Source organism: Saccostrea echinata, unplaced genomic scaffold, assembly GCF_033153115.1.
Source record: "Saccostrea echinata isolate AGI-Se365-2 ecotype Australia unplaced genomic scaffold, CSIRO_AGI_Sech_v1 ptg000009l, whole genome shotgun sequence".
NCBI lineage: Eukaryota > Metazoa > Mollusca > Bivalvia > Ostreida > Ostreidae > Saccostrea > Saccostrea echinata.
Genome location: NW_026889758.1, coordinates 22,858,165 through 22,919,112, shown reverse-complemented (window position 1 = coordinate 22,919,112; position 60,948 = coordinate 22,858,165). Strand labels below are relative to the sequence as shown.

Here is a 60,948-nt window from a genome sequence, read left to right as displayed (position 1 = left end):
GGACCATAAACATTGATATTAAATTACAATCATCCTCAAGAAAAACAAATTCAAGCTTTTGTTCAAATCATGGTCCCCTGGGTAAGGTGGGGCCACTATAGGGGATTGAAGTTTTACATGGAGAATATATGGGGAAATGTTTTAAAATTTTCCTTTCAAGAACAGCAGGGCCAGATTACTGATTAACATGCAAGTATTCACAAGAAATGCAGACTCAAGTTTTTCAAATCTATCTCATCTTTAAGGTGGGGCCACAATAGGGGGATCAATTAGGAAGCAATTTTCACTTAGTGTATATTTAAATATTTGAGGTAATAATTGGCTTTGAATCATCAAACTTTGTCAGTTGATGTATTTTGAATCCTCAGAATATGTCAACTAGAAAGTAGGTCATAGTGATCTTTTTCCAGGCAATATCTAAATATTTTAAAATATAAGAAACTTAAAATCATCAAACTTTCTCAGTCGTTGGATTTTGGGGTCTTGGAGTGTCCTTTTCAAAAAGAAGGTCACTGTGACCTACTTTTTGGAATCTGAAGGCTCTATCTGAATATTTAAGATAGTAAGGGGCTTAGAATCATCAAAATTTGTTAGTTGATGCATCTTGGGTTCTCAGAGTGTTTTAACCAAAATGTAGGTCATTATGACCTATTTTGGAATTTTTAAGGCGGTATCTTTATATACAGGATACTTAGAGGCTTTAAATAGAAGTGATAGGTTGTACAATTTATCGGAAGAGCAATTCAAGGCCCTTGGGCCTCTTGTTTTTCATTTTTCAGACAGGCAGGCAGACAATGGACACCTTGCCATCTGGTCTTTGACCAGTATAGCTAAAGAATTAAAAAAAATACAAAATAAAGTCTTATCTATTTATTACAACCAATAAATTGTACATAATATACAGGTAAAGTTAAATTATTGCACATAGATTTGTTTTTTAGCACTGTGTAGCCCTCAACCAGACTGCAGACAACACACTCACTGATTCCTCCTTGATTTCTCTGATCCTCCCTGCTATATCCTTATTAGCTCCTTGCTCCCATTTTTTCCTGTTCCTCAGTCTCCTCGGATATACAGCACCAATCTGGAAGTCTCCCTGTCTGTAGATAGACATCTCTGGTTATTGACTTGCTAGGGAGGGTCTCCAGTGCTCCTAACAGGGCTCCTAAAAAGACAAACATTTTTTTAGGAGACAATAGGATATTTCTACTGAATCTTGTTAATAATTCTCCTCATATGAAAAATTGCCTACAATTGAATAAAAGGTCCACATGTATATACTCAATACATCAAGAAGTCATTAACCCCCCTTTTTTTGTGAATCCAAGATTTTTCCGGAGTGGGGGTTCCACAAGTCAAACTTGGAAATTTTTTGACAAGGAAAAAAAATGTTAAAAACTTGCTCAAACCTGAAAAAACAATTTTGTGTTTACCAGTATGTATGTGTATGGGGGGGGGGGTGTCTTGTAGGAGATGTTTTGTTACTTTGACATAGAAATTTAATGATTCTGAAAAATCAAGGGAAGGGTTTAGACCCTCTGCCTCCACCCCCATTCAGATCTGCCCGTGGTTTATAATCTAATATTTAGTGATGGCTTGTGTTTATCAGAGAATGCAGCTTTTTCTTGTTGGCCTCCAATTTAACATTTTCTTACATTAAGTCAGCTAGCACAATTCTATTTTGATAGCTGGTAGAATGTGGAATTTGAAAACCTGTGAACTAGTTTATAAAATATTATTATAATACTGGATGAGAGATGTAGGAATGTAAACTAACCTTTCTCTAACATTCTCAATCTCATAAGCTGGTAAAATGTGGAATTTGAATAACCTACCACCTTAACAGTCAACTCAATTTTCTTACCACCTTTTCAGTCAACAAAATTTTCTTAGATCAAGAGATTCACAAACTTCAGCAAATTACCTCCTAACCAGCTGGCACAGTTCTCTTTTGTTGGGAGTTTATGGAACTTGAATAACTTGATAGACAGCTCGTTCTGATATTTGTTGTTTTTCAGAAGGTGGTAGAGTTCTACACACAGTCGATGATGGAAGCCTGGTAACATTGGGGTCCCTCCAATAATTACAATGTTCTCTGCCAGGTCCCTTCTCATATCAATGGGAGACTGCAAGCAATTACAAATCAGTCAAACATTATCCATTTTGTAGGATTCTATTGTAGATGAGCGTTCTGTTTATCAAACTGACAGCTCTTTTCATTTTGTGATATGATTTTACAAGATAAATGAAGCATAAATGAATCAAATATTTGCAATTCCAGTCTTTACAGAACTTAAGAAAAGTTGATGCTTTTACAAATAAATAGTCAACAATCCCGAATAAAAGACTTATTTTTAGTTTTTGCTTGAATATATAATTTTTCTTACATTAATAATAGCATCCAGTATGATGGTAGATATGGACTGATGCTCATTGTCCTGCTCAAATAACACCTCACAACTATGCTCCCTGAAATAAAACAGGTGCCTATCATTTACTGCCTCCACAGCCTAACTACCCATCATTCACTGCCTCCACAGCCTAACTACCCATCATTCACTGCCTCCACAGCCTAACTACCCATCATTCACTGCTTCCACAGTCTAACTACCCATCATTCACTGCCCCCACAGCCTAACTACCCATCATGCACTGCCTCCACAGCCTAACTACCCATCATTCACTGCCTCCACAGCCTAACTACCCATCATTCACTGCATCACTGCCCCCACAGCCCAACTACCCATCATTCACTGCCTCCACAATCTAACTACCCATCATTCACTGCCTCCACAGCCTAACTACCCATCATTCACTGCCTCCACAATCTAACTACCCATCATTCACTGCATCACTGCCCCCACAGCCCAACTACCCATCATTCACTGCCTCCACAGCCCAACTACCCATCATTCACTGCTTTCACAACCTAACTACCCATCATTCACTGCTTTCACAGCCTAACTACCCATCATTCACTGCCTCAACAGTCTAACTACCCATCATTCACTGCCTCAACAGCCTAACTACCCATCATTTACTGCTTTCACAGCTTAATTACCCATCATTCACTGCCTTCACAGCCTAACTACCCATCATTCACTGCCTCCACAGTCTAACTACCCATCATTTACTGCCTCCACAGCCTAACTACCCATCATTCACTGCTTTCACAGCCTAACTAACCATTACTCAATGCCTCCACAGTCTAACTACCCATCATTCACTGCCCCCACAGCCTAACTACCCATCATTCACTGCCTCCACAGTCTAACTACCCATCATTCACTACTTTCACAGCCTAACTACCCATCATTCACTGCCTTTACAGCCTAACTAACCATCATTCACTGCTTCCACAGTGAATGGACCCATCATTCACTGCCTCCACAGCCTAACTACCCATCATTCACTGCTTCCACAGTGAATGGACCCATCATTCACTGCTTTCACAGCCTAACTACCCATCATTCACTGCTTCCACAGTGAATGGACCCATCATTCACTGCCTCCACAGCCTAACTACCCATCATTCACTGCTTCCACAGTGAATGGACCCATCATTCACTGCCTCCACAGCCTAACTACCCATCATTCACTGCTTCCACAGTCTAACTACCCATCATTCACTGCCCCCACAGCCTAACTACCCATCATGCACTGCCTCCACAGCCTAACTACCCATCATTCACTGCCTCCACAGCCTAACTACCCATCATTCACTGCATCACTGCCCCCACAGCCCAACTACCCATCATTCACTGCTTTCACAGCCTAACTACCCATCATTCACTGCTTCCACAGCCTAACTACCCATCATTCACTGCCTCCACAGTCTAACTACCCATCATTCACTGCCTTCACAGCCTAACTACCCATCATTCACTGCCTCCACAGTCTAACTACCCATCATTTACTGCCTCCACAGCCTAACTACCTATCATTCACTGCTTTCACAGCCTAACTACCCATCATTCACTGCCCCCACAGCCCAACTACCCATCATTCACTGCTTTCACAGCCTAACTACCCATCATTCACTGCCTCCACAGCCTAACTACCCATCATTCACTGCTTTCACAGCCTAACTACCCATCATTCACTGCCTCCACAGCCTAACTACCCATCATTCACTACTTTCACAGCCTAACTACCCATCATTCACTGCCTTCACAGCCTAACTAACCATCATTCACTGCTTCCACAGTGAATGGACCCATCATTCACTGCCTCCACAGCCTAACTACCCATCATTCACTGCTTCCACAGTGAATGGACCCATCATTCACTGCCTCCACAGCCTAACTACCCATCATTCACTGCTTCCACAGTGAATGGACCCATCATTCACTGCCTCCACAGCCTAACTACCCATCATTCACTGCTTCCACATTGAATGGACCCATCATTCACTGCCTCCACAGCCTAACTACCCATCATTCACTGCTTCCACAGTCTAACTACCCATCATTCACTGCCCCCACAGCCTAACTACCCATCATGCACTGCCTCCACAGTCTAACTACCCATCATTCACTGCCTCCACAGCCTAACTTCCCATCATTCACTGCATCACTGCCCCCACAGCCCAACTACCCATCATTCACTGCTTTCACAGCCTAACTACCCATCATTCACTGCTTCCACAGCCTAACTACCCATCATTCACTGCCTCCACAATCTAACTACCCATCATTCACTGCATCACTGCCCCCACAGCCCAACTACCCATCATTCACTGCATCACTGCCCCCACAGCCCAACTACCCATCATTCACTGCTTTCACAACCTAACTACCCATCATTCACTGCTTTCACAGCCTAACTACCCATCATTCACTGCCTCAACAGTCTAACTACCCATCATTCACTGCCTCAACAGCCTAACTACCCATCATTTACTGCTTTCACAGCCTAATTACCCATCATTCACTGCCTTCACAGCCTAACTACCCATCATTCACTGCCTCCACAGTCTAACTACCCATCATTTACTGCCTCCACAGCCTAACTACCCATCATTCACTACTTTCACAGCCTAACTAACCATTACTCAATGCCTCCACAGTCTAACTACCCATCATTCACTGCCCCCACAGCCTAACTACCCATCATTCACTGCCTCCACAGTCTAACTACCCATCATTCACTGCCTTCACAGCCTAACTACCCATCATTCACTGCCTCCACAGTCTAACTACCCATCATTTACTGCCTCCACAGCCTAACTACCCATCATGCACTGCTTTCACAGCCTAACTACCCATCATTCACTGCCCCCACAGCCCAACTACCCATCATTCACTGCTTTCACAGCCTAACTACCCATCATTCACTGCCTCCACAGCCTAACTACCCATCATTCACTGCTTTCACAGCCTAACTACCCATCATTCACTGCCTCCACAGCCTAACTACCCATCATTCACTACTTTCACAGCCTAACTACCCATCATTCACTGCCTTCACAGCCTAACTAACCATCATTCACTGCTTCCACAGTGAATGGACCCATCATTCACTGCCTCCACAGCCTAACTACCCATCATTCACTGCCTCCACAGTCTAACTACCCATCATTTACTGCCTCCACAGCCTAACTACCCATCATTCACTGCTTTCACAGCCTAACTACCCATCATTCACTGCCTCCACAGCCTAACTACCCATCATTCACTACTTTCACAGCCTAACTACCCATCATTCACTGCCTTCACAGCCAAACTAACCATCATTCACTGCTTCCACAGTGAATGGACCCATCATTCACTGCCTCCACAGCCTAACTACCCATCATTCACTGCTTCCACAGTGAATGGACCCATCATTCACTGCCTCCACAGCCTAACTACCCATCATTCACTGCTTCCACAGTGAATGGACCCATCATTCACTGCTTTCACAGCCTAACTACCCATCATTCACTGCCTCCACAGTGAATGGACCCATCATTCACTGCCTCCACAGCCTAACTACCCATCATTTACTGCTTCCACAGTCTAACTACCCATCATTCACTGCCCCCACAGCCTAACTACCCATCATGCACTGCCTCCACAGCCTAACTACCCATCATTCACTGCCTCCACAGCCTAACTACCCATCATTCACTGCATCACTGCCCCCACAGCCCAACTACCCATCATTCACTGCTTTCACAGCCTAACTACCCATCATTCACTGCTTCCACAGTGAATGGACCCATCATTCACTGCCTCCACAGCCTAACTACCCATCATTTACTGCTTCCACAGTCTAACTACCCATCATTCACTGCCCCCACAGCCTAACTACCCATCATTCACTGCTTTCACAACCTAACTACCCATCATTCACTGCTTTCACAGCCTAACTACCCATCATTCACTGCCTCAACAGTCTAACTACCCATCATTCACTGCCTCAACAGCCTAACTACCCATCATTTACTGCTTTCACAGCCTAATTACCCATCATTCACTGCCTTCACAGCCTAACTACCCATCATTCACTGCCTCCACACTCTAACTACCCATCATTTACTGCCTCCACAGCCTAACTACCCATCATTCACTGCTTTCACAGCCTAACTTACCATTACTCAATGCCTCCACAGTCTAACTACCCATCATTCACTGCCCCCACAGCCTAACTACCCATCATTCACTGCCTCCACAGCCTAATTACCCATCATTCACTGCTTTCACAGCCTAACTACCCATCATTCACTGCCCCCACAGCCCAACTACCCATCATTCACTGCTTTCACAGCCTAACTACCCATCATTCACTGCCTCCAGAGCCTAACTACCCATCATTCACTACTTTCACAGCCTAACTACCCATCATTCACTGCCTTCACAGCCTAACTAACCATCATTCACTGCTTCCACAGTGAATGGACCTATCATTCACTGCCTCCACAGCCTAACTACCCATCATTCACTGCTTCCACAGTGAACGGACCCATCATTCACTGCTTTCACAGCCTAACTACCCATCATTCACTGCCTCCACAGTCTAACTACCCATCATTCACTGCTTTCACAGCCTAACTACCCATCATTCACTGCTTTCACAGCCTAACTAACCATCACTCAATGCCTACACAGTCTAACTACCCATCATTCACTGCCCCCACAGCCTAACCACCCATCATTCACTGCCTCCACAGTCTAACTACCCATCATTCACTGCCTTCACAGCCTAACTACCCATCATTCACTGCCCCCACAGCCTAACTACCCATCATTTACTGCCTCCACAGCCTAACTACCCATCATTCACTGCTTTCACAGCCTAACTACCCATCATTCACTGCCCCCACAGCCCAACTACCCATCATTCACTGCCTCCACAGTCTAACTACCCATCATTCACTGCCCCCACAGCCTAACTACCCATCATTCACTGCCTCCACAGCCTAACTACCCATCATTCACTGCCTTCACAACCTAACTACCCACCATTCACTGCTTCCACAGTGAATGGACCCATCATTCACTGCCTCCACAGCCTAACTACCCATCATTCACTGCTTCCACAGTGAATGGACCCATCATTCACTGCCTCCACAGCCTAACTACCCACCCAACCACTTAATGTTTTTTACAGAAAAATCAAATGAAATAATTCCTTTTATGAGTTCCTGGATCTTTAACTACATGTAATTTGATGGACCTACAGTAGTTTAATTTCTGTTTAATCTTAGACACAATTTTTGGGATGAATTTTGAATATTCACCTTGAAAATGTAAGACTTCTCTTTGATAGTTAAATTCAGGAATTGGTACATATACTAACAAAATAATCATTACAAGGGCTGTTTGGAAATTATAGAAACACTTCTTTTAACTCTGTAGAAGAAAGATACCAATTCATGAAAATTCACCAAAATTTTAGCTCTGTAGAAGAAAGATACCAATTCATGAAAATTCACCAAAATTTTTTCAAGAACAAATAAAACAAATACTGTAAATTCCTAAATATACGCGAGGAATAAATTATCGCGTAATTACGCGAGAAGCACCACTCGCGAAATAAAATTACTCGCTTTTATTTTTATGGTGCTTCGATTTATGTAAAATCTCTAGATAAATCACCCATTCGCGAATTATTGTTCTCGCGATTTGATGCCCTTGGACCATTTCGCGATATTAAGTACTCACGTTAAATAAGGAATCTACAGTATACAAATTCCTAATTTGTCATCTTTATGAAATTCTTTTATAATCTCTGTATTTCTAACTGAAATTCTAGCATTACACAAAAGTCAAAATAAAATAAACAAGGGGAAAGATGTCATTGTGACATCAAACCTTTTTTTTATGTGAACAATACAGGTATTTCTCACATGAATTTTAAAAACTTTCTATTCTGAAAACTGTAGGAGGTGACCTCCCCAAAAAATCATTCAATGTACTCTATTAGCATCTTTTGCATGAAACATGTAAAAAAAGAAGTTCAACAAAAAGTATTTTCCCCAAAAATGATCAAAATCAAAGTACCATGCATAACTCTGATATATGTACAACAGATCTGCAAAATAAAAACTTCTTATCTTGAAAACTGTAGGAGGAATTATCCGGAAAATGACGTACCCTATATGCAATATTTTGCAAAGAAAGTGACTAAGTTCACTGCCAGTATTTTTCTCATAAATAACCAGAAATCAAAATCCAAGTAATGTGCACATCTCTGATATATGTACAATTGATCTGAAAAATAAATAAATTCCTATCTTGAAAACTGTAGGAGAAGTTATCCAGACAAATGATGCACCCTATATGCAATACTTTGCCAAAAAAATAAAAGAGAGAGTTCAACAGCTTGTATTTTTCTCGTAAATATTACCAAAAATCAAAATCCAAGTAATATACACAACTCTGATATGTATGGAATTGATTCAAATATAAGTTCATAGGGTACACTGATCTTGTTGGGATGTCAGAATAGAAAGTTTTAATAATTCATATGAAAAATACCAGTACTGTTCATACAAAAGAAAACCTGGTCACATTGATAGCTTTCCCCTTCTCTTTATCTGATTTATATACATGTACCAATTTTCATCAAAGACCCAGATTAGAAAGGAGAATAAACAGAATGTCTCAATAATTTCTGAACAGCCCTTGTATATACAAACCATGAATGATTAAGAATTTAAAAATAGAGATAATTTTAGAACTGACATTTGCTGTGTCTGTAATGTTAATTACCTGATGACCCCATTCACCAGCAGTAGATGATCACCATCTATAGGATATTTCACACCTGGGGGTGGTGAAGGGAGCTAATCCAGCAAAATGAATTTTAACAATAAACTTTTATTTATAAAAAGCATAATTCTAAAAGATTTCAAACAAATTGCATTAAATAAAGTGAAATAAATTTGTGGGATCTTAAACCTTGGATTTGTCTTCTCCATACTGGATGACTTTGTGTATTTGACTGGCTCGTTGTAAATTGGTTACGAAACAGCATCTCACTGAAAAAAAAAATGATTGTATCGTAAACTCTGTGTAGAAAAACACCCAATGAAACAGGAATTTAACTTTTGTTTTTACAAGACTTCAAGTATTACTTTTTTACTCCTCAGAACAAGTTTAATAATGATATAATGCAAGTATGCAAAGAATTGTGGATCCTTTAAATTGTTCCTCAAATAAAGGATATACATGTATCATGCTGCATGATATGGTAGAAAAAGAAGTGGCCCTCATTTTTATGTTGTATGAAATGCAAACTTGCATTTTACTACATGTTTTCATGTCAGAGTTAAAAATCAAACAAAATATTTACAGAATTATCCCACCTTGTTTTGAAATGTGATTTCTTGAGACAATTAAATGTACATGTAGAATGGTAAAATTGTTAAAAATAAGACCCCTCCCCAAGAAAAAAACCCACAAAGATAGTCTAAATATTTTTAAAAAATTCATTGGTTATTCAATTACATTAATAGCATAAAAATCACTGCATAAACTCTACTCTTTTTCTTATATTTAAGGATTTTACATATGTAGAATATATATGTACATGTTCATGTATATTTTACGTATGTAAAATATACAGGCAAATGCACATGTATCTATATTGTACCTTTGATGTCTTCCAGTATGTCTTCATTTATGCAATCTGAAATTCAAAAATACACAGTAATGTAGATGAATTTTGAAGAAATTAGATTCTACAAAATGCATAGAGTGGACAATAGTTAGACATACTGTAAACATATTTTTTTTCCTGGTCATAATTTGTGGAATCCCAATTTCTGTTCAATCCACTGTTATAAAAATATGCAGATGTTTGGATTGCCAATGCATGTCTCATTTGTACTTTAGGTTCACTTTGACAAATTTCTGCTGAATTTTTGTGTCCACATACATAGCGTAAATTCACACAGAATTAAAGAATATTCTGGTATACCTAGGTATACCTAGTAAAGTGGACAGAATACCTGGTAAACTGCAAAATGTATCTAATAAAATTGTCAGTATACCTACCGTATATACTCGCCTATAAGTCGGTCCGCCTATAAGTCGGTTGTGATTCTTGAGGTCATTTTGGAGGGATTTGCAATTGACCTGCCTATAAGTCGGTACAACTTTTTGCCAGAATCGGTGGACAATTTCAATCAATGCTCTAATGTTTTAACTTTTTTCAAATAATATTTTGAAGAATTACGCCGATATTTTATCTCTCTTTTTTTTCTTCTCTTATAAATTTCATATCAATATTCTAATGTATTTATCTGTGTTCAAATAATATGTTAGGATATGACATCGGTAAATACTTGTACTTTATTTATAATCTATTTATACTTTATTTATAATTCATAATCTTAGAGTACATAAATAATATGATACGTCCAGACATTTCTCAACGATAATCGTCGGAGTTATGTAAAAAATACTACATTTTGTGGTCCAGAAAAATACCAAGCTTTTTTTTTAGACCAAAAGTTAACTCCCAAAAAACCGACTTATAGGCGAGTATATACGGTAGTAAAGTGACAGAATACCTGGTAAACTGCACATTGTGCCCGGTAAAGTGGAGGTTTACCTGGTAAAATGGGCAGTATACATAGGAAATAGGAGAGTATACCTGGTAAAGTTGATAAAGGTTTCTCTTCACTTCCTGTGGTCACTATTCCTGAGTCTTTCAGCTGAGTCTCTATCCTCCTGTACAAGATTTCATAACAAAAAATAAATCTATGTAAAAGTACTCAAGAAGGAAAATAAAACATTTACTTAATATTAAAAAAGAAGGAAAAAAAATCTTCAACACAAATAGTGATATTAAAAATTGTGGATACAGATTGGTTCTCCTGTCATGAAGGGAAGGGGGGATAACTATATAAAGCTGTAAATAGGAATAATGAGTATGGGCTTCTTTCTTTTCTGCTTCAGAATGTATGATTGGGTACTGAAATCTGGATATGATGGGAAATACATGTACATATATATGATAAAAAATATTTATAGAGGTTGTTAAACAAAAACCTTCAAATTCAACTCAGCTGCTATTGATGTTTGGTCAGACATCATGACTGAAGTTGAAGAGAATTTCATTGCAAAAAATTTTACAAAGATTTTAGTTTTCTTAAATTATTAATATATACACTAAGGGGAAAAAACATCACTATCTAAATAATCCTGGTAATTTATGAATAGGTTACTGTTTTAACTAATAGAAAATTATGTTATTAGAAGAAATGTAATAAAGGAAAGATTGGGAGTACCGACCCTGAAAAATGCAAAAAGCCCTTCCCAGATGAGCATACGTTATAGATATAGTTCAAATCTGACATATTAACTCATTGCACAGTGAATTTGCTTAAAAAATACAAGGGTTGTCCCAGAAAAACGTGAAAGTTTTCAATACTAGATATACATGTAGTTCAAACCTGACATATTAACTCGTTGCACAGTGAATTTGCTTTAAAAATACAAGGGTTGTCCCGTAAAAACATGAAAGTTTTCAACACTTTTTGTTTCACAAATACTATAAAGTTAAAAATTGGCATGCAACATAATAAAAATTTTTAGAATAATACACAGAAATTTCAATTTTATATCTCCATAAATAACATTTTCCTCTCAGTTGAATAAATCGCTGTGCACAGACCACCAATATTTAACACCCTTTAAATGTTATTTCTGCATGCAAATAACATTGCAATGTTACAATATTTTGTGAAAATGACAAAAATATCATTTCCCAACAGTGTGCAAAAAATTTACATTTTTGGTTGGGTAGTTTATGAAATAATCAAAGAGTTCATGTTTTTCTGGGACAACCCTCATACAAAAATATCATTTGTAAAAATATACATGACAAACTGTACTACATGTTTATACATTTGTAGCTTTAAATATTGTTTAAAACATACTTGTGAATCAATTTTCCTCCTAAAGGTACATTCTGTAGGGCTTTAATTACTGGTATTCCTTCATACACCTATATAACAACAAATATCATTGAACAATCTAAAATAATATCAAATATATGTGAAGGTAAAATTTGGCTTGTACTGACTGGTAGAACAATGGTCTCATTGTAACCGACATCGACCACCAGTCCTGTATTGGTTCCCAGTCCTAACAAACAGTTCACTTGTCCAACAGCAAACAGTACTGAAGAAACCTGAAATTGAGTGACATCAAAATAGATAACAAAAGCAAACAATGGTATGTTTTTTTTTTTTTTAGGAATGAATTCCAAGATATATATGATTCATATAAAAAAGCATATATTTTTTCAACTTTTGGTAGAATTCCATAAAATCATGATTATTTGAAGATTAATATCAAATTCAGCATATGAACGGCATGCTCATATGCATCTTCACAGCTTTATATCAATTTTTGATTCATACCTCAAAGTGTTTAAAAAGAACTTTGGCAAGAGTTTCTCGAAACGCTGAAGGGCACAGTATAGATTCACAAATCACAACTCGTCTGTCTTTAGCATTAACAAGCAAATGTCTGCCAAATACAAACAAATACTCACAGTTTTCATATTATTGATAAAAGAAAAAAAACCTGTAATTACTGATCAATGCAGAAAACATGAATGAAACTTAATTTGAATGAGTTTCTCACCTAAAATACAAATTAAATAAGAAGTCTTTTAAATTTTCATACAGTTGGTCTGTAGTTTCAAATTCCCATAATTGTTCAACCTGCAAGCAAAGAAAATGAACAGAATAGTAGAACATTGAAGATAATATTAATTTTGATGGTTTTGGCCTCATCCCTAAGGCCCCAGGGAGGCAGAAACCACGAAATTCATAATTTATGTTCCCCTTCACCAATAGATGCTATACACCTTAAATGGTCAAAATTGGTTCAAGAGTTTATGAGAAGAAGCTGAAAATGTTCAAAAGTTTATGACAGACGATGTGCAACAATAGGATGAAAACAGATAGCAATCACAGGTGCTTTTGGACAGAACCCACCCCCACATATACACCCTGGCTCCAAGGATATTTTTATTTGTCTTCTTTCAAAAATCTTCTAGTACACATTCACAATGTATTCCATATGAAAAATCCAAAATATAATGTAGAATTAATGTTTTATTTTAAAAAAAATCATCCCCGCATATTATGATTTTTTAATAAAACATATATTGTATGTTATTTTTTTTTTATTTTTCGTATGGAATACATTGTAAATGTGTACTAGATTATAACTGGAAGATTAAATTATGAAAGAAGACAAATAAAAATATCCTTGGACCCGGGATGTATATATTGGGGGGGGGGGGGGGGGGGGGGTCCTGACTGCAAGCACTTTTGATAGCAATAGGACTCTTTATTAAATACTCATAGTTTTCTAACATATAACACAGGAATGTTGGACCATTGTTAATGAGAAAGGATCATAGTTCTTGGTTATTGAGACAATAATTTGGAGTTCATTAATATGATTATCTCTAAAAAAAAATTCAATAAATAACATGTATTGATATCAGTGACAAATTATATTGTTTCAAGTTTTATTCTGCATCTTAATTCACAAATTAATAAATTTATTTGAGATTCAATATGTATATAATTAAATTATCATTTAGTTAAGAGTTATCATTGTGTTTTATGAGGGAGTCAACTCATAATATTTGTTTCACATGGACTTTTGCCGTTTGGTTACAAGTGGGAGTATTGGATTGATTGACTTGCTTCTCTCTATTTAAATCCAAAGGCTAGAATAAAAAATGACAAACCAGATATACATATTAAAATATAGATACATGTACATGTATATAATTATAAAACATAATTTGTGTTTGTCATGTATAGAAATGAAGAGGCATGGCAAAAAAAAAAAAAAAAGAATCTGAACAAATCCTTGCCATTATACTATACCTTTCCTGTTGTTTTATTTTTTACATGGCTTGGTACAATACACCGAGGGCCTGTTTCACCAGCTAATCCACATCTGAAAAAGTAAATATTTAATGTAATAAGTGTTAGATATGTACAGAGTCATGTATTATCATAAATAATGGATGCAAGATTCCTCCATTAGGCACCTTATAACAGCACCTTACACAACTACTCTGATAAATAGAACTTTTCCAAACTGTATCACAACTTTTCATGTCAGCACTTTATGTAAAAGCAATTTGTACAGTTTAATGGCAACTGCCAATTTGCATAAAAGATTCATAATTAGTATAGTAAATATGTTGCTCTCAAAATTAAGTAGCATAATGTCATTTACTTAAATGATCTTCTGTTAAAATTTAGACCATTAGTTAAAAACAAACATAACAAGTGGAGCAAAGCACTGTCTGCACAACAAACCCTATGGATTACTTGTATGAATGGAAAGATGTATGAATGGAGAGAATTGGAGTTGAAATCTGAAGAATGTTCTGTATCCTGGAAAATTTGATCAAGTCCATGTGGAGAGAGTCTGCCAGTTCTCTTTGCTTAGGTAGCAACAACGACAGTGTATAACCATAACATGTCCCATATAATTGCAATGTAGCAAACTGTACTGGGTCCGTTCCAGCAGGATATTGGAGAATACAAAAGTAGAACCGAAAATACCACAAAAGTAATCATAACAAACCTGTTTTGAGCTTGTTTATACCTAATAACTCAAAATCAACACATTTTCTCAATGTTTTTGTAATTCTCACTTCAAATTTATACACCATGATGCCATTCGGAACTCCTTTGAATTATTCATAGAATAAAATTTTCTGTCCCCGTTTATTTTGCTACATTTCTGAATTCTATTGTTAAAAGGGGCCTGGACACAGTTGCATTGCTGTTTTGTTTAAAATTTTTATTTTATTAAAAAAGTAACTGGGTTCAGTTTAATGAACTGAACTTAAATGAAAATTCTTTAAAGTCAATGACAACGACTTCTATCTATCTCTCGATACTACTTGCCCTCACATTATGTCAAACATCTGTGTTTGTAAATAAGCATAGTCATGAGCCCTGTTATTTAAAGTTTACATTTTACTGGGTGTGTTTAATTTTTTATTGTTGTTAGTAATGCACTGGTGCATTTGTCACTTTATGCTTGTGCAATCTCACTCTGCGCCGGCGCATTGACACCCGCTGTTACACTTTTGCAGATGGCCCTATCGGCAATAGCAATATGTAAGTGATGATATTATACTGATAATTTAAAAAAAAACAACCTTTAATTCTGTGTCCAAACCCTTTTAAACGGGTGTTGCTAAAACGCAGAATGGAAAACAGAACGGAAAGTGGAACGGAATGGAAAACGGAAAATATGATTCCAGATTAAATCATTTAAAATATAAAAATCATACTAGAAACAGTATAGGGTGAGTTAACCATGCATCGGACTCGTACCTTGCTTCGGACAACTTCAAGCAAGTGAATTCACCTTACACCATACAGATTTTTCATGTTTAATCCTAAATTATTAAAATACAAGTTGATTTAGTCATGATCATTCGATTATTCATGAAGATCTCCGTGAACATAGAAAAAGCACAGGGTACAGAAAAACGGAACAGAAAATATCTAACGCCATACATATCATGCATATATACATGTAACATGCTATTACAGTAGTAAAATATGGATAAGTGGGAAAACTTTATTGAAAATCATTATGATCAATATGCACGGCAGGTATTCAATATCCTTATGAGGCGTATGAGCGAAAAATTCCCTAATTTGCAATGCATATGTACCCATGCACCTTAAGCGTGGATAACGTACATCTATGTAAACCTTTGATGAATAAGCCATTTTTTTCAAATTCAGATTTGGATGAGTGATTAATGAGACATTGTGATAGATAATTGGGATGTGAGTCTAATTAGTGTGTATTTTATTGACCATTTCATGTATATGCCAAATGTGTTGAAGGAAAAAATCAGGAATAAATTAAATCACATGGTTACCATAACTTTTGATTAGATATCAGGTGCGGATCCAGGAATTTTTTTCTCTCGGGGGACACCGGACCCATCCACCTCTGACCCCCCTCTAGATCTGGGCATGGATATGAACTACATGTATTAGATAAAGAATACTACTTCCTATGTCTGAATTATAGCTGTGCTTAGTGAAAAACTTGACATCAAATTTTCCGTTTTCTGTTTCATTCTGCTTTCCGTTCCGCGTTTTAGCAACACCCCTTTTAAACCAGGTCCGTATGACAATATCATTTAACGATTGCTTCTAGATCTAGCATGCATGGGTACAGATTTCTTGTTGAAAAGTTTTACCAGGGACCTACTATACTAGTATAAGATCCCTGGTTTTACCAAAAAAATAATGGAAAAAGAATATTTCTATCACAAAATTGGCAAAATAGTGCATGCAAAGGGACATGACTCTAAGTCTATAACGATATTTAGGGCCCAGCCTCCGACGATACTGTGGGTGAGGTCATATTGATTTGCTGGTCATCCGTGAAAATCACACTCGAAATTATTTTATAATTACCGTGTATATGCAGCTCCTATTTCAAATACGATAACATTTTTGTCGCTGCTGTAACTCAATCCCTCTAAAAGTGGCATTCTTGTAGTATACTTTTTAACCAATAAAATATTAGATTTCACACTGGAAATAAGCAGATGTATGTAAATGTCAAAATGATATGAACAATAGCGGTAATTCCGGATTTCGTGTAGTTTTCCAGCATATTCCCATCCACTTTTATAGAAATTTAATCTAGTGTCTAGTTGATTTTAAATACAGGACATAAATTGATTTTAAATAAGTTTCGCAAGGCCATTTTTTATTTATAAAGAAATGTCTGGAGCGCCATGTAATGCCAGTTGGACTGAATAAATTTGTTGACAGATCTAATATGTTCTGTTACGGTCTTTTTTTTTTCAAAATAAAATCAATATGATTAAGTTGAAAAAAAAAAGAACTGAAAAAAATCAATATGATTAAGTTGAAAAGAAGGGTTTGAAGCCCAAGTGAATACATGCATTAAATGTACAAAGTGGAAAAGTCTGTACGTAGCATATAACCATTATACATGTAATCAATTAAGTCTGTACTCATATGAATGCATTTCTTTTTAAACATTTAGTGTTGGTATTTGCAATCAAACCCAAACATAAATAATGGTTGAATGTTACTTTAATTAAATGCATTCATTGAGTAATAATATAATTTAGACAAAATCTGGTAGTCTTTAAAACTCCAAACCAACTGTGTACTCACATTCCAGACATAGATAATCTTGACCCCAATTGCGAGACTGTGATATTATGTGAGATTGTGATGCTGGCATGGGCTGACTAGGCAAAGCTATGTTAAGTGAAATTAACACTGAGTATGGCCTATTTCTCAGTCACAATGCAATACAAGAGGTTATTTATGCGATTGGCAAATTAAGGAAGTGGGCATTTATTATTAATTTTTCAGCCATTTCAGTATTTTATAACTATATTTATTTTTATTGAAAATATTTGTAATTTACTTATTATTGATATTCTTCATTAGCATTACTAAAAACATTGCTAACAATGCCAAAATTTGATGGTCAATCTCTAAAACTTCCCTTAAACCTACATAATCGGATTTTCATATCCAGATGCCAAGTTCCACCTTTAACATTCTGCATATGATAAATTGGAATAAAGTTGAAAAAAAGCATCTAACTGCTTAAAAATTTCACAATTGGATGGGCACTCAAAGCCAAACCCTGCAGAATCTTATTTCTTCAGGTCAGTAGGTTTGAACATGTTTAAACTGAGTTGGATCTAACTCCTGTACCCTGTAATAAAACACAAAGAATAATGTCAATAACTCTTTTATTTTCAATATATCACTTCAGCATTTTGATATCAAATATCTTCACTGAAATTTTTGCAGCCACACTCAACAAACCTCCAATACCTTAAATCTGTAATAATTAAAGTAAGGACTAACAAAGCTATACAACAAAATAGTAAAGTTTGTATTGCCAAAATGATCTCCGATATATCAACCATTGGTAAGATCATTTATATACAATGTACACACTTAATAACATCCTTCCCTTGATTTCCTAGGAAACCATGGAATGTTAAATAATTAGTAATTATAACTGTAAATGTAAGTTTGTATTCAAACATAATACTAATGTAACACAGGTCATGTGATCTACATCATAACTGGTCATGTGATATGCACAACCTTCAAAATGAGGTAGATGTCGGAAAACCTGTGCACAATATATAATCATAAACAAAATACTAGAAAAAATTCTGGGATATGTGTGCAAAAACAAATTCCTATAATGCCATTGTAAAAAGTCATATCCAGTTCCCAGACAGAAGCGAACACCCATGTTGTTTTCTAGCCAGTAACCATTATTTGTCCTGATAACAATTCCAAAAAAAGAGTTGTGAAGTAAGTCAAGACGAATTTGAAGTCTGCTGAGCCCAATGATTAGAAATCATAAAAGACAGTCACAGAGTACTTGAAATGGTTTAGTTATCCTGAACTTGAAATAAAAATCTAGAAACCAGCAAAGTCAAACAAGGCCCTGTAGTATATTTATATCAATATAAATCTTGATCTCTGAGCAAGTAGCATAAATCTCTACGGTTTTTTTTTTTTTTTATATGTGTAATAAATAAGGTCCGCAAGTTGAAACATACTTACTACCATACACGTATTTTTTATTTTTACATAATTTGGTGATGTTAATGTAACTTTTTGACTTCTGACATTTATATCAAGTCATATAAAAGTGTTGAAGGATGAACTTGGTGATTACTACAGGGCAACCACATGTGGTGCGGGCTTTAATAAAAATGGTTTAAATAAATATTTTTATAAAATGCAAATTTCTGCATTACCCAGATATTTGTTGTAATAAAATTATAATGGAATGTTTCCCATATTTTGATCAAGGTGTTATAATTGATAATACATGTATACCCCAGAAAGAACAATCAACCATCTGATGCACTACAAGTACATGAACAATAAAAAAGCCTTAAACAGAACTGTCATTGATGAAACATTTCAAATCAATATATTGAGACATAAAAATGGTATCAATATTTAGATAAATAAAGTAATTGTAACATTTTTTTTTTTTTTTTTAACAAATTCTTTCAAAATATTAAGAAACAACACAAATAGTCAATTGGTGCAAAGTTATTTATTTTTTTTTTTTTTAAGTTGTAGAAAATAAACAAAGAAAAAATTACACAAGAACCAGTGTTTATTTGCGCAAACAAGAGGCCCATGCAGACTGTTTTTTCTGTTATGCTCAAAATCTAAGAAATACATCAATACTCAAAAAATATATCTAATCGGATGAACAATACATCATCAAATCTATCAATGACAGTTCTAGCTTTAAATAAATCACAGATGATTTTGCTAATAAATTCTATATACAAAATACAATGAAAATTAAAATATTATTGCTTTTGGGAAGTGTACGTCATAACAATGAAAACTAAAATATTTTCTGAAGTATTGCTTTTGGTTACCGTAAATATGTAAACTATTTACTCGTAATTGTCTTAAATATGATCAAACTAATCAAATACATTGTATCAAATGAAATGACCCAGTCATTGCCAGAAAAACTGAATAATTAATATAGATACATCACTTAAAATTTAATCATGCAATCAAAATAACGTCACATTCCATAAATTAATATTGTAATTTGCATAAAGCTGTGCATTAAAGTTATCAGATATATTATGATACAAGCTACTAAAATCCAGCTTTTGTTATCTAAAATAGCTAAATGGTCTCAGTCTCCTATTTCATATAAAACAAAGCTATATGTATAACAGTACTGTATTCTTTCAACAACAGCATTAAATGCTGATAAACAACACAAAACCAAACTAAACATCAAGTAAAAATGACAAGAATTTATGTATGAAAAGCAGCTTGCATCAACAAACCATGAAATGCCATATCAAATTTCAGTGAGTCGCTGTAAGTTTATGAGTTAAATCATTATTTCATGATTGATAAAATTTCTATCTACATATTTCTACAGAAAGTGAAAGACAGATGAGAGCACTATTCCAGAGGTCTTCTATCACATATCGGTGCTAATTCTTGTTGATATTAAGACGGATCTATTGCTACTTCCTGAACAGTTGGATGTCTCTGAGCATCTGTGGAAAAAAAGAGGAGTACATGCAGTAATATACAAAGTAAAATCTCACTGTATCTGCATGACATTTTTTGGTTTCTAAAGAGCTCAGTACATGTAATTCAATGCATACATACGTATTCATGTATCTATATATTAATCCACACATTAGACCTATTTTCTATATGATTCTTTTCTAATATTTAATCTTCTCATAAACATCAGCAAATGAGCAGGTCATAAAAGTGTCAGTGTGGTTTATTTGATGATCAAAGGGGATATGACAGTTGTATGCTGATCTGCATGACACAATGTTATTATATAGTTGATATGATGTGCAGTGGGGTTTTGTAAGGAAACACAGAGGAAATATTTTATATATGTATACAATTATGATGCCAATATCATAATGATCAACCCTTAGGACTCCATATGGACATATGGTCAAGACGTCTCAATAACTGTTAATCCTTAGAAACACAAAATTTCAGGAAACCCTTGTCTTATTTGAGGAGATATGTCTTCCACAGAATTTCAATTTTTGTTAAGGAACTCTCTATGCACTAACGGAAAATGCTTTTTTTTAAAAAAACACATAATGAGAAAATTATTTCATTAGTATAAAGGTGTTAATATTGAGTAACTTTATATTATTTTCAACATAGAGCATCTGTCTTTTAGTCCTGGCAGTAACAATGTTCAGACAACAAAGTATTGATGAACAGAAATTGCTTCTATATGAGAAAAATTATGCAAACGTGTTCAATTAATTCCTCTTGGCCTAATAAAATGGTAAGAATGCTCGATTACAATCAGAGTAATAGATGTACATCAAGATTTATCTTTTTTTAAAATTTTTGATCCAAGAGCAGATCACTGCATAAAAATACAACAGAATTACAACTCTTTGGTGTGCCGTGAAAGGCAATGTTGACTGTTGAGTTAATGTATTGTATATACAGAAATATACTTACCTGAAGGAAAAGGAATGTTATTTCCACACTGAACTTCTGCTAACATAGCATCTAGCTCTCGCTCAAAGTCATCAGGAGGGGTGACTGAATCTGTCAATAGCAGTCAGATATGGAAAAGAATTTATTCCTGAAGTTAATTTCTAGTTTTAAAATGATAATGTGGATAAAGCAATAATATTTAATTACAGTATCTTACAAAAATTCTATTTTTACATGTATTTAAATACTGTTACTCCTTCCAGTTGGAGTGACATAAATTTTTGCTTCCATTTTGTTTCCAAGTACATGTACATGAAAAGTATATTCAACATACTAGTTAACTTGACATTTTTCATTAATTCATACAGTTGATTTTATATATGCACAATTTTAAACCAAATTAAAAAAAATCAACATTTAACGTATTTCTCAGTGTTGAGCATACATGTACAAATAATCATATTTCCCTCTGGACACTCCAAACATGATGATTTTTCTGTACCTGATTCTGATTTGCTTTCAATGCTCTCTAGAACACTTGCCAACTCCTCAGTCAGTCCATTCATTGTAAGAGAAGACTGGAAATTTGGATTTTCCACTGCTTTACTTAAAGTTGCATGGCCATTCATGACGGAAGGGGGAAGTTCTGAGGATTCGATCCGAGTCCATTGCTCATTTTCATAACTCCCAAATCCCGAATCTTTATCCACTTTCAGGTCTCTTATAGGTTTTGGGATGCTGACATTTGTGTCTTCTGTGTTTTTGCTGTTATTGCTTGTGTCTGTATGAGTGTGGACATTGGAAGCTAGACCTTCTCCACGGTTTTGTTGGCACTGATCACACTGTGCAGCTGCACTATCCACTAAATCTACCAATATATCTCTGACAAAATCACTGACAGTTTCCTCAGGTTTTACATGTATTTGTAAATCATTGCTTGAAGATTCTGGTTGTATTGGCACACTTTCTAGAGGTGCACAGAGTATTGGATTCGCTAGAATAGCTTGTAGAGTTGATGGCGTAATCTTTGTTGGATTGGAGTCTACCTGAGACAATGCAGAGCTCGCTGACAGAAGAGAACTAGGAGACAGGATTGGTATACATGTACTTGTAGGAATTGGCCCAGTAGGTGAGAGAAGGGACTGAATGTTTACTTTTGACACAGTAAATATTTTTTTGGCTTTGACAGCTGTTGTGTACTGGGGACTTAGAAGTAATTCCCCTGGGGGTGTGCTTGTCAAAATAGGATTTATATCAGGTGCTATGAACACATCTTTAGACACAGGAGAGTCTAACATAGCTTCTGCTGCTGTCTCTATCACTAACAGAGAAGGTCTTCTAACTGTAGAACCTTGTTTTAGCAGTGATAATGTATCATCTCCCAGTCCCACTAATTCTTTCTCAGAATCCTTCTTTTCTTGCTCCTTCTGAATCTTTCGTTTTTCCGCCTCTGTCTTACGTTGCACCTCTTTATTTCTTTCAGTGAATGTATATATGTCATTTTGAAGTCTTCTCTGTTGTTCTATGTAGTCTTTCACTCCCTAGATTGAAAAGAATAATACAAGTGATATAAACATCATACATACATATATGTCAATGTCCAGGCACTTTATCCAACATTTCACTTACTAATATTTTCAAAATGGTTTTGCACATGTATTTCTAATTTAGAAATCATATAGAGCATCTGTAGTGTACATAAATTTGTCAAATGATAGTTTTCATACGAGAAAATGAAAACAGCCAAAGACTATTACATGAATTTCATGTCTGAAATTGTTGACAATTCATGCTACAAACTGAAAATTAAACTTACTGCACAATATAGACAAATTGAAATAAGGAATTATGAAAAATTAAAGAAAAAAGCCATGTGAGAGAGATGGTTATTCGATGCAGTTAGTCTGGAAACAATGAAGTTAATTTTAACAAATTTAGATGAAGAAAATTACATTCATGTATCTTGACAGTGAACTATAATACTGTGGTTTCATCAATCTTTGTGGGACCAAATTTCTTTGTTTTGGCAAAAGATACAATTTTATGATTAGTAAAATTGTAGTTCTTTGATTACTTTTATCTGGCTCGACCATAATGAAAATTGGTGTTCAACAAAAAATGATGAAACAACAGTAATGTAAAAATTCTCAATGAGGTACATTTAATACACAGAAGTAATAAAAAATATTGCCATAGCTGCTTTCATGCTATCTGTGCCATACCTTTTTCTTTTTCTGTCGATTTTAAAATGACAGCCAAAAAATTAAGAAAATTTAAACCAGGCAAGCATTCAAAACAATAAGAACTAAAACACAGACACTTACCACCTGATTAAAATTAACAAGGGAAATTATACAACAATGTAAATAAAATCAAATGATGTCGAAAATACATCTAAAATAACATTTCTCATCAAAGTCTTTCATCAATATAAATAACTTGGCTTATAACCTACCGCTTCCTTTTTTGTCTCTCTGTCCAGGTCAACCCTCGTCACAGTTTGGTTGACCTTAAGGGATAAAGATAAAGCCATCAGTCCTGCTGTTTTGATATCATTTTCCCTCAAATCTAAGCGAAGTAGACGGGGACTATCTGCAACAACCTCTGCCAAAGCTACAGCCCCTGTACAATAAAAAAAAAACCAAGACGAATTTCAAAATAATTACAAAAATATGCACAAAAATCCCAATAGGATTTGCCATGAGATTTTAAGTAAAATACCTCAAAATTATCAATATGCACCTGTAGTACATCTTTTTCCATTTTTTTTTAAAATTTAAATTCTTGTGCTTTTATGTGAGCTGTGTACTGTTATCTCTGAAACTTGAGAGTAAACCTTCCTACCCTCACAAGAGATCTTTGTTCCCTGAAGGCCTAGTCTTAGTAGAGATTTACTGACCAGTAGACCCTCCTTCAGCAGATGAATCCCCTCGTTTGTTATGTTGTTGTGTCCAAGGTTCAAAGTCTCTAAATTATGTGTACTACCCTGCAATTCAATAGAACCTTCAATTTAATGCACTGCTACAATAACTGCCCAATTGATACTTTATCATGAAAATTATGGTTTATGAAAGTACTGTATAATTCAATGATTTTATTTTACTGCATACCAAGCAATTAACATGTATGACAGTCTATAAAAGAGTATATGGGAAAAATAAACATAGGTAATCAGAGATTACAGAACTCACCTCAACGAATGTTGTCTTTAAGTAAGGCAAAGTCCCACACTAAACTAATAATCTAGGAGTGTGCATCCCTAGATGCAACATTTATGCAATTTTGGCCTGATAGGGCTTGCAGTTACTTGGGAATAGACTTATCTGAAAACTTAAAACTAGTCACTCATCCAGAAAATGTAAGTCAAATCCAGCATCCGAAGCAAGTTTTGAGATTGTTCGTCCCTTGATGCATCATCCATGCAAGTTTGGTTCAGATAAGCCTTATAGTTACTTGGAAATGAGATCTGCTCCAAAAACTTTAACCTGGTTACTCATCCGAAAAATGTAGGTCAGATCCAGCATCCGAAGCAAGTCCAGTAGTGTGAATCCTTAGATGTATCATACATGCAAGTTTGATCAATATAGGGTTTATAGTTACTTGGAAATGACATCAGCTTCAAAAACTTTAACCTGGTCACTCATCCGGAAAATGTAAGTCAAATCAAGCATCCGAAGCAAGTCCAGTAGTGTGCATCCTTAGATGTATCATCCATGCAAGTTTAGTCAATATAGGGCTTATAGTTACTTGGAAATGACATCTGCTCCAAAAACTTTAACCTGGTCATTCATCCCAAAAATTTAGGTCAGATCCAGCATCCGAAACAAGTCCAGTAGTGTGAATCCTTAGATGTATCATCCATGCAAGTTTAGTCAATATAGGGCTTATAGTTACTTGGAAATGAGATCTGCTCCAAAAACTTTAACCTGGTTACTCATCCGGAAAATATAGGTCAGATCCAGCATCCGAAGCAAGTCTAGTAGTGAACATCCTTAGATGTATCATCCATGCAAGTATGGTCAATATAGGGCTTATAGATACTTGGAAATGACATCTGCTCCAAAAACTTTAACCTGGTCATTCATCCATAAAATATAGGTCAGATTCAGCATCCAAAGCAAGTCCAGTAGTATGCATCCTTAGATGTATCATCCATGCAAGTTTGGTCAATATAGGGCTTATAGTTACTTGGATATGAGACCTGCTCCGAAAACTTTAACCTGCTCCAAAAACTTTAACCTGCTCCAAAAACATTAACCTGGTCATTCTTTAGCTGAAATTGCAGCATCTGAAACCTTGACTGGTACAATAAAACACACTAGAAGCATCCTCCATGCATCTCTGACTAATATAGGCCATAGAAGTACTTGAAAAGAAAACTGCTCCAAAAACCTTAACCTGGGACGCCAACGCCGAGGGTATTACATAAGCTCCCCCAACTTCGTTGAGGTGAACTAAAAATACAGCATTATCTAAGCTGTGGGTAGCTTAATGTAATTTTTCTTTCATACATGTATCAATAGAAACTTAGAAAGTCCAAAAGAAACATATTTTTATTTACAGTACCTCTCAAACAGAGGTTTATTCTACTGATGTATGTAAGACAGAGATTGACCAGTACTCACTAATGCTTTAGACATTGCTGACATGCTCTGATAAGTGAGCTGGTTACTCCACAGGACAAGGGTCAGTAGTCCAGTATCTAAAGTCTGTTCATATAGTCCATCACAAATATGACCCACACCTATGTCCTGTCAAATAAAACATGAATTTTTTTTGTCAAAGAAATCAGTAGTGGAATATAAGTTAATATCTGCTTTTAAAAAAAATTGTTCAATAAATGCCTGATTTACTGCAATGCAGCTGACATGTTGCAGGTAAACCCTATGCGACTGTTAATCAGCATCAACCATCGCAAAGTTGCAAAATCTAAGCATTAATCAACTGTAATATTTGTTTGTGGCCAGTGTCCACTTGTTTAAACTGCCCCCCCCCCCCCCCCCCTTGACATTATACAGTGTATTTTTCAAAAAAACAAAAACAAAAACAAAACTGTTCCTGTATATAGTATGCAACTCGTGAATTATAAGAAAATTGAAATTAGGGAACTCACTTCTACTCAAGGTTTATGAGAAAGAAAAATGTCAAAACATCTTTTTTGGGGGGGTCCATTATAGGTCATTTGATGTGATGCAATAATAGCAAAACAAATGCCAGTTATAACAAGACTGGAAATATTCATCAAGAGGTCCATGGGCCACAATGCTCACCTGAATAACTATGGCCCTTCTGTTCTTCAGCAGCAGATTTTTTATCTATATACTCCTTTTAAAATTAAGATAAAATATTGTGGCCCCATCCTACCCCCAGGTGTCATAATTTGAACAAACTTGAATCTGAGGATGCTTTTGTACAAGTATGACTAATCCTGGCTTTGCTTTTTTTGAGAGAAAGATTTTATATATATATATATATATATATTCATATTTAAATTTGATCACCCATCAAGGCCCGACCCTGATGTATGATTTTGAAAAAAAAAATGAATCTACTCTACCTGAGGATGCTTCCAAACAAATACATGCATGACTATTCATGACTTTGCTGTTCTTTAGAATAAGAAATGTAAAGATTTTTTCTCTTTATTCCTACATAAAAATTTGATCGCCCATAGTAGCTCCACCTACTTCCTGGGAGTCATGATTTGAACAAATATGAATCAGCACTACCTGAGGATATGACTAATCATTATTTTGCTGTTCTTGAAAAGAAGGAAATGTAAAGATTTTTCCGAGCCTTCTGCTCAGGTGAGCTAAAAATGATTAACAATGTACTCATAATGTATGTTTGTTTACATTTCTATTCATGCTGATATAAATGTATCTTTCAATATTTCACAATCCATATAAATTTTGTTTAACTGGATGGGATTATAGTACTGTAAGTATTCTTGCATTTATGAATTGAAATGTGTTTATAAAATGTAAATTTATGAAAATAAAAGAAACAACTTTGACATAACACAAAATTCAAGGGTTTCAGTCAAGTTCAGGGATGAAATTTTTAGTAAAGTAATTCCTCAATTCACCTGTAGACTGTTATTTCGGACATCTAGAAGTTGGAGTTTATGATTGTATTTGAGGAGGTTTCCCAGTTGTATGCCATCAGTCGGCATGAGCTTGTTATCTGCCAGAAAGAGCTCAGTTAGGATCTCATTCATCTTTAGTGCTGCCACTGAAATACAATAATATACTACTTCTGAGAACATCAAGGAAAAGCATTTGTACATTAATAAGATTCTATGAATTCATTTACATGTAAATATTAAAGTTTTCATCCTAAAACTATTTTTATTTAAATTAAGGATAAATCATACAACTTTTTCCCCCAGAAATCAACAATAAATCTAATATGTTTATGATCATAATGAAACATTTGCCAGATTTAGGAAATTTTGGAAGATTTTGTAATAATGTTATAAATGTGTGCAAAAATTGTACAGATTTATATAAGAAAAAAGGCACAAAATCGCATATTTGAATACCTAAGAAAATTTAATATTTCTTTATATTATTTATGTCATCTTTATTCAAAATCAGTCAAAAATGACAAAAACAATGTCTCCCCTTTGAAAAGGATACATATACACATAAATATTAATCAACCCCTGCATCAAATTTTTGTTTGAGTTATTTATCTTCAAATAGAAATGCACTGATTGACTGAATTCAATCAACACTGTCTGATACTCTAAGTATGCATGGAGATCTGATTCAAGAAATTGTACATACATACCTAAAATAACCATAGAACGTCCCGAAATAAAAGTGTTCTCTAAATGAAGAGTTGTCACAAAACATCCCATTCTCAGGGACCGGCCCAAAATTGGAACAACTCTCTCATTCAACTCACAATTCCTGGCATCAAGAAATGTTAGGCAAGGTGTCTACAACAGAAGAGAAGAAAGCAATAAATTTGTTACAAGTTGTCAAACTGGTATGAATTGGTTTTCGATGATTAATTTATTTTAAACTATATAAGGGGTTTCTATATTGTTTATTTTCCCCAATGTATAAAAACTGTAAGGTATGGCAATTAGTTACTTAAGAATGAACCTGTTCAAAAATTTTTAACCTGGTCCCTCATCTGGAAAATGTAGGTTGGATCCAGCATCCGAAGCAAGTCCAAAAGTGTGGATCCTTAGTCTAAATATATCATCCATGCAAGTTTGGTCAACATAGGGCTTATAGTTACTTTAAAATGAATCTGCTTCAAAAACTTTCACCTGGTCACTCATCTGGAAAATTTAGGTCAGATCCAGCATCCGAGGCAAGCCTGGTAGTGTGCATTCTTAGGTGAATCATCCATGCAAGTTTGGTCAACATAGGGCTTATAGTTATTTAAGAATGAAACTGATCCAAAAAACTTTACCCTTGTCACTCATCCAGAAAATGTAGGTCAAATCTAGCATCTGAAGCAAGCCAGGGGCCTGTTCAATGGAGCAATGTTCGCAAGTGCTCGCCAAATTTCCTTATTCCTCTATAGAAATGTTCGCGAGCCCTCGTGAACGTTCGCTGTGTTGAAAAGGCCTCTGGTAGTGTGCATCCTTAGGTGTATCATCCATGCAAGTTTGGTAAATATGGGGCTTATAGTTAATTGGAAATGAGACCTGCTCAAAAAATCTTAACCTGCTCTAAAATTATTATCTGGTCATTCCTTAGCTGAAATTGCAGCATCTGAGACCTTGGTACAATGAAACACACTAAAAGCACCTTACATGCATCTATGATTAATGTTGGGCATAGAAGTACATAAAAAGGAAACTTCTCCTAAAACTTAAACCTGGGACGCTGACGCCTAGGGTATCGCATAAGCTCCCCCCAACTTCGTTGAGGTGAGCTAAAAATGTTGATGCTGTTGAATAGGGTAAGTATATAAGGTTTCATAAGAATATCTTGAATACATGTAGTTTCTTTGAAACTGAGCAAAACACTAATTTAAGAAAAGTGATTTTTCCTCTACAAAACCAATTGGAAAGAAGAAAGTCAAGCATTTTGGCATTAAAAAAACAACTTTTCCTACCATTTTTTTCTTTTGATTGGTACTGGCTACTGGCAATCTGAACCCCCGAATTACTAATTTTTCCATACCTTTCTAATCATACGAGCACAGGCCTGCCATCCTCTTGCTGAAATGTTCTTATTGAATGCAATATTGACCTTACATGCACTTTCATAATACTCCACCATATCAAATAATGCCACTGCTGTCTGTAAAACCAGAAAAAGTTTATAGATGTAGGATTTGTAGATACTGATCTTTTTAATTAAACAATTTTGAAATTATTTTATTTAATTCTTGAAAAATAAGGAACTAGTGCTGCATAATTTTTTTTATTCTTTCTATATGCAATTCAAAATTTACTACTATGTAATTGGTAGAAAAACAAGATGTGTTTGTTTGAAACACTTATGTCCCCATATGGCAGCTCAAGGCCAAGGTTTTTCACATATAGGTCAAACTCTAAGGTCAAGGTCATGAGGTCAAAAGTTGTTGGTACTGAAAGAAAGGTCTTATCACAAGAAATACTTGTGATATATGAAAGTCCTAGCATCCCTGTTCAAAAGTTATGGCCAAGGTTAATGTTTTTCAAAAGCAAGTTAAACTCAACGGTCAAGGCTGAAACGTAAAAAATGTTGGTATCCAAAGAAAGGTCTGGAAACATGGAATACACGTGAAATATTATATAAAAGCCCCGGCTTCAACCATTCGAAAGTTATGGCCAAATCTTAAAGTTTGGTAAATTTTTTGTAAAATTAGGTCAAAGTCTAAGGTCAAGGCCAAATATGTTGGTACCAAAAGAAAGGTCTTGTCACCAGGAATATACATGTCAAATATGAAAACCCTAGCACTAAAAAGTTAGGGGCAAGGTTAAAGTTTTTGCTGACAAACAGTTTAACAGACAAAGAGATAGCTGCAGAACTGTAGCTCTCTGGTTGAGAAAATTCGGACAGATAAATCACAGAGCTACAGATCCAAGCATTGTAAAAACCTTCGATTTACGCTGCTGCTTTTATGTCGCTCCCTTCGGCTTTTATTTCTTGTATTTTATGCGTTCCCCCAATTCAAAAAAGGTATACGATAATTAATCATATATATATGTATTTTACTCCCATTCTTAATACTTTATTTACCTTTCAACGGTTCCAAATGGCCCTATGTTGTCTTGGAATATCAATTTAAAAATTTATCATCCTGACGTCCATGTTGGGAGTCGTGCGAAAAAAGTTTTCAAAAGAACATCCATTTGCTGAGAAAATTTGAATTAAAAAATTTTGGAGGTTCAATTATCATGTATATTCACTTTTCTATAAAGAAACAATATGTATGTCAGAAAAAATGAGATGTATAAAACTGGTCAGGCGTGTTGTTTTTAGCATTACACCAACATGGAGTTCGGAATGCAATCTCTTTTAAACTGATACTCTAAGACTACATATAGCCATTTGGAATGGTTGAAAGGTAAATACAGTGTCAGGAATGGGAGAAAAATATATAATTTATTATCGGATACCATGTTTGAAGCGGTGGAACACATAAAATACAAGAAATAATACCAGAAGTGAGTGACAAAAAAGTGATAGCGTAAATCAAAGGGTTTTACAATGCTTGAATCTGTACCTCTCTGGTTTATCTGTCCGAATTTTCTCAACCAGAGAGCTACAGTTCTGCAGCTAACAAAGAGAAAGACGAAAAACTATATGCCCTCAAATCTTGGCATAAATTTCACAAGCCTTTTATACTAGCTTAATTTCTCATAAGTCCAACAACAATTTTACCAATCAATTTTCACTGAAGTTGACTTTGAAAGATTATTGCAATGTAAGACAATAACATCCTTGGATACATCATCTTTATTGTTTTTCTATTGAAAAACTTGTGTATTACATCATCTAACAGCAAAATTCTTACAAAACTACTCTAATACCTCATCATCAAGATGTGTAGCTTCTAAATCCAAACAGCGAAACTGCAGCATTTTAAGGATGGACTCGAGACTCTCTACTTGTTTCATATCTAGCCGCTCTCCTCGTAAACTCAGAATTTCAAACCTACCATCAGTAAACTCAATACCCTAAAACAGTCAAATGTTTGTCATTGAACATTCTTATACCCTACTAAATAAATACATATATCTAAGACAAGAGGCCCAAGGGCCTTAACAGTCACCTGAGTATAATGTATCACTATAATTAAAGGCTCCATAGATTGGACATAAAATAAAACAAAATAAGCTGATAAATGAAGCTATGTTGCCCAAAAGCAAGGGAAATAGGATGATCAGGTATCAGCAAAATAAATAATTTAGTGCTCAGTAGCGAATCTTAAAGTTGATCTATTTATTTGCCTGTACTTGCCCCCATTTGTCACTATCCTCATGCAAGCTAAACAAAAAACCCAATAGTTCTTGAGTACTTTTTGTAAACCGATCTCATTCCCTATCACATTGGTCTCTTTTAGTCTTTGAAGAACATTTCATATATAAAGATAGTGGTATTTTTTGTCCCACTTTTATTTTGTCCCACTTCTATTATTTAAAAGTCTACTTAACCATTAAAAACTATGAAATTACTTCTTGTTCATCATACCCATGCAATTAGTTTTTTGCTAAATACACAGTGGCAGAGATGAAGATTTTCAAAGAATTAATGCATTTTCACTACATAATCAATAGAGTTTGCCCTAACACCATAGCCCTTACACAGCAGCCATGAAATTCACAAATTTGGAAAAGGCACCCTTGCTCATCATAACTATGCACTTGGTTTGATTTTTCAAAACCCAGCAGCAGAGAAGATTTTCAAGAAATAATGCACTTTCACTATATAATCAATAGTGCCCCCCCCCCCCCAACCCCTGACCTGGGCCACGAATCACAATATTGGAAAAAGCACTCTTGATTATCATATCATTTGCTAATTACCTGGAAGCAGAGAAAAAGATTTTGAATGAATTAAGGACATTGGCAAGTCAGGCTATCCGGAGAAAAAAGGTTTAATACATGGGTTTTTTCACTTGTAAAATAGTGATTGAGAGTGATCTCCAGTGTAGAATTCTCTAAGCGGTGAAAACCAGTAAAGCGTATGTTATAGAGGTAAACAAAAGCATGTGCACTTCCTTCAACGTGTAGAATCATCTATACAGCAAGATTGAAAAGTAGTAATGGCTTTGTTGTACATTGTATTCAGGGACAAAGAGCAAACAGGTCGTCATTTACCATAGTTATGCTCAGTATGCTGGGAAGGGCAAAGATGTGACATATGCTGAAAGGTAGGTCGACCATGCCGACTGAGAACAGGTCTTAGGTCGTGTGAAGGAATCAGCATTTAGTTATTACGAATAAAAGTTAAAAATAAATCCATGCCAATATTTTTATGACAACGTGTTTCAATCAATTCAGTCAATTACATGATAAAAACAATCAACCAGTCACTTGACCAATTTTAGCTGTTAAGGGACGCAACTCAAAAATGATGATCAGTGCCGGTGTATCCATGTCTTTTTTCTATATATACATTTTCAACCAAAATATCTAGAAGTCATAGGAAATGAAGTTACAATAATGTATATAATACAAAAACTGTATGAAATAAATGGGTTTTGAAGAAATATTCTGGTAAAAAATTATGTAGGTCCCTTTTATCAACATTTTACATAGGAAATGCATTAAGAATTGTAAAAACACTAATTTGACAAAATCTTAAAAAGAATGCTGGATTGGTAGGTAAAACGATCCAGAATATAGCCTATTTAGTACATTTAAACCTACTCAAAAGTTCTTGAAAAATTCTATACAATAACCAGGAACCTTGCCAATGTCCTTAATGCATTTTCACTTTATAATCATTAGTGCCCCACCCTAACACCAGAACATCTGACCCAGTGGCCATGAAATTCACAATTTTGAAATAAGCATCCTTGATCAACCTGTTTGCTTGATACACAAAAGAAGAGAAAATGATTTTCAAAGAAATAAAGCACTTTTAGTTTTTTTTAAACTATATAATCAGTAGACCCCTCTCCCACAGAACCCCTCAACCTGGGACTGAACATTTCACAGTTTTGGAAGATGCACCCTAAGGCTTGATCATCAAAACCATGCACCTAGTTTATCTGATTTATACAGAAGGGGAGAGAAGAAGACTTTTAAATAATTTATGTGAATGATCACTACATGATCACTAGAGCCCCAGCCTGACACAAGTACCCCGAACCCCATCTTCACTAGCCAAGGGTTTCTGATACGCTACTCTCCTCATAAAGCCTTGGCATACGGTGCTGACAAAAGAAGGGGTTGTTTTCATCACGTGATCACGATTCTTACCAGGTACACACAGATTGCGTCATCGACAGAAATAAAAAGCGTATTTAAAAAAATAATGTTTTTAAAGAATAATTAACAAGAAGGTATTGAGTTATGTTAATTTGTTATTTAAACATGTTAAAATGCAAATCTACATCTTCAGTACTGATTCTTAATCATATTTTGCACATAGCTTAAGATATTGAATGACACCATATAGCTATTCATAGAATGGCACGGATCGTTGTTTACTTGTGTTTTTCATTCCCGATATTAAAGAGTCAAAATACATCCCGAACGCAAATATCGTCATTTACAAAAAACAATTGCTGATTGGTCGAACGATGCTGATCAACTCCAATCACAACTTGAGAAAAAATCCCAACTTTTTTTAACACCATATGCCAAGGGCTTATGAGGAGAGTAGCGTATCAGAAACCCTTGGCTAGCGAAGATGCCCAAACCCTGGGGCCATGAATTTCACGATTTTGATAGAGGGCTCAATGCTTATTACAATCATGCAAACAGTTTGACTGCTTGATGTTCAGGAGTAAAGAAGAAGATTTTTAAAGATTTTTGATGGTTTTAGCCCCAGTTCTAAGGCCCCAGGGGACAGGGACCATGAAATTCAAAATATTTGTTTCTCATCACTCATAGATGTTCTATGCCAAAACTGGTTTAAATTAGTTCAGTGATTCCAGAGAAGAAGAAATGATGTTCAAATGTTAATGCAGTAAGACAGACAAAAACAGATAGCAACAGGTCACCTGAGTGATTCAGGTGACCTAAAATCATAAACGCTCCTATGCTTAGAAGATCAGACAATATCACTTGATTTCCTTATAAGAGTATCTTTGTGATGTATTCACACATTCCATATCTTATGAGAGAGTGTTAAATTCAGACCCTAAAAAGGGCATGGTAATCCAATAATCAAAAGGGCACTTTACGCCGCAACAAGTTTTCATGAGGGCACATTTTTAACGTCTTTGAAATTATAAATATTTTCTTTATCATGTTTATGTACTTTAATTATTATTTAATACTGAAATCTTTAGTTATACAAGTATCTAAAAGAAAAATTTATAAATCTTAACAATCGCAATTATAAAGCTTAATTCATTTAATACACACTGAGAGGGCAATTATTGCCAAAATTTAAATTCAAATTTTTTAATCCAGAAATTAGTATGGTTATCAATGTTATGCTTAAGTTATATTTACAGTACTTTCTTTCGTTTGTAAGGGATTTATTGTACAGAGAGGCGGGGCAGTCGAGTCGCGCAGCGACGAGACTGTCACGCCTCTCTGTACAATAAATTCCTTACAAACGAAAGAAAGTGTCTGTAAATGTCTTGTGTCATGGTCATTTGCATAGTCACTCCTTCAGCACCAAACTGCACGCGACATTACGTCATAGGCCTAGGTCCATCGTAAGTGAACAGGCCCGGTGTTCAAACAAAGCAGAAAGTACGAATGAGATGGTTGCATTGAAAAATCAAGCAATGTTAAACGAGTGTGAAATTGTATTTGATGGGTTAATTTAAGCAGTATGAGTATTTCATAAAACCATAACAAATACAGGCACAATACTGGAAACCTGGATCCGCCCGCACTATGACTCGCTACATTACTGTTACTAGGGATACGCTTGCATGTCCCGAGGAAATCCGAGCCAAGCACTGTAGCCACAGGTATCAAAATTATGGAATGTAGTGTGAAATAGTCCAGATACAAGTATATACGGACATGAATCAGTTTGCATGTAACTCAAAGAACTCAGAAAACAGTTGCTATTAAGGGAATCATCGAACTGCGCGTTATCAATATTGTTAGATTTCAGTTATCTGTTTTAATTTGAATACAGTATTTTAAGAAAGTCTGTGTATTTTTAAAATATATGTTTAAATTAGTTAACTAATGAGTTACATGTAATCCTCATGAAAATGGTTTTCACGTATACATTTTCAGATCGAAAGAAGGGGGGTGAATTTTGTGAGGTTTCTCATTTTTCCTCTGGATAGGTTGTATATGCTTACAGAAATTGAAGGAAAAAAAATTCAAAAAGTATTGAGTTCCTTTGGAAGTTATTGTACAGTACATTGGAAGTTATTGTACGGCTAAGCTCCGCCCCCTAGAAGTTATAGTACGTTGGAATTCAGCCAAAGGTTTTCTATCTGATTTAAAGTATGGCTAACATCAAAAGAAAAAGTACCGCACCATGACACAAAAAGTAATAGGTGTGAATCTTTTTGTCACTTGCTCAAGAATTATTTTAATTTGGGGTATGAATTTTTTTCCTTGCTTTAATATTGTTATTTGTGTATGAGGTAAATAACAGAACAAAATTGCAAAGGGTGGGGGGGGGCTACTTGGATAATAAATGTAGAGGGCATTCTCTTTATTTTGAAAGTAATCAACCAACAGAATCAAGTGAAAACTGATCATACCAAAAAATTAAAGTTGAAATAATATATAAATTGGTTAAAACTTTTTTTCTGGCTTAGAAACATTGAGCCTCAGGGTGTCAACTCAAAAAGTTAGAATACAGAACCATTGAACATGTTGAAAGAAACTCACTTCATACTTTGTTGTTTCCTAGCCCATTTCACACATAATATTCAGTTTTTTTGGTACATTGTAAGCTGACTTAATTCATCAGCAGTTTTATTTTTCACATTTCTTCATCAACTCTGTTTTTTCTACTTTCAATTTAAAAAAAAAGATCCAGATTTAAAATGTGTAACATTTTAATTTACAAATTAATCTATCTTTGACATTGGCAGGGCTCGACATTAACGCTTGTCCGCTTGTCCGGTACCAGTGAAAAAAAATTACAGACAAGTGAATATTGCTGGCCACTTGTCCGATTGGACAAGTGCATTTTAATGTAAAGGAGTCTCTAAATAATAAAAAGAATGACTGTTGAAAGTTTTAGTTCATCGGTAGTTTCTAGACGGAAGCAGTACATAAAATCCGAACTTCGATCCCGGTACGAATGCTACGATACTGAAAAGGCATGGAATTTACGAACTTACGTCTTACTAAGTTTGGATTCTGTTTGATGTTGACAGGTTCACTTGTGAACATTTATGTTGTCAGGACAAATGAGGACAGAACGCCTAGATAAAATTTCGTTTTATGTGTTTGTTGTATTCATCAATAACATCACAAATCAGTCAAGAACATGTCATGTATAATGGACTTATTTTAGTTTTCAAGTTGACAGAATTAGATCATTAGTTAAAAATTTTGAAGTTGAAGATAGGACAAGTAAATGTCTTGGTCACTTGTCCGAATGGACAAGTAGGAAAATAAGTTAATGTAGGGCCCTGATTGGGCTAATTCTTGCATAATCAATGGAATCAAATGATGTTTTCTCGTGTTATCTCTTATACCCTGACAGCCTGAGGCATGTTAACTGGCCAGGTGGCTGTGTGCATTCAAGCGAGAAGTGATTTCCTGTCCTGAATTCACACCTTTGCGTGCATTAAATAAACAAAGGGGCTAATCAGGATGCACTGAATAAACAAAGCTGCTAGTCCATCTTGCCTCTGCTAGGCATATTTATTTTTTTTTGCAAGGAAAAAAGGGCATGGCGCTGGAAAAAGGGCATGGCGCCGAGAGAAAAGGGCATGGTGCTGCGCCATGCTAGTTTGCTTTAGATTTAACACTATGAGAGTTTTCTAGTATTAATTTTTTTTCCACTTTTAAATGCACATACAAACCTGAAGCTGCTGCAAAACTTTATTGAGGGGTTTAACTCCATGACTTTCACAACCTCTTTTATATGCAGCTATGAGATCATTTGTTGTCCATTTGGCAGCTGTTAATTAAAAAAAGTATTTTTAAATAAAGGCAAAAATGCCATTAACATTATAAAATTAGCATTAATTTTGTTGAACAGAAACCTTCAAGTAGGACCTACTTGTCATAACTCAAATTTACATTCTCCATTCTGCTGTATCAAGGAAATCAAATTCAATTTTTGTATTTATTTAACTTTTTAACAACAGGTCAAGGTTTGAGCTGGACAAGATTCCAAAGATATTATGCCTTATATAAAGCCACTATTTGGTTATTAACTGTGTAATGCCTACTTAAAACAATATAAGCAAAAAATTTTGAACTAAACAAATTCATATCCCAAAGGTATCCCAACTCTACAAGGGATGCAAATAACTACTTGCCCACTTGCAAGTTGCAAATGCAAGCAATTTTGTCAAGGGCAAAAACTCTTGAGGATCTTGAAATCTTTACTGACAACAATTTTGATTTCATGCAACTCAATATGATTCAAGGCTCCTCGAAGTCTTAAAAATGGTCTGGTAAAAGGTTGACAGTTTCCCATAAAAGTTCAATCAGAGATTACAGAGCTCACCTCAACAAATGTTGTCTTTAAGTAAGGCAAAGTCCCACACTAAACTAATAATCTAGTAGAGTGCATCCCTAGATGCAACATTTATGCAATTTTGATCTGATAGGGCTTGCAGTTACTTGGTTGAGGTGAGCTAAAAAAAAAATCAAAATTTAATTTTTGTAAGGTCCACAGAGATTTTTCATAAACCTCAACCCAAAGCCTGTTACAATTAATCTTTAACCCTTTACTTTAAAATAAAAGGAAAACACTGTATCTGAATAGGAATTTTTGGCCACTGAAATTAGGGCTGTCACAGTTCCAAAATTTTTCAGGTCGGGTCGGTTCTGTAAATTTTCGGTTTTGGGTTTTTCGGTTTGGTTATTTACCTCTATTTTAAACCTTAATTTCATGAATTTAACATAAAAAAATCTTTATTTGTTACGTTACATTCACCTTGAAAAGAAATCTTATCCATGTTAACGTCTTGACATCAGTATTTAAGACTACTAGGCAGACTATTAGCTACAACATGACTATTCTTGCTTGTTTTGATAATTATCTAATCTTTTCATGACAACTGACAAGTGTTTTGTCATGGAATAAAGTATCGTTCAGTTGTGATGTTTATTTATCACTGTTATCGTCATCATTCTTTTAATTTCAATGCCACTTTTTGTATAAAAAATATTCTAATATATAAACCAGACCCGAACCAAAATCCGGAAAAATGGAACCAAAACCGAACAACTTGATTTTTGATTATTTCGGGGAACCGTGACAGCCCTATTTGAAATGTCAATTCCGCTGAGGTCACGATCCTAGGGCCTGTTTTTCAAAAATGCATCAGGTAAACATCAAAATTTTGAATGAGATGTAAATAATCAATAAAGGTATTATTTTTCTAAACAATCAGTTTAATTAAAAGAAAAAATATTTATTACCAAGGTATAACTTACAAAATGAAACAGTAGTTCAATTTACAAAAGAGGTAAGATCAAATTAAGGTCTGATGATACGTTGCTTGAATATCTGTTTGGTATTTCTTTATAATATACAACAAATTAATCATAATTATCATTGACTTGTGATTTTTATTAATTTTAAACTGTTTTCAAAATATCTTAGTAGATAAGGACACCAATTGCTTGTAATATTGACAAAGCTAGTGATTTTCAATAGAATTCTATAGTAAATAGCATCTCTGGTATCTTGCAAAAATGCTTGTTAAGGTATCTTAATTTTTTGTGAGGAAACTTGTTAAAGTAGCAATACTTCAATGACAAACTCTTCGAAAAAATTACATATTATTGAGGAACGTGTCGTCTTGCCTTAAGGTAGCGACACACAAACCTCCAAAGACAATAAAGCATATTATCATAAAGGAGTAGTATTAACGAGTTTAATGACCTTGTTGTGCAAGACTAAGAAGCACAAATTAATCAACAATGATTTACCATTTCTCCATGGATCTGGAGGATCTAAGTATCCTTTTACTAGGGAATCTTCAGGGAATGTTACATTTCGTTTGAATTGACATGGTGTTGATTCTTCTGACTTGTCGTTGTCTGTTAAGCAATCTCTGTTTTCCGATTCATCTTGCACATCTTGATTGTTTACTTCCTGAACAGAAACTTCAAAAGAGGAGGGCACAACTCCAACAACATCCGGCAGCTGTTGGGGTTCCTCATTTTCCCCATTGTTGTCAGAGGCACTATTACCTGAGTCCGACATATTTTAATTAACCTGTATTTGGCATGCTGATCTACAATTCATGCATTTTGTCGTTATTATCGAGTTAATCTGTTAACGTTTTCATCGTCAGCTGCTTCTCTTCTTCATATCTGAATTGTGCGCATGTGCTAAACGAATGTTGTGAAAACGAATCTGATTGGTGTCTCAAATTTCATTGACCAATCAAGAATTAGCTTACAAAATCTACTGGCGCAAGTTTTTGAACTTCCGGAGTTCGTTGTTTTGGAACGAAATAAGTTTCCATAAAGTTCCTTACTTGGTGTTACTTACAGCGTACCATAGAATGTTGATAACTTGAATTCGAGATCATCAATTCCTGCCAATAGAGTATGATATTCAACAAATAATGAAAATTATTTTCAGCAAAATATAGATCATCAATTACAGTTTTTTTTCCATTTGAGAAAATGAAAGTTTTTCTAGGGACCTGGCTCCAAGACCATAAACTGAGAATAGACTTAAGTCAGTATTTCAGACCGATGTAACTATTGAAAATCTTGATAATCAAACAAAAATTTCATCATATTTTTGAAGTTAAATGTTACACAAAATTACAAATTTTTAAGCAAATAAATGAAACAAAAATCTAGCTGCAGAACTGTAGCGTAATGGTTTTATATTTTAGTCTTTGACCATAATGCTAAAGGTCCCATAATGTACATAACGTGCAATTTACGGCGCAAGATTTTCTATGCCATTGTCTTTACAGACCAATAAACTCGCTTGCAGTGAATTTCTTGTTGGATGACGTAAGGTTTTTTGGTCTGTAGAGGCGACTATAAACAGTTAGGAGGTGTATAAAATATACAGGTTGGTTATAGAATATGTCTAGAATTAGGGGATGAAAGGTCGTTGATTGACCAATGCTGCAAAATGGGGAAAAACATCCCCAAAGTGCTTAGAAAATCTTGAGCTGTAAATTGCACTTTATTTAAATTACGGGATCTGTAGCATTATGGTCAAAGACTAGAATATAAAAACCGTAACTTTACAGTTCTGCAGCTAGCAAAAATCAAGATATTAAAAATCAAAACTTTGACTGTTCTCAGTTTATGGTTTTTTTCTTGCTTCAAGTTTTCCTCGATGATGGAATACAGGGCTCGACATTAAGGCTTGTCCGCTTGTCCGGCACCAGTGAAAAAAAAATACGGACAAGTGAATATTGCTCGGCACTTGTCCAATAGGACAAGTGCATATTTATGTAAAGAAGACTCTAAGTATTTAAAAGAACGACTGTTAAAAGTTAACCGGTACTTTAAGACGGAAACAGTACATAAAAACCGAACTTTGATCCCGACATAGATCGCTATGTAATTGAGCGGTGCGTCGATTTACCCAAAAGGATCCAGAAGTAAATTATAAGCAACCCAAAAGGACATGAAGTAAAGGGGATATCTGGATATTCAATGAACACTTTCATACTTTATTGAAAATAAAACAGTAGTTTGGGGGGGGAGTGTGTGTTTAGGGTGGGGGGTCCTCCTTCCCCCACCCCCGATACCATATGCCTAGAACAAGTCATAAAATAAAACTTATTGCTTCATTATATATCATATAGTAAGATATGGTACAATAGAAGGGGAAATATAATAATATTTTGTTATTTTCAGCTCAAATAAAACAAAGCATATCTAACCAGATTTAGAGTTTGATGTGTTATATAAGGCATGTTATTTCTCAAAGAAAAGTTGCAACAGTATCAATTTATGTTTTTGCCAACTTTTATGTAAATTTATAATGTAATATTCATTATTTCATTCAAATTATTAATTTTCAGTATATCACAATATATTCATTTTGAGTCCTTTTGGGTTCCTTTTGAGTCCTTTTGGGTTCCTTTTGGGTTATTTTGGGTTCTTTTAGGTCCTTTTGGGTAAATTGACGCGCCCTAATTGAGTACACTCGATCGGGATTGAAGTTCACTAATTGCATACTACTGCAAAGGCATGGAACTGAGTTCGGATTCTGTTTTATGTTGACAGCATTTATGTTGTCAGGACAGAAAGTCTAGATAAAATATTGTTTTATGTGTTCGTTGTATTTGAAAATAACATCATGCACATGTAATGTACTTTATTTTTAGTTTTTCAGTTAACAGTATTAGATCTTTATTGAAAATTTTTCAGACAAGTGAAGTTGAAGTTCGGACAAGTAAATGTCTTGGTGACTTGTCCGAATGGACAAGTAGTAAAAAAAAGTTAATGTCGAGCCCTGGAATATAGTTCAGATATCAGGGTTCTCCATCATTTGAAATTTTATTGTGTTGCAGACTGTGCGCGAAGTGCCTTCACGACAATTCAATGAGATCATCATACCATACTCTATAATACTATAATACATTGATAAGAATGAAAAAAGATAATTCATTATATTAACATTTTCCACATTTTAATACACAGATTCAATAACAAATATTAACATTTAATTTAAATTGGTTTCTTATACATCCACAAGACTTGGTCTAGAACTCTTCCAAATGGCTGCAGCTTCTTCAAAATTAAAATGTTCAGGTTCAGGTCCCTGAGTTGATACCAAGAGTAAAGAATCTTTCTGTTTCTAAGCTGACTTTTAATTTTTTTAAGGGCACTGAATCCTCTCTCACAATCTACAAAAAATAATTATGATTGCAATGCATGGGAAAAAATTAAAATAGAAAATGGAATTTCTACTAAGTTATGTAAACCTTCAGTTGTACTGTTGATGCTGGGATAACAAGACAAAGCTTAGAAAAAACTCCTAGATCTGGAAATCTGTTTCTCAGGTTCTTCTCCAGATTTAAAATGAACTTGTCATGAACCTTAGGGATTTCTCTAGAAGATCTTCAAGTTTCTGTCGTTTTGAGTTTCGATCATCACTATCGTCTTTGAAAATAAGAAATGCATTTAAATTTGACTGCTTTGATGGCTCAGAAGAATGTCTGACTTGTTTCCACATAATTTTTTTGTTTGATGTTTAACGATCAAAAAAGTTTGGCAAGTCTCTACATTATCTGAGGAGAAATACGGTTCACTTAACACCTACTTACTTTGAAGAGCTTAAGTATAGGTTGTCAGTTATGTAATTACACCCCTATATGAATGACCAGAGATCACCTGCAATAAAACACCAGCGCTTCATGTTAAAACAACTTTGTCGTTGACACGGTAAACAGATTAGAGTAACTCCCCTTTGCTTTTACTTTCGTTTTCAGCGGAGCGGATCTTACTGTGTCGCAATTTTTTTTTACTGTGTCATATACGTAAAATTTGAATCGTTATTGTGTCGGAAAAAATTTTACTGTGTCGGAAGCAACACAGTAAAACAGCTCATGGAGAACCCTGGATATATATATATATACAAGTGTATATGTAATATCTGTTTTTGATGATCTGTTCTGAACATCACTTAACCTAAGTTATCAGGATGATTTTGATTTAGACTCTGGCCTTTAAATTGCTTCAAAATTGCTTATTAATGTGTTATAGTTAATTTATATGATATTTATTATTTTGTGGTTAACTTATAATGACCATTGTTTTTGTAAAAGAAAATTCAAGTCTACACTTTACTATCATTTCTGAATTATTAAGTAATATGCAGAGGCTTGCTAATGTATGTTCTTTTATAATTGAGGACTGATTACGCCAATTATGATATTATTTATCAATTATGAATACAATACAGTCATACCATCTTGACATTTTCATGTTTTGTTATTAGTCCAACATGTAGCAGTGATCCGAAATATACTGATATATTAGTAATATTGCACACCCCTATTATAAAATGAAGATTAAGAACCTCCTACACTGGTAACAAAGAGTTCTGATTCTATGGTATTTTTCTGCAGTTAGAGTGATCTGCCCTTGGAACTAAATTCAGATAAATTGAAATCAACAGTGTTTTGCTCAATTTATAATCAATTAAAGCATTCTTAACATTTTAAAAGACAAAGATAAATGAATTGAAATTGAATACTTTATTTGCATGTATTTGCTCCACTGAAGTAAATGATTTCTGTTCATTGATTATGATTCTTGGTTGTGTTTGAACATTTGTCCTAGGGGTAAATACCATATATTGAAAATGAAATAGATAAGCTATTTATTTACACTTTATACAATATAGTTTTCTCAGTGTCCAAAAAACATTTTGTACTGGTGTAAAGAGCAGAGTTTGACACTATCAATTTTAGGCTTAAGTCCATCCTGACTAGTGCTTCTTTACTTTTACTAGTCCGCACACGATTTTATGAGTCAGTCAAAAAAGAAAACTTCAATGTTTTATAACAATTGATTAAAAAAATAAAAATAACAATGTACTTTTTAATTTTTTTTTGAAGTAAACAGAGCATTTACCTGAAGTGTTTTATTCCACAGATTCGTTGCAATCTCACAATCAAAAAGTACAATAGTATTCCCGATCTTTTTTCTCCGTACATTACATCTAAAATGTCCAACATCTTTCTTTATGAGCCATACTAAATCATGATCGCTAAAATGTTTAATTTCATATCAATCAGTTCTAAAATTTAGGGCCAAATTGACTCTGAATTGCCTAATTACCCGCCAAGAAGCTAGAAAGCAGGTTTTCCAGTAAAAGTTGTTGAGAATTGAACATCGGTAATTTATTGATTTTGTTTTCCAGAAATTTTTATTGGTCCATTCAGACTAATAAGCCACAGATTTTATTAGTTAGAATGAAAATGTATTAGTCTGAAACTAATGTTAGTGCCGAACCCTGTAGAGGTCCTTAATTATGTTCTAATTTCAGGAAATAGGAAGAGACCATGCCAAGGGGAAAAGCAGGAACTGCAGCACCTGGTAATTCTAGTGATATTACAAAATTTGTTAGATTTTAACGAAATTTGTTCAACAGAATCCAATATTCTCACTTCAATGTATCTTGTTGTGTCTTGTTGCTCAAGTGTCCATTTAAAAACATTATTTTGCTCTTTTATTTTAGGAAAAGTTTCATTTTAGTAATTAAGGACATACGCAACGTACCTTACCTACTGATAATTTTTCAAGATATTCTTAATTTCAGATTATAGTGCCATCAGATGTTCATAGACAAAAAATCAGCAAGCATTACCAGGGGTTTTAAAAAGATATCAGTTGATGAAAATTCTTTTATAATTCAAAGAAAAATACATTAAATAACTTAATATATATTCTAGATGTTTTGTTTATCCAAAATTTTTTAAGAAGAAGTGTACAACAGAATATATATACATTAAAATGTAGCACACAGTTCCTTTAAGTATTGGAACTCTTCAACTCCAGGGGAAAAGACAATAAAGTTCAAACTACGTTGCGTATGTCCTTAAGCCACATTATTTCCATGTAAAATTTATATGAAGACTATTCAGAGTATCTTTTATTGATGTGTAATTTGTGTTAAATTGAAAAAAAAGAAGTATTTTGTGGGAAATTCATCTTCTCAATATAGAGAATTCTTTATATTGTATTAAAGCTAGGAAACCGAGGGCACCAAAAGGACCAAAGCTTCCTGCACCTTTCACTAGAGGCACTGTCCTGCAAGATCTCAGGAAGAAACAGTGGAAATTAGGGGATGAAGTTGGCAAAGGAGGATTTGGTCTTATTTATCTGGGTAAATTTCATTTTGTATCAAGCAAAATTTACCGAGCTCATCTGAGCAAATGCTAAGTAATGTTTTCTGATCAAAGTATGTCCATCGTTCCATTATTGTTTGTTTTTAGCTCACCTGAGCTACATTGTAAAGGTTCAAGTGTACTTTTCTGATCACAATTTGTCCGGTGGCCGTCTGTCTAGCTGTGTGTCTGTCCATCTGTCTGTAAACTTTTCCCATTTTTGACTTCTTCTCAAGAACCACTGGGTCAATTTCAACTAAACTTGCAAAGTATCCTTGGATAAAAGGGATTCAAGTTTGTTCAGTTGAAAAGGCCATGCTTTCTTCCAAGGGGAGATGATTACGAATGAGTGAAAATTAATGGTATCTTTAAAAAAAAATGTCTCTAGAACCACTGTGCCAAAAAAGTTGAAACTTATATGGAACCGTAAACCATCCTCAGTTAGTGTAGGTCAAAGTCTGTTCAAATCATGACCTCTGGGGGTGGGGGGGTGGGGGGGGGGGGCAGTGGGTGATCAAAGTTTTACATAGGAATACATCATAGGAAAAATCTTTTAAAATCTTCTTCTTTAGAACAGCAAAGCCTTGATTGGTCATATTTATATGGAAGCATCCTCAGGGAGTGTAGAATCACGTTTGTTAAAATCATGACCCCACAGGGGGTAAGTGGGGGCACAATGGGCGATTAAAGTTTTACATAGGAATACATCATAGGAAAAATCTTTTGAAATCTTGTTCTCTAGAACAGAAAGGCCTTGATTTGTCATATTCATATGGAAGCATCCTCAGGTAGTGTAAACTCAAGTTTGTTCAGATCATGACCCCTGGGGTAGGGAGAGACCGCTGTAAGTGATCAAAGTTTTACAATAGAATAGAAGATAAACCTATAGAAAAAGAACTTGCACAATCTACATGTTTGCTTGTTTGTTTGATTGATTGTTGTTAAACATCCCTCTCGAGAATTTTTCACTCATATGGAGATGCCACCACTTGCCTGTGGAGGGCTATAAATTTTGACCTATTCTCGGCACTCAGGGCCATTGAGCAGTGAGGGATCTTTTTCGTGCCAGCACCTACTGTGACACGGGACCCTGGTTTATACGGTCTCAACCAAAGGACCGGTCTCCACGTCCCACGGTGGGATTCGAACCCGTGATAAGGATCAACTCCTTACTCCACGACTCTAGAGCAGACGCTCTAACCACTGTGCCATGCGGGCGATGAACAATCTACATAAGCCATGAATAGTCATAGAATATGGAAGCATTCTCAGGTAGTGTAGATTCAAGTTTGTTCAAATCATGACCCCCTCCTCCCCCTTTCCTGGACCACTTTTATATTTAAACTTTTCAAATATGATTGATTTCTGCTTTTTCCTAGCCAAAGTGTTCAGGTAAGCAAAGTGGCCCATGGGCCTCTTGTTCACAATTTTTTTGCATTTTCAACCTTCTCCAGAATTCCTGTGTCAATTTAAACCAACATTATATGTAGTTACATGCAATGTATTCAGGTTAAAATTGTGAAACCATCTTATTTAAGTAATAGCTCTAATTAGGGATTTTATTACATCGGACTCCGCATATGTCTGGGTAGCAGGCTGATTGTAATATTGTAACGAACTAGTGTAGAAAAGACACTCTAATTCTAAACTACAGATAATATTAATGTGTAAGTATTCACAAAATACTCTGGTAACAATTTGATTGCATTTCAGCATCAGAGGACATAGGCTCTCCAGTAACTTCAACAGCTGAACATGTTATAAAAATAGTAAGTTTAAAAGTCTCTATAAATGTTAATATTTAAGTATAATTATATTTCTATAGTGACCTACATGTACTTTTTTAACAAAAAAGTAATTTAAGTAGCTACACATAGTGTAGAGTATTCTAGTAGAATTTTGTTCCTTAAAACTTTGAGTTGTGATTGGTAAAGTGAAATTTTAATTCCAAACAATTAAATTTCAGGAACCACACTCAAATGGTCCTTTGTTCTGTGAACTTCATTTTTACCAACGGGTATCAAGACCAGAGATGAGTTAGTTTGTACATTGTAATATAAGATAAACACCATTAATTTCCAGATTCATTTGATAAAATTTTTCATTTGCTTTGCCATTTTCTGAAATGTTTTTCATAGAAGCTCAGTGACTCTTCAAAAGAGTATGCATATTTGAAATTTCATCTTGATTATTGTTCATACAATTTGACTGAAGCTTTAAATAGGAAAATGATTGACAAATGCATTTAAATTGCGATATTTCATTTTTAGTTGATAACTGGGTAAAAAGCAAGAAATTAAAATACCTAGGAGTGCCAAAGTACATTGCCCATGGGATGCACCAGAGAGATAAAGAAAACTTTCGTTTTATGATCATGCCTCGCTTTGGAACAGACTTGCAAAAAATATTTGAAGGTTGTGGGAAACAATTCTCAAAGGAAACAGTTCTTGCTCTGGGATTAAGAATGGTATGGGCAACAGGTTTCAATTCAGAACATCAAATTGGGATCACAATCTCAACTTCTGATTTGCAATAAGTTAAAAAAAAAATTCATGGTATACTTTATTCCTTCTTTCTTTTCATAGAGGCCATTTTAATGATGTCATTAAAGATGTATTTAATACACAAGATTTTTTTTTTTCTGGACTTGCATTGTTTTTATATATACATTATCTAATGCTGATAATATTTCAGGTGGATGCCCTGGAGTATCTTCATGAGAATGGATATGTCCATGCTGACATTAAAGCATCAAATATGCTTCTAGGCTTCAGTAACAAACAGCAGCAGCCAGACCAGGTAATAGAAAACTTAAGTTTCATGCCATGTGAGCAGTGTTAGAAACTCACCATAAAAATAATATTTGTATCAATTACTTGTCATAATCAAGATTTTCTATAACATTGTTGGCAGCCAACAACTATAACCACGCACTAAGTAATGTAAGCTTTACTATGGTAGACAAAGCTGTATGCTTGACTAAATTTATTCTGATAGCAAGAAAATAAGAGTAAATCTCACTTTACTACTTGTGTATCACCTGCACCAGTTATTTAAATGGAAGCCTTCAAAGCATAATTAGCACTTGTGCTTTCCATTATGGCACAATATAAAGTGTCCTTTGAAATCTGGATTTGAGTCATGCAGTAGGCAATCAATATACATGTATTTGATGACAGGAATCTGCATTTTTATGCCCCTGGATCGAAAGATCCCGGGGGTATATTGTTTTACTTACATACAGTGTTTGAAATAACCTTGCGCCTGACCGGTTAAATTTTGCTTCCAGCGAACAAATTTACATGAGTCAATGCCCAACTGGACATATTAAAATTTTTGATAATAAGAATTCATATTTTTTTTTTTTTTATAAATTTCTCTTAAATCAACTAGAGTATCAGTAGCAAAGTGTAACAAACCAAGGAACAGAATCCTTCAGTCTATAGATTCAGGACCGAAGCTATGGTAACCTGGTCCCAGTCACATAATCACAAAAACAAATTTTTCTTGGGCTAGTAGATCTTTGGCAGGGCTGACAGCTTTTATAAGCAGTCAGCCCTGTGTGTCTAGCTAATTTTATTTGATTGTTTATTATACATTTATTGCATCATTGTAAGGGAAATATGAAAATTTATTCAGCCAAGAAAAATCATATTCCCCGAGGGCTTCGCCTGAGGGGAATATGATATTTCTTGGCTGAATAAATCTTCATGTTTCCCGAACATTCATGCAATAAATTATTATACTGAAACAAGCAAAAACTTTGAAAATAAACATAAACTTTCACAACTCTCAATTTAAACTTAAGATTACTGAAAGAAGAATTTAGAAAAGTTGTGACGTGAACCAGGGTATTGTGACGTCTACTACTCTCGGGAGTTTTCGTTCAACAAACAATAACTATTGAGGAAAAATGCACTAGGTCTCCGAAGAGGTTGATTACGATGAAAAGCATGACGACGTCAGGGAAATATGAAGTTTTATGGCCCTGTCACGTGATAGTCTAGAACCAATCAGATAACACATTGTATAGAATAATTATAATGAGGTATAATAATTTAACTTATGGTTGATCTATTGGATATTTTACAAGTACCACTACCTCCAAGCTCATTACACTACTTGACTGTAGATCTTTTTTTTCAATCATACATGTTGTTTTTTTTTTCTTTCAATTTCAAGCTTCTGCTTTTTATCTCAATACTCATTAGTATAAAACTAATGAAGTGGAGGTTCAGAGATTTACATGTATTTAAAAACGACAACTTTATCATATGTTTTTTATTTCAGTAATGGTTATTATTATTTGTTAAAATTTGCATTTTATGAAAGAGTAAAATGTCATTTTTCAAACCCTCCTATGATTTGTTTAATTTTGTTAAATAATTCAAAGGTAAGAACATTATCTATAGTGTCCCAATTGTTATTAGGTATATCTGGTGGACTACGGTTTAGCTCTAAAGTATAGTCCAGATGGTTCCCACAAAGAATATAAAGAGGATCCAAAGAAGGCTCATGATGGAACCATTGAATTTACCAGCACTGATGCTCACAAAGGAGTTGGTAGGTCCTTACAGTTTAATTATAAGAACCAAGTCTAACAAAGTTGTTTTCAAGTTTTGGAAGCATTTCTTATTTGAAATTTCCATATCCTTTATCTATAATGTTGCAAATGATGGTATTTAATATGAAATTAAAATCATCGCTTGCAATTTGTTTTAGCAAATATTTTTTTCCTCACTAATGTACATGGATATCATACTGAATAAGGAGAATTTTCTGTGATGATTTAATTTTGGCATTATTTGCAAAATTGAATATCTCTAACTATTCCAAATGGGAGTTAAGACATATCTTGGACCAAACTGACCTACATTTTCTGGATTAGTGAACAGGTTCAAGTTTTTGGAGCAGGTCCATTCTCAAGTAACTCTAAGGCCTACCTGAACCAAACTTGCATGGATGATGCATATAGGAATGTAGGAATATACACTATCTGACCTGCTTCAGATGCTGGATCTGACCTAGCTTTTCCAGATTATTGACTATTAGCCCTAACTGCATGGACCAAACTTGCACAGATGATGCATCTAAGGTAGACAATATTAGTCTTGCTTCAGATACTGGATCTGACCTACATTTTCTGATGAGAGACAAAGTTAGAGTAGGTTCATTACCAAGTAAATATAAGCCTTACCTGGCTTACCTGGACCATACCTGCATTGGTGATGCATCTAGCAATGGACACTACAAGGCTTTCTTCAGATGCTGGATCTGACCTACATTTTCCATTTGAAATACCAGGTCAAAGTTCTTGGAGGAGCTCTATTCCCAAGCAACTATGGCTTGTTATGAATAAACTTGCATGGATGATGCTTCTAGGTAGAGACACTACCAGACTTGCCTCAGATGCTAGATCTGACTTACCTTTTTTCCTGATGAGTTAAGTTTGTGGAGCATGTACATTCCTAAGTAACTATACATCCTAACAAAACCATACTTGCATGCAAATTGGTTTTGGGATGCACGCACACTAAATAAAAATTGGTGTAAGATTTGCCTAACAGATAAATAACAATCGCCAAGGTGAGCTTTGTAATCTTATGTTTTCGAAACAGCCTCTACAGTGATGTAGTTTTTTTACTGGACTGAAGGCTCAAGTTAGCTTTTCTAATCAAATTTTGTCAGGCGTCTGACTGTCTATGATAAGTAAGGGTGCCTCTTCCAAAATTGTGAAATTCCTGGCCCCTTGGTTAGGTTTCTGGTTCAGGCTCCGGGGCCATAAAACTTAGACAAGCTCATTTTTGATCCCAGTCTCACTTTTACAAAAGGAATTACTAGTGGAAAAGTGAGACTGAGATCAAGAGTGAGCTCATCTAAGTTTTATGGCCCCGGGGCCTGGGGCCATAAAACTTAGATGAGCTCACTTTTCATTTCAGTCTCACTTTTACCAAAGGAATTAATGATGGAAAAGTGAGACTGAGATCAAAATTGAGCTCGTCTAAGTTTTATGGCCCCGGGCCTGGAGTTAGGCCAGGGTTCTGTTAGTCAAATAGTGAAAATGAAATATATACAGGGAAATTTTCGCCCCCGTTTTATATTCGCCCCTTTTACCTTTGTCGGAAGAACCGGTAGGCAAATTTTAAACAGGGTGAATTCAAAGTTAACAGTACTATATCTTAAACAAAAATCTTTCTGGGCAAATATAAAATGGGGCAAAATTGTTTGCAAATGTGAAAGGGTGAAAATAACTCTGTATATAGTAGGTGAAATAGGTGAAGATAATGCACAGTGATTGATCTCAACAAAAAAAACTTCACACAATGCAAATCTGTGAACAGGGCATATTTCACACTTTTATCACAATATCTTGGATAATAAGAGGCTTAAAATCATCAAATTTTATCAGTTGATGCATCTTAGGTCAACTGTGTCAACTAAAAATGTAGGCCACAGTGACCTACTTCCAGTTAAATCTCAATATTTACCGTAGGATAATAAGAGGCTTAGAATCATCAAAGTTTGTCAGTTGATACATCTTTGAATCTCGTATATCAACCAAAAAGTAGGTCAGCATGACCTTTTATTAGCTCACCTGAGCTGAATTTTCTGATCACATTTTGTCTGTAGTCCGTCTAGCTGTCTGTCCGTCCGTCCATCTGTCTGTAAACTTTTCACATTTTCGATTTCTTTTCAAGATCTACTGGGCCAATTTCAACCAAACTTGCCACAAAGCATCTTTGGGTAAAGAGAATTCAAGTTTCTTCAAATGATGGGCCATGCCCTCTTTCAAAGGGAGATAATTGAGAAATAGTGAAAATTTGGTGGTATGTTTTTTAAAAATCTTCTTCTCAAGAACAATTGGGCCAAAAAAGTTTAAACTTATAGAAAACCTTTGTTACATAGTGTAGATTCAAATTGTTCAAATCATGACCCCTGGGGGTAAGGCAGGGCCACAATGGGGGATCAAAGTTTTACATAGGAATAAAAAGGAAAAAACCTTTAAAATTCTTCTTCTCAAGAACAGCACAGCCTTGATTAGTCATATTAATATGGAAGCATCCTCAGGTTGTGTAGATTCAAATTTGTTCAAATCATGACCCCTGGGGGGTAGGGCAGGGCTACAATTGGCAGTGAAAGTTTTACATAGGAATACATAGGGAAAACCTTTAAAAATCTTCTTCTCAGGAACTGGAAAGTCATGATTGGTCATATATATTTGGAAGCATCCTCAGGTAGTGTAGACTCAGATTTCTTCAAATCATGACCCGGGGGGGGGGGGGGGGGGGGGGGGGGGGGCACAATGGGTGATACTTCTCAAGAACAACAAAGCCATGATTGGTCATATTTATATGGAAGCATCCTCAGGTAGTGTAGCTTCAAGTTTGTTCAAATCAGGAGTATAGAGAGATCATAAAAGGTGATCTTAGTTAAGCAAAGAAAAAAAATTCTTCTCAAGAACAGCAAAGCCATTAATAGTCATATTAATTTAGAAGCATCCTCAGGTAGATTTAAGTTTGTTCCAACCCCCCAACCCCCCCTCACCCGACCTCTTTTATATTTAAGCTTTTCAATACATGAACTAATTTCTATTCTTTCTTAGCCAAAGTACTCAGGTGAGCGATCTGGCCCATGGACCTTTTGTTGGAATTTCATGGCTATATCTGAATATTTCAGATAATAAGAGGCTTAGAATCATCAAACTTCGTCAGTTGATGCATAGTTGGTTCTCAGAGTGTTAAAGCTGAAAGTAGGTCATGATGACCTACCTTTGGAATTTCAAGGCTTTTTCTATTTATTTACAAAACTAAGAGTCTTAGAATAGAAGTGAAGGGTTGCACTATTTATCAGAAGAGTGATTCTAGGCCCTGGGGCCTCTTGTTGCAAAGTAACAGATTTCTGCCATTTTCTTATCTGATTTCTTTGCAACCTTCTCCTCAAATATATGATAAGTTGTATGCATAATGGTATTTTTTTTTACAGATAATTTCGTTTACAAAGAGTATACTTTATTTAGCATCCAAAATTCTTGTATTTTTTTCAGCTCCTTCTCGTAGAGGTGACATGGAGATTTTAGCCTTCTGTATGTTACAGTGGCTCTGTGGCAAACTGCCCTGGGAAGATAATTTATTGGATAAAGACTATGTTGCTGATTCCAAAATTAGGTACTAATAATCTTATTTTGATATGTAAAATGCAGGTAAAATTTGGGTTAAATACATGTATTTTACATGTATTTTACTTAGAGATTACCTTGACCCCACTATTCCTCATTTTGCATTTACAATGTATCTTAGTTTCAAAGGCATGTTTATGAAGTTTTCATCAAAAAAGATGGGTGTATTTGGTGTGTGATCTGCAGGAATAAGGCGTACGAAACATTTATAGTTTAAATGTCTACGATTTGGTCGGCTGACCACAGCTGGACATACTTTACAAAGTAACGCACATGGAAAAATGTTACATTTAGTTTGAAATACTTTGTTAAATTTAATATATCAGTCCGCTTATCTTAATAATTACTACATGTAAAACTCAGTAACACTTCACATAAATAGTAAACACCTATAGGGTATAATTAAATGCAATTACAAGTACATGTACATGTATATATTAAAGTATCAGTAGGTTGGAAGAATTGCTTTCGCTTTCGGTGCAACAGAACCAGAATTTATCTATTTGAAGATAAATCAGTACATAAAATTAAACTGTGAAAATAATTGATTGTTTATACTAAAAAAAATATTAACACTCCATGTGAGGATCGAACCAAAAATATTTTTTCATCATTGCACTGGACGAGTAACTCATACTACTGAGCTAGCACTGATACACAATCTTTACAGTTTTTAAAGCGAGAATGAAACACCGCATTTACATATTGGAATTTTTTTTGAAAAAAGTTAATTTTTTATAGTCTATGGGTCTTCGATCCATTTTTGACAAATGTTCGTTAGTCTCTTTGAATTAAAATGCACACAAATAACATTTCAAAATCATGGAGAGATGACCCAGAGGTAGCAAATTTTTAGAAAAAGGTGTTTGAAAATGTAACATTTTGTTCCAAATGACTCATCTAGCCAATTTTCATGTTCTTCCTTAGCATATCAAAATACAAAATTGAGAAAATATTTCCCTTTCCTAATTCACAGGAACCCGATACATCAAAAGAATGCTAAAATTTCATGTAACAGATCAATGAAATTTTCACTTTTCAAGTGCACCCAGATTCCTGCCGAATGCCAATCAAAAAGCCTCGTTCTTTCATACAATGATACAAATTATTAAGAGCTATTCAACTGTGTCAAAATTTTCTGACTTGACCTTCCCTGTGACCTTCAGTGGCCTCACTATTCATTATTTTGTATTGAGAACAGTTTAGAAGAAACTCCAATATGTTTTTCATAAAAACTCAAACATTGATGCATATTGATCAGAAATATTAAACTGTATTGTAACTCTGATCCTGTCATAATTTTGTGACCCTGACCTTTCTAATGTTTTGACATTTCCATTACCTGAAACAGCACTTTTGAAGATTCATATGCTTTGATACATATTGGTAAGAGCAATTCGACTGTGTCATTTTTTCTCACTTTGACATCCAGAATTTCTTCATTTTGCGGTTACCTGAGTTTCTAAAAAAGCATTCAAGATATTTTAATAAAACTTTGTATACAAGTACTAATTGGTAAGACAGAGTGCATTTCCATGTTGCAATACAAATATACTTTGGGTGGGGCATTCATATCCTATGGACATATTTCTAGTTTTAATTTTCAAGTTATTTTACTCTGTAAAGTATATTGCCATGAAACATGTACAGTACCTTATTTTAAATTATTAACAATTATAAAGATGGAATTAAAATGAAGATCCAATTTTTTTTTAAATAAGAAGACATTAGGTAAGATTTGTTACTTTTCAGATTAATTTTGTAGGTATATGAAAGACATTCCTTCACTGACAAGAGCTTGTTTCCGAAAAGGAGAAACACAAGGTATTAGACAACACTGCAGTAAGAATGTCATTTCTCAGACTTAATGCCAGTGGTGGATCAGATTCAAAGATTTTTGTTTTATTCTCTGGTGGTTAACAGTACAGTCAGTGAGATCTTTCTCTAGTGTTTCTAAATGTTGATCTTTAAAATATAAAATCTAACTAGTGAATTTAAATTTGCTCAAAACATACTTTTATTAATATTGTGATAAAGTATTTAGGTATCTTTCTGTTTTAGATGAAATATCAAAGTTTCTGACCCTGGTGTCAAAATTGGGTTATGAGGAGAAACCAGATTATGATAAGTACAGGGCATTGTTTCATGATGGATTAAAGAAATTAGGAGTGAAAGATGAATGGAAGCTCAATCTTCCCATTGCTGGTGCTCCATCAAAGGTAATATTCAAATCATCTTACATAGTCACACTATTCTGTATAGAGAATTAATTCCACAGGTTGGAATTTTCACTTTTCTTTTAGCTCACCTGAGCCGAAGGCTCAAGTGAGCTTTACTGATCACATTTTGTCCAGTGTCCATCTGTCTGTCCGTCTGTCTGTCTGTAAACTTTTCACATTTTCAACTTCTTCTCAAGAACCACTGGGCCAATTTCAACCAAACATGCCACAAAGTATTATTGCATAAAGGGGAAGTGCTAGCGCTTCATGAAAAGTATGCCTACGTGCAAGTCTGTGTGATTTACACACCAATAATTCACACTAAACTAAAAAAACATTCCTTATATTTACATTTTGCATGTTAAATGCACCAAAAATATACTCAATGTTTGAATTTCTCGCTGCTCAATATCGTCATAGTTTTATTAACGTCTCTGTAGCCTTAATGTGACGTCACTTTAGCACGGGTTTCTCCGTGTATATTTTTACGTGTGAGTATACACAAAAATGGCTTTCAAATCAATTTCACAGTTGACTTGATAGAAAACCACAGCAAATGTATATATATTGAAATGTTTCACATATTACTGAACAACATAAACAGTAACAGAGGGATCTTTATAAGTCCATCAAATTTAATACCAATGTTTATTTCTGAACTCAATTGTTACTTCCCCTGAGGCACCTCTGCCCAGAACTGTGAAATACTCGGGTTTTTTTTTTTCATTGTATTAAGAGGTACTGTAATTTGGCTGACTTTGAAAATATAACACTGGTAAGACCAATTATTACTCAAAAAATGTTTATATGACACACAGTATCTGGAGTTTAAATAAAATTTTGATTTATTTAAACAAAATGTGGAAAGTGCATGGGACTAAATTTTATGGCAGATGGAAAAAAAGGAGTGCTCAGAAGCCAGTTTGAACAAAATATTTTGTTACTTTTCATCTATAAGGCAAAAGCATATGCATTTAAATTTTCTATTAGAAGGGAATTAAGAGGAAAAGTGATGTAGCTGCAGAAGCTTCCAGTCCCAAGAAAACAGCAGTGGAAAAAGTCAAAGGAACTCCAAAAGCAGTGGCCACATCAGGCTGTCGTCAAACTACACCAAAACCATCTGCCAAGCCCCGACAAGGCACACCCAAGACAGCAAGAGGTAGAGGCACACCGAAAGTCTCAGCACCTCAAAGTCAAGCACCGATTAATGGTGAGCCTGTAAAGAGTCCTCGTAAAAGTCCAGCAAAAGTTCAGACGGTCAAAAGTCCTGTGAAATCTCCAGCTAAAGGTACTTCCTGGATTTCGATGTGTTCTGTGTCTTAATTTGATTTGATATCTATTTTTTCAGACTAAATTTTATAGCATACCTAGTGATATGGAATATGGTTTTAATTGTAAAGAAATTTTTTTAGTGAAAAACATGGTTGTAAATGATATTTGAATCATTTCTTCTTTATTTTTTTTTTATTTTTTAGGCTTGTGTTTTTAATCAGTTTTGTTAATAAGTATATGTATTTTTTATATTGAAATGTGCACTGTTATGCAGTGTAGGTCATTAAATGTTGTTTTTGTTAGTGATAAGTTTTATTATCATGATTTACATACAAAATTAATCACAAACTTGTACCCAACATCCTCCTCAGATTGTGTTTAGTGAGATTTCAACTACTTTTTCATTCACAGGCAGTATATCAAAACCTTCTTCAACTCGACGCAAAGTTAAAAGAAGTAAGGCTCCTAAGGTTGATGCCTGTGTTCAGACTTCTCCTCGCTGAGCTACAGCTTAAAATAATGCAAAAATAGGTTAGTTATCGCAGGTGTTCACTTAAAAAGTTCAGTGGCTGGAGCAGTAGTAGACATTACCTTCCAGTAAATTAAAGTCTTGATATGATTATGACTACATAATGTACTTTACAAATACTGAATCACGTACTAAGCAGTATATAACAGTCTTAATATCTGAGGCTGTAGATTGTAAGTTCACTGAACAGTGGGGCCAATCTGACACACGTACTATTTTACAGAAATAATCTTCACATCTGTGTTCCCTTTATTTCTTTGTTTTAATCTTTTGAACTTTTTGTATTAACTGTCATCATCTTGTCAGTCATTGTTAAAAAATGTTTTGTATTTGATTACAAAATAAACATTTTATTAAACAATTTATATTTGTGTACTTCTTTCCTTGTTGGCATAACTAGAGGGATTTACCGGTATTTATTCTTTGGTTTGATTCTGGGATATGTATGTAAACTTAAGTTCAACTCAACGGAGTTGGGGGAGCTTATATAATACCCTTGGTGGAGGTTTCCCAGCTTGAAGTTTTTGGAGCAGTTTTCTTTTCAAATAATTCTATAACTCATATTGATCAGAGATGCATGGGCAATGCTTCTAGTGTGTTTCATTGTACCAGTCAGGTTTCAGATGCTGCAAATTTAGCTAAGGAATGACCAGCTAATGTTTTTGGAACAGGTAAAAGTTATTGGAGCAGGTTTCATTTCAAAGTAATTATATATAAAGTCCTATATTGACCAAAATTGCAGGAATGACACATCTAAGGATGCACACTACCAAACTCGCTTTGGATGCTAGATTTGACTCAATTATCCAGATGAAAGTTTTTGGAGCAGGTTCATTCCAGTGTAACTTCAAGCCCAATCTAGACCATACTTGCATGGATAATGCATTTAGGGGTGCACACTACCAGAATTGCTTTGGATGCTGGATTTGACCTACATTTTCTGGATGAGTGACCAAGTTAAAGGTTTTGGAGCAGTTCTGTTCCAGTTTAAATTTTAGCCCTTCACAAAGCAAAGTTGCATTGATTATAAATCTAGGGATGTATGCCACCAGACTTCTTTGCATGCTGGATCTGACCTATGCTTTCTAAATCAGTGACAAGGTGTAAGTCTTTTGAGCAGGTCCATTCCCAAGTAACTTTAAGGCTTACTGAACCAAACTTGTATGGATGATGTATCAAGAGATGCACACTAACAGACTTGCTTTGTATGCTTGATCTGACCTGCATTTTCTGGTTGAATGACCAGTTTAAAGTTTTAGAATGAGTCTTAATTCCAATTCTACTATGGTTATCGCAAAGAGATGCTGTAGCTATTATTCTCCAATAAGTCACATTTGTCAGGTTTCCTCTAATTTTGATTGTGTTTACTAGGAAAAGGATTGAGGTATCTTTTGATTGTGATGTAAAGTGGTGGGAAAAAATTTACTTTTGGTTCGGATTATATGGCAATTTTTCTAATGCTTGAGATACAAATGAATGAGGAGTAGTATTCGATTGCGACGTCAAAAGACACTTTTGACGATGTCCAAATCTAGCTTTTGCATTTCTCTATACAGAAGCTTAAATAATCACCGTAGAAGAATAGAAATAATTCCCCCGTCGGAGGAATCGTTGGAAAATATATCCCTCAGTCTCAAGTTTTTTTTGGCAAATAAAAACCCCACCCTTCGGGCTCAGTTTTTATTTGCCAACAAAATCCTTGACTATAGGGGTTTATTTCCCAAAAATTCCTCTGACCCGGGCATTATTTCTTAAGTAACGTCAAGCCCTGCCTGGATTAAAATTGCATAAATATCATATCCAAGGATACACACTAATATTGGATTATTAGGTCTGCATAGGACTTTGACTTGCTTGAGGTGAGCTCTGTAATCTTTGATTACCTATGTTTATCATTTTCTGTGTTATAAAGAATAATAATTCAATGTATGAAAGATCATGTTATGTATTCTTTCCTAATTTATACAATGTGTAAATACAAAGACTTAATTCTTAAAAAACTAGTTACGTCCCTTGTATTTTATCCAAAACTTGGCAGGTTATTTCAAAAGAAAAATGTTGGTTCTTCACCATGCCTTATTTAATGTATATGCTTTATCATTCCAATGCTTATCTTTGATGTTTGTATTTCAATGCGTATTAAATATTAATTAAGATGTGAGAATTTTCCTAGAAAAGCTGTTTCAACAAATTCGGAGGTACTGTATACGTAAGAAATCATGTATATAAAGGCATGTTAAAACTTTTTAATAAAAATGCTAGTAGAGAGAGTAAGATCAGTCTTTAATTACTTTCAATACTTTTATAATTTTGTCTATTATTAGTGAAACTTATCAAGATGTTCATGATTTTTTGTTTTGTTTTGTAAATCTGGTCAAGTCAGTTTCAGTCTACAGATATGTGTTAAAATATGTTAATTAAGAAAATCACATTTCTACTGTAACTCTGAAGCATATGTTTTAAAAACAAATATATCCAATCTGCTTTCTATATTTTTTTTAAATTTATTGTTTAAAATCAACACATATTAAGTAAATTTCACAAAGTCCCCGTCATGATGACCAGAGGAGTTCTATATTGGACAGGGCTCCTTTCGGGTTGTCCTTGTATTGCAGAAAGAGTCCTTGTACCTGAGCAGCAGACACTGGCTTGTTATGTTGTCTCACAAGAGAACTGAATTTCTTTCCTCCCTCTTCCCCCTCCTCAGGGTAAAATCTTGTGTACATTTTTTCTAATTGATAATCTGTAGCATAATCAATCATTTCCTTCAAGTCTACACGTCCTGGTCGGATGAGAGCAGCATCAAGTCTTCAAACAAAAAAACTCTTAAAGTGTCAGACTTTTTGCTAACATAACATGGAAACATAAAGATACATGTATGTTTGTAATTTTTGGAGGAAAGAATCATTTCATAACCTGTATTTATTACCTTTCAATGTAGTTTGTTGTCATAAATATTATGCGAGCCTCAGCTGAAGCCACACCATCTAGAGCATTCAAAAGTCCACTGAGAGTCAAACGGCCCATTCCCTGGTACATGGTAGGATCTGAAAATTTAAAGAATGCCATCTTATAAAAAATTTTCAACTTTAACATTTGTGTGCACATACATATATGTAATATACCTGAGACAAAAATAACATTATTTATATCTCTGAACATACCCAAG

General features: G+C 34.8%; 3 protein-coding genes across 3 annotated transcripts in view; 1 reads left to right on the top strand and 2 right to left on the bottom strand.

The window, feature by feature from the left end:
- Positions 1 to 855: 855 nt before the first annotated feature.
- LOC133182543 (uncharacterized) lies at positions 856 to 40,092 on the bottom strand. The gene is made up of 25 exons (XM_061317390.1): positions 39,693 to 40,092; positions 37,607 to 37,704; positions 31,503 to 31,649; positions 29,665 to 29,784; positions 28,310 to 28,460; positions 27,603 to 27,748; positions 26,140 to 26,265; positions 24,359 to 24,500; positions 23,970 to 24,136; positions 22,017 to 23,055; positions 21,536 to 21,625; positions 20,535 to 20,583; positions 16,931 to 17,143; positions 14,351 to 14,423; positions 13,086 to 13,165; positions 12,860 to 12,968; positions 12,520 to 12,627; positions 12,374 to 12,441; positions 11,086 to 11,162; positions 10,081 to 10,116; positions 9,387 to 9,466; positions 9,198 to 9,271; positions 2,388 to 2,469; positions 1,925 to 2,126; positions 856 to 1,165 (listed from the first exon to the last, which is right to left on the bottom strand). The coding sequence occupies exons 1-25, from the start codon at positions 39,967 to 39,969 to the stop codon at positions 1,026 to 1,028; spliced, it is 3,894 nt and encodes a 1,297-aa protein (XP_061173374.1). The 5' UTR covers positions 39,970 to 40,092; the 3' UTR covers positions 856 to 1,025.
- Positions 40,093 to 40,219: 127 nt separating this feature from the next.
- On the top strand, positions 40,220 to 58,140 carry LOC133182054 (serine/threonine-protein kinase VRK1-like). The gene is made up of 13 exons (XM_061316763.1): positions 40,220 to 40,317; positions 44,743 to 44,792; positions 45,445 to 45,582; positions 47,297 to 47,352; positions 47,550 to 47,619; positions 47,854 to 48,050; positions 48,278 to 48,382; positions 50,014 to 50,146; positions 53,628 to 53,748; positions 55,525 to 55,583; positions 55,821 to 55,978; positions 56,969 to 57,266; positions 57,662 to 58,140. The coding sequence occupies exons 2-13, from the start codon at positions 44,759 to 44,761 to the stop codon at positions 57,751 to 57,753; spliced, it is 1,461 nt and encodes a 486-aa protein (XP_061172747.1). The 5' UTR covers positions 40,220 to 40,317; positions 44,743 to 44,758; the 3' UTR covers positions 57,754 to 58,140.
- Positions 58,141 to 60,260: 2,120 nt separating this feature from the next.
- LOC133183467 (mitochondrial chaperone BCS1-like) overlaps positions 60,261 to 60,948 on the bottom strand; it is a 2,634-nt gene continuing 1,946 nt past the window's right edge. Inside the window, exons 3-4 of the mRNA XM_061318427.1 lie at positions 60,709 to 60,826; positions 60,261 to 60,587 (exon numbers count right to left, since the gene is read on the bottom strand). Of these exons, the coding sequence (XP_061174411.1) occupies positions 60,332 to 60,587; positions 60,709 to 60,826 (374 nt within the window). The 3' untranslated portion in view covers positions 60,261 to 60,331. The remainder of the gene's footprint in view (positions 60,588 to 60,708; positions 60,827 to 60,948) is intronic.

Excerpts from the sequence above, each read along its gene's own strand:
- LOC133182543 (XM_061317390.1), bottom strand. The coding sequence starts at position 39,969 with ATGTCGGACTCAGGTAATAGTGCCTCTGACAACAATGGGGAAAATGAG. Across the intron at positions 17,144-20,534 it reads GTAGCAATAGATCCGTCTTA|TGGATGGGAATATGCTGGAA; the intron begins ATATCAACAAGA and ends TTTCTATAAAAG. Across the intron at positions 2,127-2,387 it reads TACTGGATGCTATTATTAAT|TCTCCCATTGATATGAGAAG; the intron begins GTAAGAAAAATT and ends AATTGCTTGCAG.
- LOC133182054 (XM_061316763.1), top strand. The coding sequence starts at position 44,759 with ATGCCAAGGGGAAAAGCAGGAACTGCAGCACCTG. Across the intron at positions 47,353-47,549 it reads CTGAACATGTTATAAAAATA|GAACCACACTCAAATGGTCC; the intron begins GTAAGTTTAAAA and ends ATTAAATTTCAG. Across the intron at positions 57,267-57,661 it reads TGTGAAATCTCCAGCTAAAG|GCAGTATATCAAAACCTTCT; the intron begins GTACTTCCTGGA and ends TTTCATTCACAG.